Source organism: Triticum aestivum, chromosome 3B, assembly GCF_018294505.1.
Source record: "Triticum aestivum cultivar Chinese Spring chromosome 3B, IWGSC CS RefSeq v2.1, whole genome shotgun sequence".
NCBI lineage: Eukaryota > Viridiplantae > Streptophyta > Magnoliopsida > Poales > Poaceae > Triticum > Triticum aestivum.
The window spans coordinates 594,405,537-594,475,990 of record NC_057801.1 but is presented as its reverse complement, the minus strand read 5'-3'; the positions used below and the strand labels follow the sequence as shown (position 1 = coordinate 594,475,990).

Here is a 70,454-nt window from a genome sequence, read left to right as displayed (position 1 = left end):
GTGACAAATCCTAATCTCGATCTATGCCAACTCAACAAACACCTTCGGAGATACCTGTAGAGCATCTTTATAATCACCCAGTTACGTTGTGACGTTTGATAGCACACAAGGCATTCCTCCAGTGTTCGGGAGTTGCATAATCTCATAGTCGGAGGAATATATATTTGACACGAAGAAAGCAGTAGCAATAAAACTGAATGGCCATTATGTTAAGCTAATGGATGGGCCTCGTCCATCACATCATTCCACTAATGATGTGATCGCATTATCAAATGACAACTCATGTCCATGGCTAGGAAACTTAACCATCTTTAATCAATGAGCTAGTCTAGTAGAGGCATACTAGGGACACATTGTTTTGTTTATGTATTCACACATGTATCAAGTTTCCGGTTAATACAATTCTAGCATGAATAATAGACATTTATCATGAATAAGGAAATATAAAATAACAACTTTATTATTGCCTCTAGGGCATATTTCCTTCAGGTATAAGATCAGACGAGATGACCCTGGTGATGTTGAGGGCGATCGCCCCAGAAAGAGGGTTCCTGCCAAGGTGATGTGGTATACTCCTATAATACCACGGTTGAAATGTCTATTCAGAAACAAAGAGCATGCAAAGTTGTTGCGATCGCACAAAGAAGACCGTAAGAAATATGGGAAGTTGAGAGTACCCGCTGACGGGTCGCAGTGGAGAAAAAATGAGAGAAAGTGGCGGGACTTTGCAGATGACGCAAGGAACGTATGGTTTGGTTTAAGTGTAGATGACATTAATCCTTTTGGGGAGTAGAGCACCAATCATAGCACCTGGCCCGTGACTCTATGACTATGTATCTATAACCTTCCTCCTTGGTTGTGCATGAAGCAAAGTTCATTATGATGACAATGCTCATCCAAGGCCCTAAGCAACCCGACAACAACATTGATGTGTACCTAAGGCCATTAGTTGAAGAAGCTTTACAGCTGTGGGGTAAAAAAGGTGTACGTGTGTGGGATGAGCACAAACAACAGGAATTTGATCTATGAGCATTGTTGTTTGTAACATCAATGATTGGCCTGCTCTTAGTAACCTTTGAGGACAGACAAACAAGGGATGCAACGCATGCACACACTGTTTAGATAAGATTGAAAGTATATATTTGGACCAATGCAAGAAGAATGTGTACCTGGGACATCATCGATTTCTTCCGACCAAGCATGCCTTAAGAAAAAAAGGAAAGCATTTCAAAGATGAGGCGGATCATCGGAAGAAGCCTGCCCTCGGTACTGGTGATGATATACTTGATATGGTCAAGGATTTACAAGTAATCTTTGGAAAGGGTCCTGGTAGACAATCTGTTCTGAATGACGCTGAGGGACATGCACCCATGTGGAAGAAGAAATCTATATTTTGGGACCTACCCTATTGCAAAGACCTAGAGATCCCCTCTACAATCGACATGATGCACGTGAAGAAGAATGTTTGCATGAACCTGCTAGGATTCTTGGGCGTGTATGGGAAGATAAAAGATATGGAGGCACGGGAGGACCAGCAACATGTGAACGAAAAAGACATCATGCATCCAAAGTAGTATCAAGGTCCTGCCAGCTAAGCTCTTACCAAAGCAGAGAAGGAAATCTTCTTTGAATGTCTGCTTGGTATCAAGGTCCCGTCTGGCTTCTCATCAAATATAAAGGGAATAATAAATATGGCAGAGAAAAATTTCCAGAACCTAAAGTCTCATGACTGCCACGTGATTATGATGCAACTGCTTTCGGTTGCATTGAGGGGGCTTCCGCCAGAAAATGTTCGATTAGCCATTGTGAAGCTATGTGCATACCTCAATGCAATTTCTCAGAAGGTAATCGATCTAGAAATCCTACCAAAGTTACGGAATGATTTGGTCCAATGTCTTGTCAGTTTCAAATTGGTGTTCCCACCATCCTTCTTCAATATTATGACACACGTCCTAGTTCACCTAGTCGACGAGATTGCCATTCTAGGTCTTGTATTTCTACACAACATGTTCCCCTTTGAGAGGTTCATGGAAGTCCGATACGTCTCCAATGTATCTATAATTTATGAAGTATTCATGCCATGTTTACAACAATTTTATATGGTTTTGGTATGATTTGCATGGAACTAACCCGGACTGACGTTGTTTTCAACAGAACTACCGTGGTGTTGTTTTTTGTGCATAAATCCAAGTTCTCCAAATGCAGCAAAACTTTTGACGACTTTTTGGAAGAAAAGAGACACTAGAAGCTTTGTGGGACGACCAGAAGGGGAAGAAGGTGAGCACAAGACACCCGGGCGTGCCAGGAGGCCCAGGCGCGCCTAGGTGGGTTGTGCCCACCTCGAGGCCCATCTTCGCGTGATTCCAACGCTAAAAAATCCTATAAATAGAGAAACCATCAGAAATAACCCTAGATCAAAAGTTCTGCCGCCATAATCCTCTGTAGCCAGGAAAAATTAATCTGGACCCTGTTCCGGTACCATGTCGGAGGGGGGAATCATCACCGGAGACCATCTTCATCATCCCAGCGGCCACCATGATGAGGAGGGAGTAGTCCACCCTCGGGGCTGAGGGTTTGTACCAGGGCTATGTGTTTAATCTCTCTCTCTCTGTGTGTGTGTGTCTCTCTCTCTCTCGTGTTCTTGAGATGGCACGATCTTCATGTATCACGGGCTTTGTTAAAATATAGTGGGATCATATGGTGTTTCCCCCTCTCTATCTTGTTGTGCTGAATTGAGTTTTCCCTTTGAGATTTAATTTTTATCGGATTGAATACTTTTATGGATTTGAGAGCACTTGATATATGTCTTGCATATGAATACCCGTGGTGACAATGGGATATTATATTGATTCACTTGAGATATGTTTTGGCACTCAACTCGTGGATTCCTGAGGTGACATTGGGGTAGTCTATGCATAGGGGTTGATGCACGTTCACGTCTTTTGTTTCCCTAGTAGAAATCTTGGGGCACTCTTTGAGGTTCTTTGTGTTGGATTGAGTATTATGACTCTGAATTTTCTTTGGTGTTATTTTAGTACGAACTCTTGATAGATCGATTGGAAAGAGTAACTTGGTGTTATTTTAGTACGAACTCTTGGATAGATTGATCGGAAAGAATAGCTGTAAACAATTTCTTCTTATGTTCTCTTCTATATAATAACTTTGGAGTGATTCTTCATCGCACTTTGAGGGATGGTTATATGATCCAATTAGATTAGCATTGTTGAGAGATTGCACTAGCGAAAGTACGAACCCTAGGCCTTGTTTTCAAGGATTGCAATACCAGTTGTGCTCACCTTTATCGATTGCTACCTTGTTGTTTTTATTTATTCAGATTATTAAAATATATTTCAACCATCCATATTACACTTTTATCACCATCTCTTCGCCAAACTAGTGCACCTATACAATTTGCCATTGTATTGGGTGTGTTGGGGACACAAGAGATTTCTTGCATTTGGTTGCAGGGTTGTTTGAGAGAGACCATCTTCATCCTATGCCTCCCATGGATTGATAAACCTTAGGTCATCCACTTGAGGGAAATTTGCTACTGTCCTACAGAACTCTGCGCTTGGAGGCCCAACACGAGTCTACAAGAACAAGTTGTGTAGTAGACATCAGAGTCTTAAAGAAATATGTTCATAATTGTGCTAGGACAGAAGGAAGCATCTCCACGGGCCATCAAACAAAGGAGGTCATTGGGTTTTGTGTTGACTTTATTCCTGACCTTAAGCCGATTGGTGTCCCTCAATTGCGGTATGAGGGGAGGATGAGTGGAAAAGGCATGCTAGGAGCGGATTCAATAATATGTAGGCACGGGCATTCTTGGGCGCAAGCACACTACACAGTTCTACAGAATTCTAACTTGGTGGGCCCGTATATCAATGACAAGAATATTCTATGCTCCAAACACCTGGATCAGTCAGGCGACTGGAATACATGTGAACACATCGGGACTTTCAGCAGTTGTTTGCAAACACATCTCATGAGTAACAACACTATTGGAGATGAGTTGTACTTGTTGGCCAGCACACCATCTTCGACTGTATTGACTTACCAAGGGTATGAGATAAATGGGAATACATTTTACATGATCCCTCAAGATAAAATGAGCACCAACCAAAACGGTGGTGTCCGCTTTGATGCAGCAAACACCAATAGGGAAAAGGACACATATTATTGTTACATAGAGGAGATATGGGAACTTGACTATGGACATGAATTTAAGGTCCCTTTGTTTCGGTGCAAATGGGTCAATCTGTCAGGAGGCGGGGTACAGGTAGACCCGCAATACGGAATGACAACAGTGGATCTCACCAATCTTGGGTACACAGACGAGCCATTCGTCCTAGCAATGATCTGGCACAAGTTTTATATGTGAAGGACATATCTACCAAATCAAGGAAAATAAAAGATAAGGAAGCGAATACATCATATGATGATCCAAAGCACCACATAGTTCTTTCAGGGAAAAGAAACATCGTGGGAGTGGAGGACAAGACAGACATGTCTGAAGATTATGAAAAGTTTCATGAAATTCCTCCCTTCAAAGTGAAGGCTGACCCAAGCATCCCGTTAAATGATGAAGATTATCCATGGTTACGATGCAATAAGCAAGGGACACACGCGAAGAAAAGTGAAGACTTTCTCTTGGCGAAGACAACATATCAGATGATGGTATGATTGTTCAAGTAACTATTCGACATATACAAGATAACCGAATTTTTTGCACCTTTGATTCTGGATTGAAAGCCATAGTTATGCTCCACAACTATTATGATGATGGCTTTGATCTAGAATATCATTGCAATTACATGTCAAAAAATGAAATCCCTTTGTAATAGATGAGTTTTCGTCTGAAACCCTGATACTTCCAAAGAGATTGTCCAGTTTGTACACAAAGTGCATCCATCTTTTGTCGTAACCCTCTAAACTTTTTAGCACATACTATGTGGGTGAAATTATGATACCCTGCCAATTTTCAACCTTTTCAGAGTTCATTTGTAGTGCTTTTCAATTTCAGGGTCATTTAGCTCAAAATAAATCATTAAACACATGGAAAATAGCAAATGAAGTTAGAAAATGGTTGAAAATGATGGTCTTCCTTTGAATGGTGCATATTGAACGCACAAAAAGTCTGGAGTTAAGATAAGTTAAAAAATGAAATCCCTTTGTAATAGATGAGTTTTCGTATGAAACCCTCATACTTCAAAAGATATTGTCTAGTTTGTACACGAAGTGCATCCAGTTTTCCCGTAACCTTCTCAACTTTCTAGAACATGCTATGTGGGTGAAATTATGATGCCATGCCAAGTTTCAACCTTTTCAGAGTTCATTTGTAGTTTAAAAGAAAAATACTAAACTAATATCTCAAGAAAAAAGAAAAATATAACATTATTAGGTTAACAGAAAATCATTACAATAATCAACTATAAAGCTTTTATAAAACTCTAGTAGCAAAAAGAATCAATTAAAATATTTTGTTATGATAAACTAAAACAAAACTATAATATTCTTCAATAGCAAAAAGAATCAACTAATAAGCTTTTATAAACATGTAGTTATGATCAAAACAATATTAACTTAAAATTATATAAAATTTCCGCAACTAAAATTATCAAAGTATTTTTTGTTAAAAACTTTAATAGGAAAAAGAATTTTCATAAAGTATTTTTTGTTAACAACTTTAATACAAACAAAAAAGCTTTTATAAAACTCCAATAGCAAAAGGAATCAACTAAAAAGAATCAATTAAAATATTTTGCTATGATCAACTAAAACAAAACTATAACATTCTTCAATAGCAAACAGAATCAACTAAAAAGCTTTTATAAACCTCTAGTTATGATCAAAATATAATTTTGCAAAAATAACATAAAAAATAAAAAAATGCCCGCCTACTAGGCCACCACGACCTACATACGACTAGAACCCCAACTATACATGGGCCAGGATGCAGGCCCGGGAGGCAAGTAGGCCCAACAGGGCAGAGAGAGTGTTAGGCATGTACTGTCTGCAATAAAGAGGGGCGCGAGAGGGAAGTCGTAGTAGGGCTTATAAACCACTGCGAGCATGCTTTGCTTGGCGAGATGGGACTAAACTTCCACCGCCCCATGGCTATGCCAGCACCAGCCCTTTAGTCCCGATTGGTGGCTCCAACCGGGACTAAAGGTCCCCTTTAGTCCCGGTCCAAGCCACCAACCGGGACTAAAGGCCTGGGCTTCCCGCCCTTTCGCCTATTAAAATTCACCGTTAGTATCGGTTGGTGGCTCGGGCCGGGACTAAAGGGGGGCCTTTAGTCCCGGTTGGAGCCACCAACCGGGACTAAAGGGTGGCCAGGTTTGGGTATATAAGCAGGACTTAGGAAAATTTCCAAAAGCCATCTGTAGTTTCCCCCTCGCTGTTAGGCTGCTGGACCTTGCCGTCGACGCCCTCACCGTGCCCTGCCCCTTGCCGACACACTCACCGCACCCTGCTCCTCTGCCCCGACGTGCGCCTTGTCCCGATGCCGTTGCTCCCTGCGCCACTGCCCTGCCCCGACGCCGCCGCTCCACAGCCAGCCAGGTACTCTCTCCACCCCTCTCCTCCCTCCTTCCTCCCTCTTCCATCCCCCTTCTTCCCTGTTCCAGCCGCGGCCATCGATCTTGGGGTTGCTAGTTCTTGTGTTCTTGTTGATCATACATGTTACTTGTTGTGATGATTTGTTGAGTAGATTATGCGGAACATTTAGACCCTTGAGCCCTATATGTCATCTCCAACATTTTAGTTTCTATTTTGCAAAGCATGTGATCTACCTGTTACTATTTTTTCAAAGTTTTTTTGTGGCAAATGGGAATAGAATCATGGAAGTCTATGCAGCCTAATTAGATAACTAGCTTCTACTTCCTAAATCCTTCAAGTTTGCCTCTGCAAGTCGATTCTGGGAATTTGAGTACCTGTACAATTCTAAGCCACAAATTTAAAAATTAGATGCAAGGAGAACAGTTATTTTTCATCTCCAAGCAGCTGTGTGGCATAATGGACATTCTTATTTTCTGCAAGCATTTAATTTGTATAGAATTGAAATCACCTGGTTTGCATGAGCATTTCAAAGAGGAAAATATAACATACTGCCTATGTTTGTTGGTTAGTCATGCATAGTTATAATCTGTGCGTCAATTGAAATTAGAAGCTCATTGCATCACTCTTTTATTGATTTGCATTTTTCCTCAGGTAGGTGCCCTGATGTTTCCATTGTTGATGATGATCAAATAGATGGTGCTTCAAAATTAGTTTGTTCGATGGAGCTTCAAAACTTCTTTAGTGATGCCACAAACATATATTAAGAATGCTGAATTTTTGCTTAGTTATACTCTACTAGCATATACTCTACTCTACTCAAGATAGATGAGATCATGGACAAGTTCCAATGCAATTTTTGTCAAGTTTTTGGCTTATGGAGAACACTTTTTGCCATGGTAGAAGTAATATGACAAATTTTTGTCAAGTTCATTTGAAATAGTTTAAGTTCAACAGGAGCATTTCAAAGTCTGAGAAATGCTCAAGTTCAACAAGATCTATTTTCTCGTTCATAAAAAAATGTTCAACAAGTTCAACATAAATTGTTTTTTATGTCAAGTGTTGTATTTTGGTGACAAATATACTTCTTTTTACTAGGTTTTACTAGGTTTTTTAGCCATGCAAGCGCTACTATTCTTGGGTTTTGCCTAATTTTTTTCAGTTGGTGGAATTACAGGTTGTGGTGTTGCATCTCCGTGGAGTTGGTCCCTGATCGTCCCTCCGCTGTTCGACAAAAGGTGTCCATTTGTTGTATGTTGAGTTTTGTTCATAGGATGATGGTTGGTTCATTTATTGAGTTGTGTATTCATCCATGTGTATAAATCTTGTATTCATTGTGTATTCATCTAGTGTATAAATCTGTATTCATCTTGTCGTTAAAACATAACCCTGATATATAACTTTGATTTTGAGGCATATGAAAACATGAGAGAGGGGTTGTTAAAACATAACCCCAATAACTTCGACATGAGGGGGGTCATTAAAACATAACCCCGATAACTTTGATTTTGAGGCATATGAAAACATGATTTGCACGTCAGACAGGCATGCGAGAGGCGGTCCCAAAGTATACTCTCTCAAAAGATAGGACAACTCATTAGACATGATGGGGGAGGAGTCCTCGACGATCATCTGAAACTGACTGTTATAAAACTTGTCAACTTTGCATGATGTTTGCCACTAATCCATTGCTCATATATATGCATATGATTCCTTGTTGTGATTAGGTCTATGTTTGCCACTAATCCATCTCTCATGGTTGTATATTGCCATGTTGTAATATTTGCGGAAACTATGGACAAAAACCTAGGAAAATAAGAGCTATTGGGGGATATAATCTGTGATGGAGGTGATGATATCACCTTGTCGTTTCTCAATGACATCGATGGTGAGGGAAGAGAGGATGACGACTCCGGTGATCGAATGGAGGAGGGAGAGATCATGAAGGCTCCGGTGATCGAATGGAGGAGGGAGGATATGACGGCTCCGCCAGTGTTGGAGCCTTAACTGTTGCAAAGTCCGGCAAGGTATATATATTAATTAAGCATCTGCTGCTAGATGCATTAATTGTTTCGTATGTACATATATTGATGCTTCTTTCTTCTTTTAGCCCTCCGGATCGAGCCAAACTTCTATAAGGAGACGAGGCCCGAATAAAAGGTTGGGCGAGAATGAAAAGTTCACGATTGAACAAGTCGCTCTAGATGGCCAACCGATTGCTCCCAAGCGGACCAAAGACAAATTTATACATCAGTGTGGAGTTTTTGTTAGGGACAACATCCCGATCAACATCCAAGAATGGAATAAGAAGAAGGACGATGAAGTTTCTTATGTCGATGATAGATAGAAAGATGAGCTTTGGAACTCGCTGATGACAAATTTTAGCCTACCGCTAGAGGAGGATCCGAATAACCCAGTTATACAACAACAAGTCAAAGCGTGGGCTCTTAAGAAGATGGCAAAACTATTCAAGAACTGGAAGAAAAGATTGAACGAGTTTGTCGACAAAGACGAGACTCCAGAATTCACCGGTCAATATGCGAAGATAAAAGATCACTGGCCCGCATTTGCGGCGTACAAGAAATCGGAGAAAGCTAAGAAAAGTCACAGCCAAATAAGCTAAATGCTGCAAAGAAGAAGTATCAGCATGTTACGAGGTCAGGTGGCTACAGCAAAGCCCGACCTACGTGGGACAAAGTTGAGAACGATCTACTTGCTAAAGCGGTCCAACCAGCAACATTGAACTGGCCCGATCAGGCAAGGACTTGGTTCTTTGGGGTTGGGGGAACTTTGGACCCAGAAGCAGGGAAGTGTGTTTTCACGAAAGCTCAAATTGCAACACCCATCAAAAAGATTCAGGAAGCAATCAAGGATGTGTAGGAAGGGAGGTTCCATCCCGACAGAGAGAAGGACGAGCTGTCACGCGCCCTCGGGATCCTGAACACCCTGGACGGACACAAGGCTCATCAGGCTCCATTGTGTGGAAGTATGGGTCTATGGACAACACTAGTTATAGAAGCCGAGGGAGAAAGAAGAAAGAGGAAGCAGACTGGATGCACAAGATGAAAGAAAGATAAGCACTGCATGATAAGAAAATAGAGGCACTTACCAGTCAGTGAGCTTCTCAGCAGCATGAAGATCCTTCATTCGATACTACCCATGAAGCTAGCCCACCATCTCAGTAGAAAAACAACATGGCTTCCACAGAGCTCGTTCAACATGATATCACGGCTCCTCGCTACCCCGTGGATGGTATCACGACGAATAAACATTGTTAGCTAATTGCGAAATGCCATAACCTAACCCTGAAGGTGGCGGTTGGCTATGTCTTACCTCCTCGACCTGATGGAACTATAACATCCCAATTTTCAATTTGGATGTTATTTATAGATCATTCATATGCACCCATCATTTATGCATTTTGTTGTTTTGTTTTGGTTGGATTTTGATCCAAGAGACCTTAAGCAACTCAAGGACCAATTTAAGAGAGTTGGAGGTTTCACAAAAAAAATCCAATTTTGATTTATCAAAATTTGAAAATTTGGATCAAATTGTTTTTTCAAAATTCTTTTCCGATTATTTTAAAATAAAGAGAGAAGATAACATGACTTCTTCAAATTCATCAAAGAAATATTGGAAATTAAATTTTGAATTTTTGGAGATTTTATTCACTAGTTTATTTTTTTGTTAGCACAACAATGTTTGTTTTTAGTTCAGGCATTTAGGCCCAGAAAAATGTTCACTAGGTCAATAATAAGGCCATATTGTTACGGGAATTTTCTCATATTTTTAGGATTTTATTTATATTTATTTTTAGCGTGTTTTGTCTCTCTAAAAAATTGTTTTTTTAGAAAAAGTTCGAGGCCTGACCGGGCCAGCCCAGCTAGCCGCCAGAACAAGGCGCAACCCAGCCGCCTCGCCCCGACCGACTCCTGCTCAGAGTCTGGTCGGCGCCTGACACCGCCGTTGCCGCCGTGTCTGGGTTGGCCTCCCTGCCGCCTTGCCCCTCCCCCAAGCCGCCACACCCACCGGCCCCCTTAAATACCGAGACGCCCAACCCCTCCTCCTCACATTGTGCCACCGCCGCCGCCGCTGCACACCGCCCGCGCCGCCGCAAGCCGCAAGCCGCACCCCGCTGCCGCGCCGCACCCCGTCGCTGGAGCCCCGCCGCCACCTTCACCCGCACGCAGTCGATGCTGCCGCCGTCTTCTCCGTCGCCGTCGAACGCCAACGCCGCTGGTAGACCCCCGATTCGATCTCCACAGTCGGATCTAAATCCGACGGATTACTTTCTCTTTCTGTTTTTTTCTGAACCTTCTATTTAGCGAGCATTCGCTCGTTAGCTTCTGTTAGCGAATGTTTTCGTTCTGCAGGATTCTTTAGCGAACGTCCGTTTGATAGGATTTTCCTTTTTATTTTAGTTTTTTGCCACGTACCTATTCGTAGATTTATTTTTACAGATCGGTCCCTTTGTTTCAAACTAGTACAATTTTTTGCTCGTTTGTCCAAATTTGACGAAACCAATGCCAAAATCTTCAGAGCAATCTCATTTATCCAGTAAAACAACTTGAACATGTTTTTGAAAATTTAAAATTTGAGTTTAGTTCAGATTTGATTTTGATCTTGTTTTGTCCGTATCTTGAGTTTCGTAGCTCCGTTTGAGCTGATTCTTTTTGCAAATCGTAGCTAATAACATGTACCTACTATTAAGATCTAATCCACATAATTATGGTACTATTAATTTTTTTTCTATTTGGATTAGTTATTTGCTTGTTTTTGAGTTTTCTGGATCTTTAGTTCGTTTTCTCTTTGCATCGTTTGCTTGAGTGCTTATGTATGCTATTGTTTGTTCATGCTAGATTTTCCGGAGTGCGAAGCTTATTACTACGAATCCCTAGAGTTTTCCGATCATCAGCAAGGCAAGTTGCACTTTGATCATACTTTTAAATACCTACTTTTTACTATACATTAGTTTTACCCCTCAAAGATTTGCATAAGTAGGATTGGGAACATGTGGTTTGGTTGTAGTACTTGAGGTAGTGTCAGGACCCCGACTCAATGCCACATCGATCTAGCATGTAACACCTCATATCACTTTGCGGCCTCACGCACGGTATTCCCACGGGTGTCGCCTTACCTTTGCCCGGGATCGTTTGCGCCTTTTGGCACACGTATATGACAGTGTCGCTAGCATCCATATGATAAGGAGCCCGGGCTGACATGGCTAGTCGTAAATCCAAAGTGGCATAGACTTACAGGGACAGGCATCCATGACCCAGCATCGAATGTGTCGGTCATCAGCGAGTGAATCCAGGCTGTAGCACTGGGCTAGCAGGACTCCGGTGAACCGAGCTGTAGCGGGCTAACAGGACTTCGGTATTCATCGCGTGACATTTCCCCGAAGGGACAGACACAGGAACGAAGAAGGACACATGCCGGCCAGCCTAAGTGTTCCGGAGCAGTAGCAAGCTACCATGGCTCAGTGGAAACACTAGGAGACATTTCCCGGTAAGAGAGGCTACTAAAGATAAACAACTAGATGGTCAGATCCCACACATACCAAGCATTTCAGTCACATACACACAATATGCTCGATATGTGCAAATACAACATGGCATCACAACATGACTCTACGACTCAAGTAATTTATTCATTAGGCTCCGAGGAGCGAGATATTACAAACATGGGTCTCACAACCCAACAATCAGAGCATACAAGTCAAAGCACAAGCGGAAGCTATCATGTCTGAGTACAGACATCTATAAATGAAAAAGGCTGAGAAGCCTGACTATCTATCAGATCCTGCCGAGGGCACAAGATCGTAGCTGAGGTAACAAGCTAAACATCGAAGTCCACGCGGAACCACTAGTGAGACCGAAGTCTCTCTGCAAAAACATAAAATAGGCAAACGTGAGTACAAATGTACCCAGCAAGACTTACATCAGAACTAAATACATATGCATCATTATCAACAAAGGGGATGGTGGGGTTTAACTGCAGCAAGCCAGCTTTGACTCAGTGGCTATCCTGAACTACGACTGCAAGTAACTCTTTTGAGGTGGTGCACACGAGTCCACATATTCACCATATCAATACACCACTATGGAACCGCTCCCGTCTCCCTACGAGAACGCCATCCATAGCACTCACGCTTATCTTGCGTATTTTAGAGTATCCACTTTCACTTGTCTATGAACTGATATAAGCAACCCAGAAGTCCTTTACCGCGGACATGGCTATTTGAATAGATGATGTTAACCCTGCAGGGGTGTACCTCTTCATACATGTTTCCACCACTTAGCATCTGCACATGACATGTGCTCGGCAGACTTCAAGCGAAAGCCGACGTGGGTGTAGACCACGACCTACCTAAACACTCAAGTCTCTAGTCCAGGTTTATCGCCTATTCGGGTTCCATCCATGAGGAGATCCGGCCGGAGTTTCGCTCACAGCCCCAAACGATGTGAACAGGGTTCCCGAGATACCAAACGGGCATCCGGTACACCGTGCCACGTACCTACCGCATCACAGCCCACCCCTACGGTCAGCGCTGTCCACGGCCTCCAGTAAGCTACAAACACCAGAAACTACTTGCAACTCCTGGACAGAGGACTAGGGTGAATAAGAAGTCGAGCGGGGTCATATTTCAGGGCCCAATGTATGGTAGTAGCTGAGTCATGGATCACAAACACAGAACTCAGTTCCTAAGGACGGCTTCAATGAGACAACCCACCATGTACTCCTACATGGCCTCTCACCGACACCTTTTACCAAATCGTGTTCACACACTTAGCTCTCACACAATAGGACATGTTCACACACCTCTGATTCATCCCTGATGAACCAGACCTGACTCAACTCTAAGCAGTAGCAGGCATGACAAATAAGCAAGAATGAGTAGGCACAACAGGGCTCAAACAACTCCTACTCATGCTAGTGGGTTTCATCTATTTACTGTGGCAATGACAGGTCATGCAAAGGATAAAGGGGTTCAGCTACCGCAGCAAGTAACAGATGAATCGGTGTTGTCCTAATGCAGTAAAAGAGACCAAGAGCGAGAGAGTAGGATTGTATCGGAATGAACAAGGGGGTTTTGCTTGCCTGGCACTTCTGAAGATAACATTGAGTCTTCATCAGTGTCAACGATCACATCATCGGTATCACGTCTATCGAGAGGGGACAAATACCGGCAACACAAAAGGGAACACAATCAATGCGATGCACAATATGATGCATGATCATGACATGGCAAAATGAATGTGTTTTGAGCTAATGCAACTAGCAACAGATTAAATGAAGTTGGTTTGAATACAAGATTCAAATGCAAACTCCATATGTGATTATTTAAATGCCCTTTATATGATTTGTGCTAAACAGCATCTATAAGTTGTTCTAACATGCATGAAAATGGTACAGATGGATTCCTTGAATTTTTTTGATAATTTTTCATATATAAATTATTTAATTTGGAGTTACGGTTAATTTTCTATGATTTATTGAAGTTTATACCATTTTCTGGATTTTCTGATTTATTTTAAATCCAGAAAATCATTTAATGCGTCAGCATGACATCACCTTGACGTCATCAGGTCAACAGGGCAGTCCAGGTCAAACCTGACGTGTGGGGTCCACACGTCAGTGACACGGGTTGGTCTGGGTGTATGACATGTGGGACTGGACAGCGTTGACTTGACCAAGGTCAAAACTGACACGTGGGGTCCACCCAGATTAGTACTAATCTTAGCAGAAAATAAACAAAGATTAATTAAGGGCGTGGGGCCCATGTGTAAGCGGGTCAGGGGTAATTAAGCTGGGTCATTAGTGCCTAACAACGATGCCACGTCAGCACGTCGGGGACGAGCCGACGGCGACCACAGGACACGGCGGTGGCACACCGGACTTGCGCTAGGGGCGTCCGATTGGCGCGCTGAGGGCACCGGGGCATAGCCCTTGCTCCCGCGCATCCATGGAACGAAGTGGGAGGTCGCGGGGTCACCGGAGTTCATGCCGGCGACGAGCTTTGGTGGTGGTGGTGGTCGGTGATGCACGGGCGCGTCGCTACGGTGCGTCGGTGAGCAAAAGGAGAGGCTGGGCAGCACCTGCTAGGCACGGGGAGCACCACGAGCAGCATGGTGAGGCCAGAGGGGCATGGAGGCTATGCGTGCAGCAGCAATGGCGGACGGCGGCTTCAGTGCTCGTGGGGAACGGCGCTACACCACGGGGGCGAGCACAAGGAGTTAGGGGATAAGGTAAGTGGCTCACGGCGAGTCAGACGGTGCAGACGGTGGGGCCGGGGAGGCTCTGGACGCGGCGAATCAAGCGATGGAGATCGCCGGCACCGAGGTTGAAGAAGACGTCCGGGGCGGCGATGCAGCGCTTCCCTGGTTGCTTGGCTCGGGGTGGACGAGGAGGACGACGATGCGGAGCTCGGGGATACGAAGAGGGAGCGAGGGAGTGGCTGTGGCTGCGGCGGTGACGAACGGCGGCGACGATGGCGTTCGGCCGTTCGCGGGAGAGAGAAACAGAGGAGGGGGAGGAGCACAGGGAGAATGAGAGGGGCCAGGGGGTGCGTGGCGTCTCCGTGGCGCAGATCAGGACGAGGGAGGGCAAGCAGGAGGTGGCGGGAGGACGTGGCCGCGGTCGCTCGCGTGCGGGCACGCAGCTGCTTCGGGGCGAGGGGAGGAAGACGACGGAGGGGCTGCGGTGGTGGGCTGGGCCAGTTGGCCAGGCCGCCTGCTGGGCCGGCCAGGTGGGCTGCCAGGTAGGTCCAGGTGAGTTCTCTCTCTCTCCTCTATTTTCTGTTTTCTATTATTGCTGCAACTGTAGGGCTTTATTAAAAATACTTAGGCATCTTAAAAAAATCCTGGAATAATCAGGGGCTCTATTTAGATTATTTCCAACAGCCCACACTTATTTTCAGAATTATTTGGGCATTTAGAATATTTTATAGCATTTAAATGCCCAAATGCAAATAGAGTATGATTTAATTCAGAGCCCAATATGTCCTGCAAAAATATAAATCATTTTTGGTAGATGCTTTCACCTCAAACCAGAAATGTTGAACATTTTTAGAGGGCATTTTGGGTTTAATGAAAAAGATTTTATTTTGACCCTAGTTGAATTCATTTGGTGCTAGGGTTTAGTCAATCCCCATTTCAGGTTTAAATGAAATTTAAACATGATGCAACACTCTAATGCATGCACTAGGCATTGACAGAACTAGGGATGTGACAACTCATCCCCACTAAACAAGAATCTCGTCTCGAGATTCAAGCGTAGGGTAAGGTGAAGGGTAAACGCAACTAGTACAATCTTCACGATCCAGGGTGCACTTTAGTTGAACGTTGATTCATTCACCATCATTGTCTTGATGTCTTGCTCTGAGAAATCCTGCCAACATGACATGGAGGGAAGAAGGAGACTCTAGAAGGGTCGATCTTCTTGAAGATCGAACAACTCACGGAATGAGACATAGGACCATCTCTCGGGTTGAGACACGAGATACACATCAAGAGGGGTGGAAAGAAACGGATGACGAAGGTTCACTAGGTGGACAACAATTCCACACTTAAGAAGGTGGTAATCGGTTGTCAACGTAGCGAGGAGTTGAGTTGCCATGATACCACAACGATACACCTTAGGGAAGGTGACTCGTAGAGATACCCCCTTAAGTGGCAAAAAGAATTACTTTTGATTCAGAGATCATTGAAACTCTTTAAACCAGCCTAAGGCAATTCTCGAGCGATCGTTTGAAGGGGGTCGGTAGAATGGCATACTCGGACTTGGATGATGTGGATTACCTTGTTGAAGACAACGTAATGGATGAATTTGCTTATCACCGGAAATGGAGGAGACCCATGGTAGAATGACACATTGGCGGTGCAAGCTGGGAACAAAATGCAAATGCTGGGAATGATTCTGGTAACTGGGGAAGAACCCAACAATAAAGAGTGAATTCACTGTTTGAAAAGATCATAGCATTGCCGAGGAAACTGAGAGCAAACCCAGTTAGTGCCGATGATAACACGTAGCGCTTGTGCGTGCTCTCAAGAACTTGAGCATTTCCATAATCATCAAGGTTTTACCAACATCCGTGTCAAGGGTCCGGTAACACAACTTACTACCATGATGAATGGTGATGGAGGATGCAGATGCAAAGGAAGACAACACCTTCTCAGATTTCACCCTTGGCAGGGCCAAGGAAATAAAATCTGGATGATCGACCGAGAGACATTTAGCACTCCGCTTCTAATGTTCTCCTTGACGTGCTAGTGTATCCCATTCATAGATATGGTTTGATAACTAGAACATCAAGTAAAAGGTCGGACTTCGGGAACACAAAAATCCATAGGGGCAACTAGGGAGTAAATCCTACGAAATCCCTATGGGGAGGTGGCCAACTTCATCAATCAAGATATTATAATAACAGGTCTTCCGGCTGGGTGTGTTGGCCACGACATCCACTTTACCGGTTATCGCGCGACCAATATTATAATTCTTGGGAAATATTCCAACCATCATATCTGCCTGAGATTCAGATCTGGTTGGTGTCAGGATATTCCAGACTCATCGAGTCTAGGAAGAAAAACGGAAGTTTGCAACACAAATCAACGAGATGACGTTGCGGGATTCTCGGGAGATGAACTACGATAGCAAGCTCCAAAACATGAGCTGGTTCTGCTACAAACATGTGAACACGTTGTCCCAGACAAGCATGTCCTCATGGTAGTCTTACAATAAAACACTACCGAGTTCTGGTTGGGAACCATCACTGTGGATAACGAAGTCCTTGCATAAGTCATATGATTAGCTCTTATGAAGGAACTTCTTCTCCTTGAACAAATCAATCAGTGGCTTGGTGTGCTCGGGACACATATGGACTGAAGGTTGCAAGTCTCCAAACCACAGAATACTTCGCACGTGTGCATGACTGATTTGGGATGATTCCAAGGGAACAAAACAATCTTCCTCAAATTCATGGCGGCAACTTGCATCATATGCACATGAATTAGGGAAAGTCACTACTTTCATTCAAACATATGCTTCATGAACGAAACACGAAGAAATGCTTACACAAGTTTCCAACACTAGGTTGATGTTCAACATGATTCATGGGGGGGAGACAAAATGCTACTGATGGGCTCAACAGCAACTCATCGGAATTTCCATATCACTGGACTTCCACCATCATGTGAACACGGTGATAGCATTGGTCAGACCAAAGATGTAATGGTGTATGCTCGAGGGATCAACCACGAGTAGGACAACATTACGAGCATCGTTGGTACTGATTTGATTTGACGATAGCCCACACTCAAATCAAGGGATTGATAAGACAATAGGTCCAGCAACTGATCACAGGGACCAATCGATGAAGATATCATCTTCTTCAGCACACACTACACAAGAATATCCCTTTGGAACGAACTAAGTCAGGCAAGCTTTTACCTTCCAACTCTCCAGGTTGTTGTCTAGCTTAACCAGCTAGCTCAGGGGTATCCAACACGGATTCTTGGAGAAAGGGTGGTTTACAGGATAAACCAACTTGATCACGAGCTCAACATAACAGTCAGGTGACAACCCGGTAACACTTCCAAGAAGATATTTGGAAAGTCACGAACCACCGGTATGTTAGAAAGCTCGAGAACAATCTTGCTTTTTGAGGCAAGACGATATGATCAATAGAGCGAAGATTTGAAATAATCCTAACTCATCGATCGAGGAGTGCACCGAGAACAAGGACTAGGTGGCACAATCAGTCTTAGGGTGACGATTCAATAATCAACACGCTAAGAATGAGGTTATCGTCCATTTAACTACCAAGCAACAGAGTTGCTAGCAGTATTGATTTCACACATCACGATTCACCTGTCGGCATTCCGGTTGCGACAACACGGAACCGAGGGATGAATAATGATGGCGAGAAGTATCACTACATCAAGAATTCACAAAAGGTGGTGCAACTCTCATGAAATTCCTGTCATAAAGAAGGTAATACTTCAGGGTAGAGCAGACCAGAAGCTGGATTGTAACTTGATCTGCGGAACACAACTACTTTGACCCAATCCTAAATATGGATGAGGTACTGGAGTTTGTTTCTCCTATTCATTCTGAAATAGAATGGCCTGGCGGACCACAAGGGTAATAGGCATCGACGAACGAATGCACGCATACTCTTGACTATCAATTGATAGGCGAGGGTCAGAAGACAACTAAAGATGGACAACTCAAAGGAACATACGATTTTCTGAGTTGTGGATGCATGGTTTAGCATGTCGAACGAATTCCACATATTTCTTCCGGATAACCCATGCAGAAAGGTAGAACTGGCAGAGTCACAATGTAGAATTGAGAACCCATCGAGAGCACTCTGATTGTGATCTTTCGATCAGCGAGGAACATCTGCCATAAGCGGTTCATAGTATTTGGAAGAAAGGAATACCACGAACATCGAGGACTAATGCAAAGGTTACTAATAACCTAAAGGAACAGGCAAAACTATCAACATGAAGCAAGTAGGGTAAATCTCGGGTTCAAAACCCAGGGATAGAATACCTATTACTAAGTAGCATCACGGGATGCTTTCGAGAATGATGGCCAGAATCATCACACTGGGAACACAAATCATGGCTAAATTACTAGATGATCCCCTAAGACACCTAGGGTCACAATAATAACTCCAACATAATGTCAAGGCAATAGAATACCTCAACTCAACAATTAGTGTGATTGAGCTGGCATAAAGGAACATCGAAACCAGAGGGAAATGATTTTGCAAATGCATCAGACTATTTAGAAACCTGGAATGACTCGGACAGCATAACGGCTGTAAATGCTCAGAAAAGATTTGAGACATTCACAAAAATGGTGGCATAACCACTCAGAAGCACAATATCAAGGTCTCGAGATCAATAATTAACATACAGAAGTACTAGGAACTGAAACGAGGCTTAAGTCCAACAATCTATAAGTCTACGGATTAGTAACACGTGATCCTGATAGAAAGAAAAGATAGCCTAGTTCTTAATCCCCGCAGGAAAGATAAGATGACTCAAATCAGAAGGCATAAGGTATAAGGAGTAAAAAGAGCCTTACGTTCCATCCCACAATCAATTCCCTTATATAACTAAAGAATTTCTAGACTCAACGTCGACCAGTTTGGCTTGGTAATCCTACAGGCAGTCAAGCTCTGATACCAACGCTGTCAGGACCCCGACTCAATGCCAATCGATCTAGCATGTAACACCTCATATCACTTTGCGGCCTCACGCACGATATTCCCACGGGTGTCGCCTTACCTTTGCCCGGGACCGTTTGCGCCTTTTGGCACACGTATATGACAGTGTCGCTAGCATCCATATGATAAGGAGCCCGGGCTGACATGGCTAGTCGTAAATCCAAAGTGGCACAGACTTACAGGGACAGGCATCCATGACCCAGCATCGAACGTGTTGGTCATCAGCGAGTGAATCCAGGCTGTAGCACTGGGCTAGCAGGACTCCGGTGAACCGGGCTGTAGCGGGCTAACAGGACTCCGGTATTCATCGCGTGACATTTCCCCGAAGGGACAGACACAAGAACGAAGAAGGACACATGTCGGCCAGCCTAAGTGTTCTGGAGCAGTAGCAAGCTACCATGGCTCAGTGGAAACACTAAGAGACATTTCCCGGTAAGAGAGGCTACTAAAGATAAACAACTAGATGGTCAGATCCCACACATACCAAGCATTTCAATAACATACACACAATATGCTCGATATGTGCAAATATAACATGGCATCACAACATGACTCTACGACTCAAGTAATTTATTCATTAGGCTCCGAGGAGCGAGATATTACAAACATGGGTCTCACGACCCAACAATCAGAGCATACAAGTCAAAGCACAAGCGGAAGCTATCATGTCTGAGTACAGACATCTATAAATGAAAAAGGCTGAGAAGCCTGACTATCTATCAAATCCTGCCGAGGGCACAAGATCGTAGCTGAGGTAACAAGCTAAACGTTGAAGTCCACGCGGAACCACTAGTGAGACCGAAGTCTCTCTGCAAAAACATAAAATAGGCAAACGTGAGTACAAATGTACCCAGCAAGACTTACATCAGAACTAACTACATATGCATCATTATCAACAAAGGGGATGGTGGGGTTTAACTGCAGCAAGCCAGCTTTGACTCGGTGGCTATCCTGAACTACGACTGCAAGTAACTCTTTTGAGGTGGCGCACACGAGTCCACATATTCACCATATCAATACACCACTATGGAACCGCTCCCGTCTCCCTACGAGAACGCCATCCATAGCACTCACGCTTATCTTGCGTATTTTAGAGTATCCACTTTCACTTGTCTATGAACTGATATAAGCAACCCAGAAGTCCTTTACCGCGGACACGGCTATTCGAATAGATGATGTTAACCCTGCAGGGGTGTACCTCTTCATACATGTTTCCACCACTTAGCGTCTGCACACGACATGTGCTCGGCAGACTTCAAGCGAAAGCCGACATGGGTGTAGACCACGACCTACCTAAACACTCAAGTCTCTAGTCCAGGTTTATCGCCTATTCGGGTTCCATCCATGAGGAGATCCGGCCGGAGTTTCGCTCACAGCCCCAAACGATGTGAACAGGGTTCCCGAGATACCAAACGGGCATCCGGTACACCGTGCCACGTACCTACCGCATCACAGCCCACCCCTACGGTCAGCGCTGTCCACGGCCTCCAGTAAGCTACAAACACCAGAAACTACTTGCAACTCCTGGACAGAGGACTAGGGTGAATAAGAAGTCGAGCGGGGTCATATTTCAGGGCCCAATGTATGGTAGTAGCTGAGTCATGGATCACAAACACAGAACTCAGTTCCTAAGGACGGCTTCAATGAGACAACCCACCATGTACTCCTACATGGCCTCTCACCGACACCTTTTACCAAATCGTGTTCACACACTTAGCTCTCACACAGTAGGACATGTTCACACACCTCTGATTCATCCCTGATGAACCAGACCTGACTCAACTCTAAGCAGTAGCAGGCATGACAAATAAGCAAGAATGAGTAGGCACAACAGGGCTCAAACAACTCCTACTCATGCTAGTGGGTTTCATCTATTTACTGTGGCAATGACAGGTCATGCAAAGGATAAAGGGGTTCAGCTACCGCAGCAAGTAACAGATGAATCGGTGTTGTCCTAATGCAGTAAAAGAGAGCAGGAGCGAGAGAGTAGGATTGTATCGGAATGAACAAGGGGGTTTTGCTTGCCTGGCACTTTTGAAGATAACATTGAGTCTTCATCAGTGTCAACGATCACATCATCGGTATCACGTCTATCGAGAGGGGACAAATACCGGCAACACAAAAGGGAACACAATCAATGCGATGCACAATATGATGCATGATCATGACATGGCAAAATGAATGTGTTTTGAGCTAATGCAACTAGCAACAGATTAAATGAAGTTGGTTTGAATACAAGATTCAAATGCAAACTCCATATGTGATTATTTAAATGCCCTTTATATGATTTGTGCTAAACAGCATCTATAAGTTGTTCTAACATGCATGAAAATGGTACAGATGGATTCCTTGAATTTTTCTGATAATTTTTCATATATAAATTATTTAATTTGGAGTTACGGTTAATTTTCTATGATTTATTGAAGTTTATACCATTTTCTGGATTTTCTGATTTATTTTAAATCCAGAAAATCATTTAATGCGTCAGCATGACATCACCTTGACGTCATCAGGTCAACAGGGCGGTCCAGGTCAAACCTGACGTGTGGGGTCCACACGTCAGTGACACGAGTTGGTCTGGGTGTATGACATGTGGGACCGGACAGCGTTGACTTGACCAAGGTCAAAACTGACACGTGGGGTCCACCCAGATTAGTACTAATCTTAGCAGAAAATAAACAAAGATTAATTAAGGGCGTGGGGCCCATGTGTAAGCGGGTCAGGGGTAATTAAGCTGGGTCATTAGTGCCTAACAACGATGCCACGTCAGCACGTCGGGGACGAGCCGACGGCGACCACAGGACACGGCGGTGGCACACCGGACTTGCGCTAGGGGCGTCCGATTGGCGCGCTGAGGGCACCGGGGCATAGCCCTTGCTCCCGCGCATCCATGGAACGAAGTGGGAGGTCGCGGGGTCACCGGAGTTCATGCCGGCGACGAGCTTTGGCGGTGGTGGTGGTCGATGATGCACGGGCGCGTCGCTACGGTGCGTCGGTGAGCAAAAGGAGAGGCTGGGCAGCACCTGCTAGGCACGGGGAGCACCACGAGCAGCATGGTGAGGCCAGAGGGGCATGGAGGCTATGCGTGCAGCAGCAATGGCGGACGGCGGCTTCAGTGCTCGTGGGGAACGGCGCTACAGCACGGGGGCGAGCACAAGGAGTTAGGGGATAAGGTAAGTGGCTCACGGCGAGTCAGACGGTGCAGACGGTGGGGCCGGGGAGGCTCTGGACGCGGCGAATCAAGCGACGGAGATCGCCGGCACCGAGGTTGAAGAAGACGTCCGGGGCGGCGATGCAGCGCTTCCCTGGTTGCTTGGCTCGGGGTGGACGAGGAGGACGACGATGCGGAGCTCGGGGATACGAAGAGGGAGCGAGGGAGTGGCTGTGGCTGCGGCGGTGACGAACGGCGGCGACGATGGCGTTCGGCCGTTCGCGGGAGAGAGAAACAGAGGAGGGGGAGGAGCACAGGGAGAATGAGAGGGGCCAGGGGGTGCGTGGCGTCTCCGTGGCGCAGATCAGGACGAGGGAGGGCAAGCAGGAGGTGGCGGGAGGACGTGGCCGCGGTCGCTCGCGTGCGGGCACGCAGCTGCTTCGGGGCGAGGGGAGGAAGACGACGGAGGGGCTGCGGTGGTGGGCTGGGCCAGTTGGCCAGGCCGCCTGCTGGGCCGGCCAGGTGGGCTGCCAGGTAGGTCCAGGTGAGTTCTCTCTCTCTCCTCTATTTTCTGTTTTCTATTATTTCTGCAACTGTAGGGCTTTATTAAAAATACTTAGGCATCTTAAAAAAATCCTGGAATAATCAGGGGCTCTATTTAGATTATTTCCAACAGCCCACACTTATTTTCAGAATTATTTGGGCATTTAGAATATTTTATAGCATTTAAATGCCCAAATGCAAATAGAGTATGATTTAATTCAGAGCCCAATATGTCCTGCAAAAATATAAATCATTTTTGGTAGATGCTTTCACCTCAAACCAGAAATGTTGAACATTTTTAGAGGGCATTTTGGGTTTAATGAAAAAGATTTTATTTTGACCCTAGTTGAATTCATTTGGTGCTAGGGTTTAGTCAATCCCCATTTCAGGTTTAAATGCAATTTAAACATGATGCAACACTCTAATGCATGCACTAGGCATTGACAGAACTAGGGATGTGACAGGTAGGAACCTATTACCTTTGAGCACCCCGGGAATATATGTTATGCTCATATATTGCTTAGCCATGCTCATAGACGGGGATTGGTTCATCATGAAAGTTGTGAGAGATAATAATTTTGGACAACGTTAAGGTGGCAACTTTAATACACATCTAGGTGGATTGGTTGGGGCACTTGGAGAAACCACTGCTTCCCCATGGGAATCCCGGAGTACCCGTGTGATTACCCTCGATTTGCCACCCAGGCTCAAAGGGATCATATGATATTTCATGCCTAGAAACTTCCGTGTGCAGCCACAAGCCATTATGGGCTCTGGCATAGTTGAGTAAGTTGTGTGAGCTCTTGAAGAGGTGGACTAGCAGATGTAGGGGAAGTAGGTGTACCAGTCTACCCCACAGTAGAGAGTTAATGCTTCAGAAAGACTATGTCTCGATCTTCCGATCATGGATGCGGTCGAGTCTTATGGGGAAAAGTGTGCAACCTCTGCAGAGTGTATAAACTAATCATGGTTAGCCGTGTCCCCGGATATGGAAAATTTGAGTACCTAGAAGTGGATATTTATGTTAATCTCATCACTCTATTTAACTAATGTATTGGCTTTAATGATGATACTTGATTTTAATGGCGGGATTGAGTTGGAGGAACCTTCTCAATATTGGTATAACTTTGTAGTAAATAAAATTTAGTCCTTTGTTGTAAGGAAAAAGTAGCTTTATGCAAAAATTAAACTTAGAGCCTCCACCAGCCAAATATGCATGTAGACATAGTCTCTTTTATTCATTTGCTCTACAGTGTAACTCTGCCAGCATATTCCATGTGCTGACCTACACTGCTCCAACGTCTCATGTTGCAGACTTTACCAACGAAGAATAAGGGGCGCTAGGTCGTTGCCATGCACACAGCTATGCCATTGGAGTTTAATGGACTCATTTATATTCGAAGCTTCCGCAGTTACTTTATTTAGATGGACTTCAGCCATATTATTTTTATAATAAGTAATCTTTATGAGGACCTCGATGTATTAAGTGTGTGACTGAACTCTGTTATAATTCCTTGAGTACCGTGTGTGTCAGCATACCGATCCAGGGATGACACTTAAGCACAGAGACTTCGGTCCATTGGGACCGTGGTCGCTACAAGATGGTATCAGAGCACACGCTGACTGTAGGACGTGACCACTAGGAAAAGCCATAGGATACTCTTCTCTACTCATTTCTAATCCTCCTCTATTTCTACTCTATAGATGTCGGACCCCAGGAACAACTTCACCCAGCCGGATGACGACACCCCTTTCGGACGCCACTTGAAGGAAGTCACGAAGTACCTGAACATCGAACTACCAAGCTTCACTAGAACCTTCACTGCAACTTTACAAGGATAGGAGTGCTGGAGTATTAAATTCATGTACCTGGGAGGATATTTGCACCAACAACAGAGCCTATTGAGTTTACCTTGGATGCACCAACTTGGAACCTAGGAAAAAGCATGGCAGCCCACATCACTTTTGGACGCATTTGTGAGGTGTACCACAAGGATCTTAAAGACACAATCTATCAGATATGTGGACGTCGGGATGAGCAATGGGAGATGATTCGCACCAGGAAGGATGGATCAATTGCAGCGTACATTCAGGAGATGGATCAACACATTCGTCGATATGAGAATCAGATGTGCACTATCATGAAGAAGACCAAGAAGGCGATGACCAGGAATATCGAGCTAGAAGAGGAACTCAAGTCAACACGCAATGGATATGAAGAGGAAATTATTGTGCTACTAGAAAAGAATGAAGACCTGAAGAGGAGACTATGAATAACTGAGGTGAAACAAGAACATGAAGTGCATATTCATGAAGATTACTACATCGTACTAGATGACACAGACACGGACAGTGATGAAGATGAAGACAGTGACGAGGATGAAGACAGTGAAGCTGATGCTAGAGATCATGATTATGAGCCCATGGAGTCTTTCACCGATCAAAACTTCTACACGACCACCCTGTTACTAGTAGTATTCTTCCAAGTACTTAGAATCGGTCGTTTTGTAGTAGTAGTTAGATCATTTTGTAATAGTAGTTAGATCGTTTGTGTGGATCTTGTTTGATGTTGAGTGGTGTGAATTGAATGTATTTGTCTCATATGCATATGGGTAGTGAAATCTCTCATAGACCTTATTCTAATCTGTATTCTCACCCCTCTAACCCATCAGATGCCTCCGAGAAGTGACCCCGGATTCACTTTCCACCGGAGCTCACCCAGTTGATCCAACTACAGAATGTCTTGATGCAGATGATGATCCAGAACCAAGGCAACAACAACAACAGCGGCAACAACCCACCGCCACCACCCCCTGTTGACAACCTAGCCCATTTTCTGAGGTTGAATCCGCTAGTGTTTTCGAGCAGCATCGAGCTGATTGTTGCAAATGATTGGCTCCGCAAGATTGGGAGGGAGCTGACCACAGCTGGATGCACAGATGCGGAGAGAGTGCGCTTTGCCGCACATCAGCTTGATGGACCCGCAGCCTCTTGGTGGGAGAATTTCACCACCACTTACCCCATTGCTACAGTTACATGGGATCGGTTTCAGCAAGCCTTCCGCACCGCACATGTTTCAGCAGGAGCCATGAGTTTGAAGAAGCGTGAGTTCTACAACTTACGCCAAGGGAGTCATACAGTGGGGCAGTATGTGGATGAGTTCAGCAAGCTAGCATGCTATGCCCCAGATGATGTGGCCATAGATGCCGCGAAGCAGGAGAAGTTTCTTGAGGGACTCAATGATGAGCTGAGTATGCAGTTGATGGTGGCTTTGCTATTGTCGGGGTGGATGAAATAATGAATGGATTTGAGGGGCTGGAGCTTGACTACCCTGCAAAGGGGAGATTCATCTGCAAAATGCCTTAAGGACTACCTGTCTATGGAGAAAGGAAAACATCTTGCTTCCAAACTAGACGCCGCCTCAACAGACTCAGTCGGAGGAGGTCCCTCAGCAGACTCCTCACAGTCTAGCTCTGCTATCTCCGTTGCCTCAGTCGTCTTCGGTGCGTCAGCTGTCTCCGCCGCGTCAGCGGACTTTGGCGGAGGAGACCCCTCAGCAGAATCCTCCTCCGCCTCAGCTGTCTCCGCCGCCTCAGTTGTCTCTGCCGCGTCAGTAGACTCTGCCTCCTCCACCTCATCAGGGACTCCGCCTTCTCCGTCGCGTCAGCTGACTCCGCCACCTCAGCAACAGCGGAAGAGAGCTGCCGCTGCTCCGGCGGCTAGCAGTACAACAGGAAAGAAATTCAGAGCTGGTCTAAGCCTCAAGGCTCCTGCCAAGTTACCATATGAGATGATTGACGAGGCAAACAAGGACATCGTGGCTGCCGATGTGAAACGCAAGCTTGCACCAAAACGTCCACCTCCAAAGGAGAAAATATATCTGATAAAAGCGAAGCGCTCTCTAGATGCCCTTAGGCAACCACCACCGCTTCCACCGCTATCACACTATGACCGCTATATTTAAAGGACATTTGAAGAAGCACAACGATCAGGAAGTAGTAGCAGTGTTGCAAGACGAAGTGGGAAAACAATTCCCCAGATTGGCGATCAGGAAAAGAAATCGTGCCCCCACTCAAGGTGTTTACCGATATCGCTAATGATCCGGGGGTAGCGGCCGGTGGTCTTGATCTCACTGTTGGGGATTACTTAGAAGATAATGTATAGTTCGAAATGGCTGAGGTAGCAACCTTCAGATACGAGCACGATAAGCCTCTCGTCAAACCTGCAGCTCCTTCATCTATCAACGATGATGCGAAGATTGCATGACTGGTACTTGAAAACCTGCAAGCATGGGACTGACAGTATTTTGCTGGGAATTAAGGATGAGCACGACTTCATTGGAGTCGACCTGTTGTACGTTGAATTTGAAGAATTATTTCAGTTATACAATCAATACGCCCTCAACAAAACTCTCATAACTTGCTATTATTTGTAAGTATTATTTCTGTAATTATGTCTCTAGCTCAGTTCGTTCATTGCATGTATAATTATCCTCACTATATTATGTAGATTAAAGATCATTGAATGCAAAAGAGGACAAATCTATGACATTGGGTTCATTAACCCAAATATTGTAAATGAATATACGGCACAAAAGAACACGGACGAAACTAAGAAAAACTTGCTAAACGCGTTACTTCGACAACAAAACAGAAGGGAAATACTCTTTCCTTACAACTTCAAGCGAGTGCTACTGTCTTGTGCATATTCTGTTTCGCTTACTCGAGGTTAAGTGTAATTCATGAGTTGTGCGTGCACAGGTTCCACTTTATTCTGCTAGCCATTCAACTTGACGCGAGACTAGTAATTGTCATGGACTCGAGACGTAAAGAGCCTAAGGAGTGGGCGGACATGAGTGAAATGCTCCAGAAGTAAGTTCAATCATTATCGCACCATATCGGCAACTTCCGTTCATTTCCTCTTATCAAGTAATCATTTTCTTTGCCGGTCAGGGTCTGGAAAAAGTTCACCAGCTTGGTACCGGATGAATGGAAAAAGGAGCTGCGATTTACACACCCCAAAGTAAGTAGTACTAGCTAGTTCCGCGCATCTCTCATTGATTCTAGTTTCAATACCATTATCATGCTTGATTATCATTTTGATTGAACTCTATTCTCGTAAAATGCTTGTGGCAGGCACCCGAGAATCATTTATGTGGATACTACGTTTGCGAGTTCATTCGCCACTCGACCTTTGAGCGGGGCAGATCTTCACGACAATTTGAACTATGTAAAAAATATTCACAATTTTATTTTATTACCATCAATTGTGTTGAGTTTTATTCATATATATGTATTGACCCTCTTCTTTAAATTAGATCTGGGAGAAGCGGAGCAAACTCCTACCAAATGATCCCATACGAGCAATTCAAGAGGAATTGGCGGGATTCTTTGTTGAGCACGTCATACGTGAAGACGGAGAATACCATCGAGAATTGCAATGTGATTTTGGTAGATGATGTTAGGGATCTTAAGAGATGTTATATTGTATATATGCATGATCATGTACTATATGTAGTAGCATCGGATAGATATACGAAAACTTGTTGTTCGACCAAGCACGGAGAAAGAGAGGTCACTTCTCTCTATATATGTTCATGACGATGTTGTGTAATGGTTCCTTCATTTGCTATATGTAGTAGCTAGCGTCGAGTTGAATGGAAAACATAAAATAAAAATGAAACCCTAGACGTAAAAGAATTGAAGGGCAAACACAGAAAGAAAAGGGGGAAACACAATATGAAAACCCCTAAACCCTTCAAAACCCTAAACACCTCCTTTAAAAAAAATACCCCAGCACCTGCAGCTGCTGACGCGTGGTTGCCTTTTAGTCCTGGTCGGTGTTACAAACCAGGACTATAGGTCCTCCTGCCTGGACACCCCACAACGGCCACGTGGAACCCCTTTAGTCCCGGTTCGTAACACGACGGGGACTAAAAGTGGTGGGCATTAGCCCTGATCGTTTAGTCCCGATTGAAGAATCGGGAATAAAGGCCCTCTGGAACCGGGACTGATGCCCTGTTTTCTACTAGTCTAAGCTTTGTTGCAAAAGTTTCTGCAACATAAGCTTTGTTGCAAAAGTTTATGCAACAATATCTTTGTTGCAATTGTGAGTAGGGCGTTGGGTCGTTGGATGACACTAGATCTATCGACTATTGACCGACGTGTGTCACTCTCCTTTGAAGAAAAGTGTTCAATTTGAAAGAAGTTCGCACATATAAAAAATAAAAGAAAAATATCAAAAACAAAAAATAAAGAAAGAGAAAAATGATTCGCGGGAGATCTTTTTATAAGATCCACCGCCTCAGCAACAGTTAGATCTAGTGCTATCCATCATCTAACATCGTCCTCATGATTGTAACAATGGAAGTGTTGTAGAATCCTTTGTAACAAAGCTTATATTGGAGAAACATTTTGCAACATAGGTGATGTTGTAGATTTTTCTTTTTCACTTTTTTTTACAACGTGGGTGTTGTTGCAGAAGAAAATTTTGCAACACAGATGATGTTGCAGAAATATTTGTAATTTTTTTGTCTTCAATTTTTTTGCAACATTGATGTTGTTGTGGTAGACAATTTTGCAACACACATGATGTTGCAGTTTTTTTTTTGCAGAAAGAGACAAGTAAAGGACACATGCCACACAGAGGAGGAGACGGATGCAAACCAACCTGTGGTTGGATGGTTAGAGGGATTGTGGTATCCCCAGCCCACCAGGGTTCAAGTCTTGGTGCTCGCATTTATTCTGGATTGTTTCAGGACTTCCGGCGATGCGCATTTAGTGGGAGGAGACGTTCCCGTCGACGACGAGGTGCCTAAGGTGACTTCGTAAATTTCAAGATGATATGTCGGCTCAGTCTTTCGGAGGTGCTCATAGGAGTAGGATGTGCGTGTGTGCCTTCATAAGGGTGAGTGTATGCGCGTGTATATGAGCGCTCGCATCTGTACTGTGTTTAAGAAAAAAGAGAAGGCGGCGGATCGCACGGCTGAAGCAAGCGTTTCTCAAAAGAAAAAGGAAACGCACTAGAGTTCCTTCTTTTTTTGAGACATAACTAGCAAAAAAGCCCGTGCGTTGCACCGGGTATAAAATAAATCTGAGAGTTTGTGTGGTATTCAATAGTTTACCTACCATGATGAATAATATGAATTTCCAATTAAAATTGGTTGTAGGACTTATAAGGGTCCCATTTATGACGACCCCATTCTACCCCAAAAGCTCGTTATCTTCTTCTCTGCTAATAAAACCTACTCCTTCAAATCACCCTAAAGAAATTGGAATATGTGTAATAAATTGTTAATATTTAAAAATCATGTGTAAAAATAGTAACAATAATCTAAACATTTATTGGTTCAGTAGATCAAAAGACTACTCCTTTGATGCGAAAATAAATGTGCATCATTTGTATACGTGTAGCAGATTCAAATAGATCATATATTAATTCCTATATCTCTCAATCCCTATTAACATTTATTCATATTTATACTTTCCCACTTCAAAAAAATGATGGCTGGAAAGTAAAGAGTTTATAATGCTTGGCGCTCTTTTGTTGACACATTGCCGACGGTAGTAGGAGCACACCCTTCACGTCAACATGACCATTTACCAAGATATTATCACCTAGCCTCATTGGGGACCAGGATTGGAATATGCAGGCCGCGGGATCAATAGATGGTACAACGGAGGGGAGTGCTTCCCTCCCAGCTGTCGTGCGGGGTGAAGCAGGACACGATCAGGATGCGCCGTCCGTTGTCGTACTCTCGCTATCATCACTCCCTCTCTCCTCCCTATCTCACCAAGACATAGGTGACATCCAGAGTTGAGAAATATCTTGATGGTCAACATATAACGGTGAGCCCCAAATATCTTCCCTGTTCTGTATGTAGTACATATTATAATCTCTAAAAAGAATCTTATTTTTTATTGAAGTAATTATTATATCAGATAATGTGTTTGTAACAACAAATAACAGCAAGTTATAATCGGCGCACGTCTAGCAACTTTGGGTCTGTGCAGCACAACATCTAGCACCCACTACTGTCTACTATCCACCGCCCACTACGCATTGTGCTGCGTGCCCCTTATCCACAAGGACACATACATCGCGCTCGTCCCCTCATGTTCTCCATCCACCGGACGCGCTTGCTCCCTCGGCCCCCTCACTATCCGGTGCACGCCGAACGGCTTGGCACGAACATTAAACTCATCAATAACAACAAACAACGGCATGTAATTATAAATCGGTGCTCATATAGAATATTTTCTTTGCAATTGGTAGCACACAAAAATTATAATGGCCAACATAAAACAATTCAAGTTCATCAAATTGCGCCAATCTGATGTAAATCCTACAAATCAAATCGATAATTAAGAATAAGTAGATCCTGAGATCAAGGAGACCATGGACGGGAGTATGTGCTCAAGAAAAAGAAGCATCCAAAAACATTTAATATCAGTATAACGGATGCTATATTTTTTTTGTTTTGCATGGTACGGATGCTACATTTTTAGAACGTTGGCAGAGGCTAGAGCTACCATCCCGACAGTCTGTTGCTACATATACTAATATCAACATTTAAGTACAGCAATAATATAACTTACCTGGCATCACCAAAAAAATACTACAACAAAAGGGCATGGGGTAAAAAAAACATGGTCCACAATCATCGACTGGAAATATAAATCAATCCAGCAGCTTCTGGTCGGTGTGCAATCAATAAAAAAATAGACAAAAATCCCCACCGGAGAGCTCCCTTATCCACACAGCACTGCTCGTCATCAATCCACGCCCCCATCAGCGCTGCTCTCTCCTCTTCTCCGCCCCGCACCCCCCATCTCTCTTCCCTCCTCCTGTCCTCCGCACGCCCTAGGGACCGTGGCGCCAGATCGAGGTAAGGGCCCTGCCTCCTCCAACCGCGCGCAAGCAGGCCAAGCCGATGCCCACCCCTTCTCTCTCTAATCTCTCTCACACGTTTTCTTCAGGGAGCCCGGCAACGGAGGTCGCCGCCTCTCCGTCTCGATCCGTCGGCTGCTGGATCCGACTGCATGGCCCGCTGGTGCCCTCCAGGGACCCCCCCCCCCCCCCCCCGACCCCGCGTCGGTGAGGACAGCCATGGACGGGCGCCCTGGAGCTCTTCTGCCATCGCCCGATCTGGCCGCCCGCCCAGTCGCCGAACCGTGCTCCGGATCCGGCCAACAGCCTCGCCTCCGACTCGATTCAGACGCCCACAACCTCCCTCCGCCACCTGCGCCATGCATGCCCCCAGGTCCGACCGATCCTGCGCCGCTCATCCTCACTGCTTTTCTTTTGAGTGAACCTCGCTGCTTCTTTTTGGCTCGCAGCTCGCAAGGAGGACAGGCACGTCGTCCAACTGATGCACCGGCGGCGCGTATCGGCGTGGGGTGGGCCGGCGGCGCGTGTTGTGACCGGCGGCAGGACGTTGAGATGGGATTGTTTTTTTACGGAATTGGGAGGCAGGGACGTGCGGGTGGGTGGGTGGGTTATTTCTTTTTCTCTCTTGTCAGTATCTCTTCGGGTTGACTTATATTATAATAGTACTGTGGGTTGAATAGCCAAAATAGCAGGGGGATTTCTGTAAAAATGCTGACGACGTACGACAGAAACCCTACGTGCTTTATTATTATTATTATTATTATTATATATATATATATATATATATATATATATATATATATATAATAGGACATATGCCCGTGCGTTGCAACGGGAGAAGAAAATATCACATCCCTTAATTGCTCTAGTCCATCAACCTCCATCCGAATCATATTTCCACAACCTAAAAAGAGGTTGCATTGTTTAGACCTGTGTGGAGAAAACATATGTTGCAATAAATCAGGATTAACCGGGTCACCGATCTATGCCCAGCTCATAATGACTGAGGAATGATGAAGACAACATGTCTCTGTCTAAAGAGCATAATTAGTACAATAAACAAACCAGCACCAGCAGCCTAAATTGTACCTTCAAATTAAGACCTAGTTTAATCTGACAGGGCAATAATCAGTCAATTCATCAAACATATAGTCAATTTTCTATAAGAAAACATATAATCGTCCACTCAAGATTGAAAAATGCAGTTTGAAGGGACTGCCCAATCTACATAAATCATGTCCATGTTTTGTACATTGCCTAACATTGTCTAACCATTGGCTTAGGCATAGTCTAACAAAGATTGCAAACCGCTGATAAGTGTTGACATGTCGTTGGTTTCTTGACTGAAAAGAAATTTTCAGTCATAGTGATAGCTCCAGCCAACAACTGGAAAAGTAGTTTCATTGGATATACGCGTCCAACAGTCCAAAGAGCGACTCCATAGGAGCAGTATGAAACATCATCATAATGAAATATATCCTATTAGCAACATGAACAAAGAAGAATGGCACACTTAAATGATGGGGAAGAAACATGAAGTGTTTCTTACAGTGTGAAAAACAAATTCTTCCTTAACTGGTGCAAACACATTATTGCCACACTGGGAATAGATTTGTTGCTTTGCAGGCTAAAAATCTCCCTCCGTCCATGTAATAACATCTTATATTATGGTGTACTTTTTTGTTGGTAATAGCACATAGAGCATAATATAGACAACTAAATCAATTTAAAAAATTGGCATGTTTAATCATGTAATATCATGCACCTACACTGAAGAAAGAACAATGTCAATCTTGAAAGGGCACTTATCTTTGATAGAATTCTCATGTTCACCTGCACCGTGAAAAGACTGGAACCACATATAAATGCCATTATCCAGTGAATGATTTATCACATCCTGGATGCTTTGCATCCACGGAAGATAAAAATATTTCAACACAGAGCAAGATAAATAGCACCTAAACCAAAGTAGTAGAGGATACTCGGGTCATTTGCTTTCAGATATTTCATGTTCACTGTTGTTATCTTTGCAACTTGATAGATCTCTTGGATTAAATGAGGAAGCCCACTTGTGATGCCACTGATGTTTAGCTTCTGAAGAAACTCTGGATAACAAACTTAAGTGTGTTTCCCCTACTTTAGTAGTCCTCTGATCAGCACCTGACGGATGTTCGATTGCGCATTGACAAAGGTGTGTATGCAGTTTCTCAATCTGGCAAAATATACCACTTAATTTGGAATTTCTACCATGAATAACTACACCAAATTTGCAATTTCAGCAGCTGAGCGATGTTGGCTAAGCCCATTCTTATCGCTGGAAACTTCAACATGAGAATAACTCCATGTTCTTGCGTTGCAACGGGTGAAAGTAATCTAATATGTGCTCACTAACGTGAAAATTGTGTACACAATAATCTAATATATACAACAAAAACAATTTTCTTAACCGGTTGAGCTCAATGCCAAGCGTAAAAAGCATTTCATTGAATAACCAATTGATCCGTTGGTATCCTTATCGCCACGGCTCATCACAGCAATACCTTTCGTTACCAATTAAAAACAAAGACCAAAGCAGATTTCCCAATGACAGAAAAACTTCTTAAATGTTAATAGTACAATCCACAAAACAGTTAAATGTATATAAGAGCAGGTGCACATACAAATGAGTTGCAGCATAGAAACAAGCATAACATGTGCATTCTAACTTTTCAAGTAAGAATTTTTGTTGTGTTAGTACCTGATTCTGGACAGACTTGGCCATCTTGCAGAACTGCTTGCGCGTTAGAGTCTTGTGCAACAGCTTGGCACAGGTGTCCTGCTTCTTGGTCTTGCTCGTGGACAGGACAACAGCCTTCTCCTCTCCCGCTGATGGCTGGACCGCCACGGTCTTGCTGTTTGTTAAGCCTAAAAAACCACATCAGACCACAGCAAGTTAGCGCCTTGTAGAGGAACTAATAAACAACTTTGAGCCCGCCAAAAACAGTGCAAGTGTGAAGAGCTATGGACCTGAGAACTTGTAGTAGCGGACATTGTAGAGGTTGTTGGGTCCTTGTGAAACTGGACCTTGGCGTTGCTGTTGCCAAACTGCTTGATCAAGAAGCACTTGCTCTTCTTCACAAGCTCCCAGACCAGAGACCTTGGAACGGTAGTGATTTCTCTGCTCTCACCTCTCTCTCGGATGTGCACAGGAGCCCACCCAACGCCATGGCACCCACAGGAAGCCGCGCCGCCGGGCCTCCACCACATCGCCCCTGCCTCGTTCTCGCCCGATCGGATCACCGCCATCGCGCCAAGTCCGTCGCCAGCCGCCGCCTTTGCCTCTGCTTCGTGCCCCCATGCTCGCTGACTCCTGCCGCGCTGCTCTGCTTCGCTCGCGTCGCCCCGGCCCCCTTCTGCTCCGTCCACGCGAGGTGAACGAGCGCACGAGCAGCGCCCGGTCCAACCAAGAGGAGGACGAGCAGGGACAAGGTGCGTGGTGGCTGGGTTTGCCGGCCGGGTGGAGGAGACGAAGGCGGTTCACGCGCTCGGCAGCAGAGGAGGTAGAGTTACCCGATGCCATGCCGCGCCCGCCAACCGTCGTGCTCCGAGCTCCGGCCGCCTTCCTTGGAGATCCACTGTCTGAGCGCCACTTCCCACCAGATCCGGCGAGATTCGACAGGTCCTTGACGACCGTGCCACCGCTGGCCCTTGCAAGGCCGCCGCCGGTTTAGCCTCTCCTCCACGCCTCTCCTCGCAATTATGGAGGGGTGCGGCCGCGGCGGCGAGATGGCGGAGGTGTGGCGGCGGCGGCGACGGCGCGAGGATGGCGTGGCTTGGGCACGGGTGAGGGATCGAGGAGGCAGATGCGTACGGGAGGCCTCTGCGTACGGGTGTTTTGTTTTTTTGTTTTCCAGCGAACCGTTTTTTCTTTTGTGTATGGATAGACTGTGGGTTAACTCCTAAAAAGCACAGGGACCTTTGTTTAAAAACGCCGCGACGGTGAATCCGGAGACCCAATCAGTACTTTATTATTATTAGGAAGAGATAATATATAGGTATGAGACATAATAAGCACTAGAGTTCCTAAACGGGCCAGTTCGTAGGCGAGTGTGGTTCGCGGGCTGCCCCAATAGACGACGTGGACGACAAGGCGAGGTAGTCGGTAACTTTTCTTGTTTTTCTCAACAAGAAAAAACTAGGGAAACGTTACGGAGAAGGAATCTTGGTCCGTACATCGCCTCATCAGGCAGGCTGGCCACAGCCCCCTAAACCCATCGTATGCTATATGAATCGTGCAAACCGTTGAGTTACGGAAAAGGAATCTTGTTCCGTACGTGCTGTGGGCAGCAGAGCGGCGTCAAACCCCTAACGTCCTCGGCTACGATCCGACAGCATTAGCACGTGCCGGCCGCGACCACCCGTCGTCGGCGGCCATCATGGACGCCGTCATGCTGGAGGCGTCAACGTCGTCCACCGCCATGCTGGAGGCGCCAACGTCGTCCACCGCCATGCTGCTGGAGGCGTCAACGTCGTCGCAGCAGCAGTCCGGCGAGGCGGCGCTGTACCCGTACCTGCACGTCCCCGGCGTCCGGTTCGTCCCGACCGACCAGGAGCTCATCCTCTGCTACCTCCGGAGCAAGCTGCGCGGCGATCCGCCCCCGACCACGCTCGTGCACGACGACGACGTGTACGCGGAGCACCCCCAGATTCTCAGTGAGTTCTTGCCTTCTTGCTTAATGCCCACCGTCGTTTCACTCTAAGATAAGAAGATTCCGATCGATCTTGATCTTCTTGATTGAGTTCTTGATGGCCGTGTAACTTGCTTTGGTTTTGGCAGCGGAGAGGCTGGGCCCGAGCGTGGAGGACTACTGGTACGTGTTCACGCAGAGGAACCGCAAGTACGCCAAGGGGGGGCGGCCGAGCCGGAACACGGGCGACACGGGCCGCTGGAAGTCGGTGGGCAAGAACATGCCGGTCACCTACGGGAAGGAGAAGGCGACGATCGGTTTCAGGAACTCTCTGGCGTACGAGGTGTTCCTCTACGACGACGGCGGCGACTCCAAGAAGAAGCGGATAGAGAAGACGGAGTGGAAGATGGCCGAGTTCGTGGACGTGGACTCCAACATGCCCGTCTCGTCCGCCCCCAACTTCATGCTGGTCAGCCATAGATCGTCATCTCATCATCTCATCTCATTCCATGCATGTCAACTAATTTGGTGCCAAGCGTCCCTGTGTTTGATGATGTGTGTCGATCGTGTGTTTTTGCTTGCAGCTCAACGAGTGGGTGCTGTGCAGGATAACACGCAAGCCGGAGAAGAAGAAAGGGGAGGAGGAGGATCCCGGCGCCTCTCCGGCGGACGAGGTGGTGGAGGAGGAGGAAGGGGCGGAGGAGGAGCACGAGCCGTCATCGATGATGCTCGTCGACGAGCCGCTGACGGACACCAGCCCCGACACGTCGCAGCAAGCGCAGGCGACGGCGTCTGCCGGCCTCTTACGCAACGGCGCCAACTGGTCGGACAGCACCGCCGACAGCCAGGTCGAAGCATCCGGTTCCGGCGCCGATCCCCAACAGACTGCTGACGACGACCCGTTCGAGTCTCTTGATCTGGGGCCCTTGTCGAGTGGGAACAGTCTTGGCCATGTCTTCACGATTGATCCATGGGCCTGGAACCTGTATTATCCAGAGGGCGCCGATATTGATTCGTCCGGCAGCCGGCTCCGAACGCCCAGCGACCCTGATCCGATGGAGACCCCGTCGGAACCACCTGCTGCTCCTCAGCCTCGGCATTTCGTCACCGATCTTCCCTCCTCCACCGACGACGGTCGTCTTGAACATGCCAAGGTGATTCGCAAGAGAAAAGAAGACGCCAGGGCGAGCGGTGACGACGCCGGGAAGAAGGGCAACGCGGCAGTAAAGAAGAGCTCCGGGCGTGCAAAACCAGACGGCCAAAACTAATTCTGTGTAATGCATAAGTACATTGGTAGATTTTTGGTTCAGTTTTGATAAACCATCTCCCCTTTTTCTTGAACGCAATTGCCAGATCCCCTGACCTGTCGGGTTTTCCCTAGGACAAAGATAAGGTAGGTTTAGAGTAGTCGTAGGTTTATGTGTCTTTGCAACCTGCAAGCAACTGGATAGAATGTTGCGGTGAAATTTTGGCAGTAGGTGCTGATTTGCTGCCAGTGGAGCAGTGCATATTTAAGAGTTCATGGCATGGATAATGGTGGTCTGTTTAGGTGTGCTTGTGCTGGATTTTAATTAGCGAGGCATCTTTGAACTGTAGGATTTTCATAGCAATTTAGCAAGGTTCAGTATGCTTTTTAGGATATATTTTTTTAATTTAACACATGGACCGTTTGAATCACTTCGAGATTGAGTTTGCCAAATTCCTCTATCTCCAGTCCTTCAAATTTTATTTTAGCTTTGGTTATCTGGTGTGCCCAAACCATAAGCCTCGGCTTAACACAAAACTTGCAGCCCACTCGACAGTCTCCAGCCATGGCAGGGAAGCAGTTCCCCTCCCTCGCGCACGCGCGCCGCGCCTCCTCCCGCTGCCTGCTCGCCGTCGGCGCCCTCCTCGTCTTCTCCGCCGTCTACTTCCTCCTCCTCTCCCCGTCGCCGCCGCGCCCCGTCGCCAGCCCACTCTCCAACCCTAGTAGCACCACCACCTCCTTCGTCGCCTCACTCGACCGCTTCCTCGACTCCCCGCACCGCCCCGCCGCCTCCTCCGCGGCACCCGGGGACCTCGACGCCGCGATCCGGAGGGAGGAGGAGGCCCGGCTGTACGGGGACCCCCGGGGCGCGTGGCCGGCGGCGCCCGCGCCGCTCAGGGTCTACGTGTACGAGATGCCGCGCAAGTTCACCTACGACCTGCTCAGGCTGTTCAGGGACTCGTACCGCGACACCACCAACCTCACCTCCAACGGGAGCCCCGTGCACAGGCTCATCGAGCAGGTTGGCGAGCGGTGAGATCGATTTGTATCATATTCTCGCGTCGTTTTAATTTTGATGATGCCACGAGATCTCCTTGTTCCCAGATTTGGTGGTGGACGGCGCTTAGTTTGTAGACTGTGGGGCATTTGATTGCTTGCTGATTGAAAGTGGAGCATTAGTAGTAATGCTGCGTTGCTATATTCCTCTGTGATAAATCTGTTCTCTGATGCTCTCGGGAGATCTCAAGTGTTCCTGAAATGAGCTGTATTTTAGTGTGTTGGATCTCATAGAAATATTATGTGCTGATCCACTGTAGCTGCTCTGGGTATCTGTGGTATTCCTGTGACCCAATGCTGCAAAGCTATACCAATGAGGCACATACGCTTCTCGACTGAATATGCTGTAATTTGTAATTATTACAAGATTCAAACATAAGGATGTGTATCGTTTGCTGATGTTCTTTGGATCTCTTTGAGATCATAAAACTCTTGTTGGAATGCATTAATAAATTGTAAATAGCTTACTTCTTGCCGATATCCTGTTTACATATAGCAGGAAAATGGTTGAACTGGAATAGCCTGTACTAATATTTGCTGGGAAAGGAATGGTCTGTTTACTGCGTGTTTAGATCTACCACCTCTGCATATGACAATTTCTAATACATCAGTTTTCCAACACGGTTTTGTTAAATATCTGTATACTAAGTAATACTGTAGCACTATGAATTTGGAACTTGCCATTTGTCTTGTTTTACTGTCTGAATTTATCTCCATTCGCATGTGCAGCATTCTATTGACTACTGGCTGTGGGCTGATCTCATTGCTCCTGAATCACAAAGACTTCTGAAGAATGTTATCAGGGTTGAGCGGCAAGAAGAAGCAGACATTTTCTACGTGCCATTTTTCACAACAATCAGTTACTTCTTGCTGGAGAAACAAGAATGCAAGGCACTTTATAGGGTGTGCGAGCATTTCTCAAGGTTTAATTTTTTAGCTAGTATTTGTTGTAGGACATGCATGTGACCAAGCTAAACTTTGATTCTTCATGCTATCAACCTGACATCAATTATTAAGAAAATTTAGTTTGTTTCTGCAGTCACAACAGAAATCATAATAACACACTATGGAATGAACTCAATATTCTATGACTATCTGTAATATATTTTTGGGGGGTTCACCTGACTGTAAGGAATATCTAACTCTCTGTCTAGATTACAAGTTATTAATTGTTCTGTTCATCCCTATTTATATCCAAGATGATCTTACCATTACTTCCCTGTAATTAGGAAGCTTTGAAGTGGGTGACTGATCAACCTGCTTGGCAACGTTCAGAAGGCAGAGATCATGTTATTCCTGTTCATCACCCATGGTCTTTTAAGTCAGTCCGAAGATTTGTGAAGAAAGCAATATGGCTTCTACCTGATATGGATTCTACTGGGAACTGGTATGGTCTTCATTCCTTCATTGTTCGCCACGTTGCCTCTATGCTGCTTGCATACATCAGTTGAGCAACACAACTCATGTTTCCACCTTATATCAGGTATAAACCTGGGCAAGTTTATCTGGAAAAGGATGTTATCCTTCCATATGTCCCAAATGTTGACCTTTGTGATCATAAGTGTGTGTCAGAAACTCAATCTAAAAGAAGTACGTTACTATTTTTCCGAGGAAGACTTAAAAGAAATGCTGTAAGTTTCTTGATACTATTTCAACCTTTGACAAAATCAGATCTATATATGCATGTGATAGTTCCACTTTTTGTTGTCTTATTGCCTTTTGGTCTTCTATCTTGTTGACCTTGTTAGGGTGGGAAGATACGCAGTAAGCTTGTGACAGAATTACAAAACATAGAAGACATAATCATAGAAGAAGGTTCTGCTGGGGCTAAGGGGAAAGTAGCAGCTCAGTCTGGCATGCGCAAGTCTCTCTTTTGCTTGAATCCTGCTGGGGACACTCCATCTTCTGCTCGCCTGTTTGACGCAATTGTTAGTGGATGTATCCCAGTTATAATCAGCGATGAGCTAGAGCTTCCTTTTGAAGGAATACTTGACTACAGTAAGGTATAGTTGACCCATTTTTCTACAACATGCCTTACCATTCTCCATAATTTGAAGCATGAAGGTTCGCAAAGATCGCTGATATATTTTACTGGAGCTCCAAAACTTTACCTATTACCTGAAAAAATGAGGATATTTTTCTAGTTGAATCTCATGAATGACAAACAAATATATCCATATCACTGAGTTACTAACAAGTAACATGCGGACTATAGTTGCATAGTTGCCAATGGACAGGCCTGATTACTTCAATGACACTGACTGTTGTAGAATTAGTGATACCTATCTTTTGACATATACCAATTTCTCTGTATCAATAGTGTTTCTGAAGCTTGTGTAAAAGTTGGCACGGTATCTATGAAACCACTGTACCTAAGGATTATTTATTTTCTATATATACTTGCACTGTGAGATAAACCGAGAAAACGCGTTGGTGATATGGGGCACTATGAATTATAAAAATGGTGCGTGAGCAATATTAATCAATTGTAAACTATAGTAAAGGTGTCTATATAGATGTGCACATGTGTGGGCATGCACGAAAATCTTACACATGCAGTCTGTTGGAGATGCATATATTATATCCCATCAAGATTTAATTTTAATTTTTTATTGTAGCATGATGACTATGTATTTTGCCTCACCATTGGTCATCGGCATTGGTCTGCTGCATTTGGAGAACACAAGTTTTTGCAGTGTGAAATAATGGCATGTTACTTCATTGTGCAGATAGCATTGTTTGTGTCATCAACTGATGCTGTGCAACCTGGCTGGCTGGTGAAGTACCTAAGAGGCATCGATGCCAAAAGAGTCAGGGATATGCAATCCAATCTTCTCAAGGTTTGCTCTTATTTAAAACCTAAATACGATTTAAGGGTATGCTTGGTTCGGACCCAAGTTCAGCCTACCAAAAGTTTGGCTAGCCAAAATTTCAGTGAAGGTTATGCTTGCCCATGATTTGAACAATGTTGCCAAGAAAAACAAACTAGAGTGCGCTAGTTAGTAGGTATGGGCAATGCCAATTTTGGTGATTTTGGGCACCGACCAAGTACTCCCTTAAGTTTCTTGGAAGACCCATCTTCTTGACTATTTTTACTCGTGGTGCATTGACAGTACTCGAGGCATTTTCTATATTCAAGTCCTGCTCAGCCCCTTGGACCAGAAGACCTTACATGGAGAATGGTAATTCCCTGACATTCTTCTAGAGTTGTTCAGCCTATTATACTTGCGAAATAGAAGTGTTTTTGCTTCTAGAATCTACATCGGTTCAATGTTGTGAGCCCACCACTTCAAGGCCAATTATTTTATCTGCAGTTTCATTCCTTGTGTAAATGTTGGGACTTCAGAGATACAGTAATCTTCGCTATAACAGTTTATCCGTTACATGCCCGAAATGCAGATTGCTGGCAAGCTGGTGAACATCAAGTTGCATATTCAGCGGTCATGGCGTGTGGTCAGAGAATCAAGAAGCGTATGCACATGTGAGTGTAGAGTCGTGAACACTACGAGGATGCTCTGAAACAGCCTTTTCTTTGTATTTTATAGTTCACATATCGTGGTAGCTCTTCTCTACCTGTCATTGGCATGAGTTTTGCACAGCTGTTACACTCCCTTGTAAATTGTACTTGAAAAATCTAGCGTTAGTTTGTAAGTGATGCTCCAGTTGGAGAATTAATTAAGAATTTGAAGATATGCAGTGTGCTAGTACATTGCTTTTATGGCCAAGGGCCCAAGGCCTAAAGATCCTGGTGTGGATGTACCTTATTCGTAGCCCAGAGACCTTTTCAGTTATTATAAACATTAAAAAGCAATTATCAGGGAATTTCCTCAGAACTGGCTTTGTTCCTAAATACAAGTCTTTTTAGAGATTCCCATATGAACTACATACGAATGTATATAGTTAGGGTGTAGATTCACTCATTTTGCTCCGTATGTAGTCCATAATGGAATCTCTAAAAAGACTTGTATTTAGGAATGGAGGGAGTAGATCCCAACCAATTCTACTCTGTTTGGGTTTGTGAGGTCTCTGACCATGAATTTGATCAACAAAATATGAGTTATATGCTACAAAAGTTATGCCATTGATAACTTCTTTTGAATGTGAAGATTCAACGGTGTAACTTTTGTAGCATATAAATTTCTGAGGTCTCTGACCATGAATTTGATCAACAAAATATGAGTTATATGCTGCAAAAGTTATGCCATTGATAACCTCTTTTGAATGTGAAGATTCAACGGTATAACTTTGTAGCATATAAATCCAAACGGAACTCAACATAGAACAAACTGGTAGGAAATTCAAGACTTTAAAACCGGCCTCACTGGTCTGAACATACTTGACAATGGCGCAATAGGCATATTGGCTGCTAAGAGTTTTGGTTCGACTTGACCAAAATACTAAGGTTATCATACAAAATTGACCTCACAAGGCCTACGGTCACAGAATCACAAGAAGCTACTTTGTCCTTGTGTGACAATGGGCATTGCCGAGCTTGACATAAGTCTACTATCTCCACACTACGGCGCAGTCATGAGGGGAGCCATTTGAGACGCTCCTACCTCTGTCAGACTTCAGCACACTACCCTTCTTCTAGGTACAACCAGAACGGCCAAAAAATGATCTGCAAAAGACCAGCACAAGTTAGGTTTACAGAAAGTCGAGGTGGGCTAGTTTACAAACATCAGAAACTATTACACAAGTAAAGCAACAGCTCCAAGTTAATGGTGTAAGAATTTGTTAATAGAGAAATCCTATTCAGGATATGAAATACATCGACATATTATCATAAATACCTGACCCAAAATAATCTGTAGCAAGAAAAACTAGACCATGAAATGTCTCGAGTTCTTAACAGAGAAGCTGAGAATTTCTCAAGACACTAGACAGGAATTACATTGTTCGTTCTTAATAGAGAAGCTGAGAATTTCTTAAGTCACTGGACATGAATAACACTGTTCTTGCATGCATTCCTACATGTAACACTCTAACGCAGTTTCTGTGGAAGCACAAGCATTACAGCTACAGCGAAGATAAAACACAAACATCCAACTAGTGTTTATCAGCACAACTTGCTTGCTTATCGAATACGAACCAGATGCCTGTAAATATGCATGACAAGCAGGGATGTCCAACAGCAAAGGAGTAGTTAGATGTATGCATGATGCTCAATGCTGAGAATGGCATTCAGGTGAAGACTGTTTTTACCTAACAGATAGATTGGCATGTTGATAAGCAGAATGCACATCTTCCATAATCAGCAGAAATAGCCCCGGCAATTTGAGGATCCACAAAGGCATCTCTTAGCTCCAGGAGAACCTATACCACTAGAATCAGCTCCAATATCACCATAGTCGTACGTCAGCTCTGTCATGGGAGGGATGTGCTTCAGTGCAAAGAACATGATATGTGGGTGACCATCATCTCCATGGTCAAACTGAACTGGCTGCCAGAAGGCCTTAGGGGAACAACTATGGTTCATGAAACGTGCGATGTTTCCCATTTTCTTTGCACTTATCTTGATGGGCAGTGGCTCAAAAGTATCAGCTGAATTATTTGTGATTTGCAACCCCCTCAGTTCAGGTACATAATCCCATTTTAATGTCTTCTCACCAGGACGCACAGTCTGAAAAACGTAATCATCTTCACCATCCAAATTCAGTTTACTCTCATCAATAACCTCGCCAACATACTCGCAGATAAATGAGCCAGCCCGTATAGGATCCCATGAACGAAGACCCCAGCCTCGATTTCCTGTCCTGAAGATCTCAAAGTGAACCCTAACCCCCTTCTGTGTCACCCTGTTACGGCAGTTAACTGAACACTGGCAAGATTCACCACATTCATGTAGCCTATTTTTGCGGCATACAAGCAATCCTGTTGAACTATAAGGTAAATTACCTCCATTAAACTGTGTACAACCACAATCCGTATCACTGGCAGACAAGCATTGAGGCATGAACAACCCTGTAATGGTTTCATAGAACTTAGTGGCTTTGGGTACTTGACCTGAGTAATATAGGTGAAAAGGCCTGGTCCTTTCTCACTGTCAACATCATTGACAAGACACACCGGAAGATTTTCAGTACCAGATGATAGATCAGGGTGTAAAACTCTGCCTCTAGTTCCTGGATTCTCCACCCATTTCCGGGACATCTTCCAGATTGACATTCCCTCGGGTTGTCCTGGCTCCCTCAGCAGCTTGTACTTGAAGCAATTGATCCCAGTCTTTGTTCTCTCCTTCCAGGACTCATGGATCTTATAGAGGCCATCATACATATAAACCTTCCCACCCAAGCAACCTGGATCTTTAAATCCCCGTACAACCCGGATCACATTCTTTCTCGACAGGCTCATCTGAAGAGCAAGGTTACCCCTCTCAAGCTTCTGGTCATGCATCTCCTCATTGTTCTTGCTACTACCTCCTGAACCGCTGTAGACTAGTGTGTCTGTAGCATCATCTTCATTCTCATAAACACCTGCAGCGACAATACATACTGCTACAGAATCATCATCCTTATCACCAAAGGTGTGGGTCATATAATCAATTCCAGCCATGGTAGGAGCATGCAAGCCAATAATGCATAGCTCCATCCTGAAGTAGAAAATATCCCCTATTTCAACTCCAGGAACAACTCCAATCCTCTTCCTGATGTTAGCCCTAAGATTATTGGCCATCATCACGCACCAATCTTAAGGTCTGGGCGTTTGGTACTCTCTTGTGCCGCATCCAATTGAAGATGTCTACGCCGCAGGGCCTCGAAGTTCATGAGAACCTCTTCCACAGCCTCCCTGGGATTGCTGGATGAAAGGGGCACCGAGGTAAACTCATTGTCAGCACCAGCCTTCCTGTGAGAGGTCTTGTTGCGTTTGGTCTTCACACCATTGTTGTCATCACTGCCCAAACCGCCGCTCATCTTATATCCACTTAGGTGGGACGGCCTCTTGATCTTCCGCCCAGATGCTGATGTCTGGTTGCCAGTGAAATGCTCATTGTCATCGTCATCGTCGTCCAGTGGTATAACAGGTGGCGGTGTCGGCCTGTAAGCTGATATAGGGATGACATCAATTGGGCTGTCAGCGCTGGCGCCAAGGTTTGTAGCCCCATTAGCAGCAGTCTGGCCTCCATTAGCAGCGTACTTATCAGCAAAGGTGGTAGCCTGGCCTCCACCACCATCCTGGCGACGAGAAGAGGCAGGATGCCCTCCACCGTCATGCTGGCCACCAGAAGAGGCAGGCTGCCCTCCATAAGCATCTTGAGCACCGAAAGCGGCGGCGAATGACCTGAAAGCAGGATGGCCCGGAGCACCAACCCCCCTGGAAACTGCCCAGCTGAAGTGACAAATATCAATGGTGGGGTGGTGTTGGGCACGTTAAACGTGTTGACCCCCAGAGGCGCAGGGAACATGGGAGCCAAAGTCCTCAGGGGCTGGATATCCAGGACATCCTGATCAGGAGTAGGCATGAAATTCGATGTCCGGTCCATGACGGCTCGCAGCAGCTGGATCCCTGCATCAAGCAAAGCAGAGTTAGTGTCCATGGCATAGCACATCGGCGTAGCCGGGTGGAAATGTAAAGTTTCAAACTTTAGGTTTCCTGACGGGCCACAGTAGTTCAAAATGGAATAATCGAACCAACCAGGAGCAAAACCAAAACAAAGTAGTACTAGGTAGATGATAATCGACATCGATTCCGCGAGCAAACGGATGGCAATCGAGCAACCAGCTGTAAAAATGCCGGAGACTTTTTAAGGAAACCCTAGGGCTCGCCGTCGGCGAGCAAGCTTCAATCCGGCGGGTGACCCGCCAGCCGGGCTCACGAAAGCTGGGGTTTTGTGGTGGCGGGGGGAGAGAGATCCCACGAACTCCGCCCCCGCGAACCAGCACAACGCTCGAAAAAAATCGCAGATGCAGATTCGCACCTCGAGTGGAGAAGAGCTCACCTTGGCGAGTATCCGGGGCTCCGCTCCGCGGCTTCTAGGAGACGGAGGGAGCCATGTGGGCGGACAGCGCCTGCTCTGTTCAACTTCGGGCAGGAGGAGGGGAAATTTGGTGGGGGGAGTGTGGGTGGATGGTTCGTTTGCTCTGGGCCTGTCCCCACTAGTAGTACTGCCCGAGAGGCGCGGCGGAGGGTCGCCAAGGGCTTCCTCTCGCCCGTCGGATCAGAGAACCGACGCTTCAGATGCGATGGTACGCAACAGTGAACGGCTTTGCTTGCTTTTCGCGCTTGTGTTTTTCGAGCATCTCGAACGGATTCATGTATAATACTCTCTCAGTTTTGTAATGTAGTGCATATATTTTCTTAAAAGCCAAATTTCGTACACTTTGACCAAGTTCGTAAAGAAAAACATTTACATCTAGAATGCCCATATGAAAAATGATTAGCATCCACTAGTGGATTGCTCCCAAACGTCAACCGCCGCCATCGTCTACCACGTGTCCATGTGGCCCCACCCTTTCTTCACCTTTGCTTCCTCAGAAACATCTCGATCCTATCGCTCTCTGTCTCACCCACGAACAGTTGCAGGGCCTCAGCTTGCACGGGCATCGATTGGGGAAAGACTATTAATTTCTGCAACAAGACCTTTGTTGCGAAATATTTCTATAAATTTTCTAACTTAATATTTGTAACAAGGCTTTTGTCATGAAAATTTCTACGACAAAACCCTTGTTGCAAGGAAAAAAACTGTAACAAAACGTTTGTTTCAAAAAAAAAAGAAATCTGCAACTTGACTTATGTTGTAAAAATTTCTGCAACATGACCTGTGTTGCAGAAAATTTCCGCAACACGACCTATGTTGCGATGGTACAGGATGACGCTCGGCCACTCAATCCATGAGATCCGATGGCTTGTGAGATGGCGGATCAAGATTCGCCGGCCGACGCGTAGCGGTGTCCTATGTATATCACTAGGTTTATCATAAAGATGTAATATATGTTATATATCTCGTATTGTAGATATAAATAGCTCCTGTTCTCTTTTAAGGTGGAGGGTTTAGGCCAGGTTTGTGCCTACGATCCCAATGAAGATAATGGAGATGATGACATTGAAATAGATGATGATGGTAAACTCTATTGGAGGGGTTGATGTAGGAGAGGACGAGGGTCCTATTGATAAATTGGATACTGCCAATAGATCCAATGGTTCTAGTGTTAAAAAAGCAAATATGGATGTATCTCATGTTACAACCACTTCCTTCCACCTCTATTCCCTGACCGATGATGTTAATGACCGGTTTTTGTTGGAAAAGAAAACTTAGAGATGGATGTTTCTCCTGTCTGTGTCAATATAGAACTGGACTCTGATGTGGTTTGTACCCCTGATATGGTGGTGGAATGTGGGGTGCCCATAAATCTTTTCATCGTGAAAAATGTGCTAGTCTTCTTAAGTATGTGGAGGAAGCTGAATCTGATGAGGAAGACAGTCTGGTGGCACAAGTAAAAGAACCATTTTCTCAAGAGGTTATTGATGCTCTAAACTTGGGCTCTATAAAAAGATCCATGGTATCCTCATTAGATGATGTTTCGGGTGTTCAAGTGTTGATAAGAAAAGTAAAACGATTGCTGGAAAATCCGATTATCAAGCTTAACGGGCCCAGTTCTGATCCAGAAACCAACACTAGGCAACATGGAAATGTAAATATCGTGGACTAGGATGCAACACCAGGTAACTCGTTTGTAGTCCTAGTCCCTGAAAAAAACTTATTTCACAATCTGATAAAATGGATATTGCCGTTGGAAATGGCGCATATGAATGTATCAGAACTGTAATGTTTTAGGGGTATCTAATTTGAAGGATTTCAATTTGGCATGTTAGCTTCTTGGGGTAAATGATATTTTTCTGGTAGTGATAAGAATTGGCAGAATTTTTTTGACTTCAAATATGGTACTGATAGGTCTAATATACTTTGGTCTAAAAATGAGGTTGGTTCTCCTCTAAAAATGTCTAATTGGATCATTTCTGCCTTAGGATATTTCTATAAATGGAAGATTGGAAAATGGTTACTCCCTCCGTCCCATAATATAAGAGTGTTTTTTACGCTCTTATATTATGGGATAGAGGGAGTATTTTTTATTTTATAATTGCCTAGCATGATATTTCGCTACGGGTTTGTTGCCTTAAAACACAATGATGGAAGATATTTTAGATTTGCAAACAATATGTTTCAGTTGTGTAGGTTCAGGATTGTGCCACACCGTGTCTTACTCCCACGAGATTTGTGGACGTGGTTTTGTGTGATAGATGGCTAGAACTAGTTGATCTCATATAGTCTGTAGTGCTATCTTATGATAGTGACTCTCATATTTGGATGCTTGAACCTTCTGGTCAATTTTCTGTGGAAGCTTTTCATAATCTTATTAATTTTGGAGGATTTGTATACCCTTTGAAAGATCTGATGTGGAAATTTTTCATCTCTCAGGAGTATTCATGTGTTTATATATGTGGCTAGTGAAGAACTACAAAATCCCAACGTTAAATAATTCAGCCAAGAGGCATGTTGTCAATGGTAGTTCATGTCTTTTCCTACAACAAGCAACGGGCGCATAATCGCACGTACAACATAGTTGGCCCTCCCTATCTCAAGTTCTTAATGTGTACTCTAAAAAAGGAACAGAAAAAACCCATAGTAAAAGCCCAGCAGCGGCCAATTGAAAACGTGGCAAATTTGACAATTTTGACTTGTGGACAAAATCAATTCACAAAATGAACTGCCCCTAAAAAAGTTTCACTGGGCTGACCTTTTTAAGTGGCGCCTGACACGAAGGCGCCACACCCTACGGTACATCGTCTAGCTTTGGGGCGTTGCACAGCTGTTCAGCATGGTAGCCCTGGGGCCTGCACCCAGTAGTGCAGCGTCTTAGAGCTAGGCGCCACACATGTAATGTGCAGTGCCTAGCCCTTAGGCGTTTCACATTGACTTAGATGCAGCCGCCACACGCTAGCCTCCCCACCCACCCCAACAGTTACAGAACCACGTAGCAGCGGCTGGTTCCTCTCCCCCTCTCAATCCCCTCTCCCAAATCCTTCAGATCTGATGATTCGGTCGGTGGATTTCTTCATCAATCCATCCTAGAAGGTACTCTCCTCCGATCCCCTTCCTTTTATCCATAAAATGTATGTAATTTTCAAGATTTGGGGAACCCTTGTTTGATTAGATTAGAATCTTGCATGTATATAGATTTGTGGGACTTTAAAATTTGTAGATGATCTTTATTATTTTGCAACCCTAGTTTAGTTTATTTGTATTGAAAATATATGCTTTGGATACATAGGTTGACATGTTATTTCTATGGAAAAGATATCTGCATTGAATCTTGCATGAAGTAGGCCTAGTTTAGTTTATTTGTATTGAAATTATATTCATATTGACAAGATTGCTTTAGATACATATGCTTTGAATCTTGCATATAGTAGCCTTAGTTTAGTTTATTTGTATTGAAAAGATATTCGTATTGACAAGAATGCTTTGTTTGAAGTTTGTAGGATGGTTTGGCTTCTCGATGATCACTGGGACCATCAACACTGGGCATACGCTATGTCGGTGCAGCAGCGGGTAATAATGAAAGTGGCCGATATTATGAATTTCGTGTTTATTTCAAACACAAATGCCCCATATGTAATCTTCTGATTTTCTTGTTTGTAGGAGCTTCAACCTCTGAAGATTCGGTCTCACGGGGTCAGCCTTGGGGGATGCGCTATGATGAGCGGTACACACCGTATGTAAGGGAGACATGACTCCTCCCTTTCATTCAGTTGGTCAGCCGGTCGATGCCACCCCTCAATGCTGCAGCAATCACCACGCTTGTTGATCGTTGGAGGCCGGAGACACACAGTTTCCATCTTCGGACATGATAGATGACTGTGACGCTCCAAGATATTGCTATGATCTCCGGTCTTCCTATTGAGGGGAATCCTCTTTGTATGAGCACCGATTTTGATGGGTGGCGCGAGCAGATGCATGCCCTTATCGGTATGGTTCCTTCGGAGCTTCCGGAACCAGTAGCAGAAGACAAGAAGGAAAGAGTCGCAGGCGATGCTCCATTCACCTGGATTGCATGGAACTTTGCTAACTGGCCCGAGGATGCTAATGAGGATGAGGTGAAGACATATGCTCGTGTCTACATGTGGTACGTTATATCCAGGACTATGTTTGCTGATGGCACAGGCAAGAATGCTCCATGGATGTGGCTGAAGGCGTTTACCGTCTTCGATAGCAAATGGAGTTGGGGTTCGACAACACTAGCTTACTTATATAGACATGTAGACAGTTGTTTCTTTTTCACTTCATTCCTACATTATTAATGCGATATTCCTTGTTAATTCAACCATGTTCTCTTTTATGTGCAGTTGGATGAAGCTTGTTGTAGGAAATCAAAGGACGGAGGTATTGGTGGTTGTATGCTCACACTTTCTGTATGGAGCTGGGAGCGATTGCCGGTTGGACGACCGAAGACCGTGAAGTACGAGGATTGGGACGACAACGACGGCCCACTACGGTACCCCACTTGGTCTTACAAGTGGGATGTGTTAAATGAGACGACGGATGATCCCTCGGTCATATACAAAGGTGTGTATGCAGTTTCTCAATCTGGCAAAATATACCACTTAATTTGGAATTTCTACCATGAATAACTACACCAAATTTGCAATTTCAGCAGCTGAGCGATGTTGGCTAAGCCCATTCTTATCGCTGGAAACTTCAACATGAGAATAACTCCATGTTCTTGCGTTGCAACGGGTGAAAGTAATCTAATATGTGCTCACTAACGTGAAAATTGTGTACACAATAATCTAATATATACAACAAAAACAATTTTCTTAACCGGTTGAGCTCAATGCCAAGCGTAAAAAGCATTTCATTGAATAACCAATTGATCCGTTGGTATCCTTATCGCCACGGCTCATCACAGCAATACCTTTCGTTACCAATTAAAAACAAAGACCAAAGCAGATTTCCCAATGACAGAAAAACTTCTTAAATGTTAATAGTACAATCCACAAAACAGTTAAATGTATATAAGAGCAGGTGCACATACAAATGAGTTGCAGCATAGAAACAAGCATAACATGTGCATTCTAACTTTTCAAGTAAGAATTTTTGTTGTGTTAGTACCTGATTCTGGACAGACTTGGCCATCTTGCAGAACTGCTTGCGCGTTAGAGTCTTGTGCAACAGCTTGGCACAGGTGTCCTGCTTCTTGGTCTTGCTCGTGGACAGGACAACAGCCTTCTCCTCTCCCGCTGATGGCTGGACCGCCACGGTCTTGCTGTTTGTTAAGCCTAAAAAACCACATCAGACCACAGCAAGTTAGCGCCTTGTAGAGGAACTAATAAACAACTTTGAGCCCGCCAAAAACAGTGCAAGTGTGAAGAGCTATGGACCTGAGAACTTGTAGTAGCGGACATTGTAGAGGTTGTTGGGTCCTTGTGAAACTGGACCTTGGCGTTGCTGTTGCCAAACTGCTTGATCAAGAAGCACTTGCTCTTCTTCACAAGCTCCCAGACCAGAGACCTTGGAACGGTAGTGATTTCTCTGCTCTCACCTCTCTCTCGGATGTGCACAGGAGCCCACCCAACGCCATGGCACCCACAGGAAGCCGCGCCGCCGGGCCTCCACCACATCGCCCCTGCCTCGTTCTCGCCCGATCGGATCACCGCCATCGCGCCAAGTCCGTCGCCAGCCGCCGCCTTTGCCTCTGCTTCGTGCCCCCATGCTCGCTGACTCCTGCCGCGCTGCTCTGCTTCGCTCGCGTCGCCCCGGCCCCCTTCTGCTCCGTCCACGCGAGGTGAACGAGCGCACGAGCAGCGCCCGGTCCAACCAAGAGGAGGACGAGCAGGGACAAGGTGCGTGGTGGCTGGGTTTGCCGGCCGGGTGGAGGAGACGAAGGCGGTTCACGCGCTCGGCAGCAGAGGAGGTAGAGTTACCCGATGCCATGCCGCGCCCGCCAACCGTCGTGCTCCGAGCTCCGGCCGCCTTCCTTGGAGATCCACTGTCTGAGCGCCACTTCCCACCAGATCCGGCGAGATTCGACAGGTCCTTGACGACCGTGCCACCGCTGGCCCTTGCAAGGCCGCCGCCGGTTTAGCCTCTCCTCCACGCCTCTCCTCGCAATTATGGAGGGGTGCGGCCGCGGCGGCGAGATGGCGGAGGTGTGGCGGCGGCGGCGACGGCGCGAGGATGGCGTGGCTTGGGCACGGGTGAGGGATCGAGGAGGCAGATGCGTACGGGAGGCCTCTGCGTACGGGTGTTTTGTTTTTTTGTTTTCCAGCGAACCGTTTTTTTCTTTTGTGTATGGATAGACTGTGGGTTAACTCCTAAAAAGCACAGGGACCTTTGTTTAAAAACGCCGCGACGGTGAATCCGGAGACCCAATCAGTACTTTATTATTATTAGGAAGAGATAATATATAGGTATGAGACATAATAAGCACTAGAGTTCCTAAACGGGCCAGTTCGTAGGCGAGTGTGGTTCGCGGGCTGCCCCAATAGACGACGTGGACGACAAGGCGAGGTAGTCGGTAACTTTTCTTGTTTTTCTCAACAAGAAAAAACTAGGGAAACGTTACGGAGAAGGAATCTTGGTCCGTACATCGCCTCATCAGGCAGGCTGGCCACAGCCCCCTAAACCCATCGTATGCTATATGAATCGTGCAAACCGTTGAGTTACGGAAAAGGAATCTTGTTCCGTACGTGCTGTGGGCAGCAGAGCGGCGTCAAACCCCTAACGTCCTCGGCTACGATCCGACAGCATTAGCACGTGCCGGCCGCGACCACCCGTCGTCGGCGGCCATCATGGACGCCGTCATGCTGGAGGCGTCAACGTCGTCCACCGCCATGCTGGAGGCGCCAACGTCGTCCACCGCCATGCTGCTGGAGGCGTCAACGTCGTCGCAGCAGCAGTCCGGCGAGGCGGCGCTGTACCCGTACCTGCACGTCCCCGGCGTCCGGTTCGTCCCGACCGACCAGGAGCTCATCCTCTGCTACCTCCGGAGCAAGCTGCGCGGCGATCCGCCCCCGACCACGCTCGTGCACGACGACGACGTGTACGCGGAGCACCCCCAGATTCTCAGTGAGTTCTTGCCTTCTTGCTTAATGCCCACCGTCGTTTCACTCTAAGATAAGAAGATTCCGATCGATCTTGATCTTCTTGATTGAGTTCTTGATGGCCGTGTAACTTGCTTTGGTTTTGGCAGCGGAGAGGCTGGGCCCGAGCGTGGAGGACTACTGGTACGTGTTCACGCAGAGGAACCGCAAGTACGCCAAGGGGGGGCGGCCGAGCCGGAACACGGGCGACACGGGCCGCTGGAAGTCGGTGGGCAAGAACATGCCGGTCACCTACGGGAAGGAGAAGGCGACGATCGGTTTCAGGAACTCTCTGGCGTACGAGGTGTTCCTCTACGACGACGGCGGCGACTCCAAGAAGAAGCGGATAGAGAAGACGGAGTGGAAGATGGCCGAGTTCGTGGACGTGGACTCCAACATGCCCGTCTCGTCCGCCCCCAACTTCATGCTGGTCAGCCATAGATCGTCATCTCATCATCTCATCTCATTCCATGCATGTCAACTAATTTGGTGCCAAGCGTCCCTGTGTTTGATGATGTGTGTCGATCGTGTGTTTTTGCTTGCAGCTCAACGAGTGGGTGCTGTGCAGGATAACACGCAAGCCGGAGAAGAAGAAAGGGGAGGAGGAGGATCCCGGCGCCTCTCCGGCGGACGAGGTGGTGGAGGAGGAGGAAGGGGCGGAGGAGGAGCACGAGCCGTCATCGATGATGCTCGTCGACGAGCCGCTGACGGACACCAGCCCCGACACGTCGCAGCAAGCGCAGGCGACGGCGTCTGCCGGCCTCTTACGCAACGGCGCCAACTGGTCGGACAGCACCGCCGACAGCCAGGTCGAAGCATCCGGTTCCGGCGCCGATCCCCAACAGACTGCTGACGACGACCCGTTCGAGTCTCTTGATCTGGGGCCCTTGTCGAGTGGGAACAGTCTTGGCCATGTCTTCACGATTGATCCATGGGCCTGGAACCTGTATTATCCAGAGGGCGCCGATATTGATTCGTCCGGCAGCCGGCTCCGAACGCCCAGCGACCCTGATCCGATGGAGACCCCGTCGGAACCACCTGCTGCTCCTCAGCCTCGGCATTTCGTCACCGATCTTCCCTCCTCCACCGACGACGGTCGTCTTGAACATGCCAAGGTGATTCGCAAGAGAAAAGAAGACGCCAGGGCGAGCGGTGACGACGCCGGGAAGAAGGGCAACGCGGCAGTAAAGAAGAGCTCCGGGCGTGCAAAACCAGACGGCCAAAACTAATTCTGTGTAATGCATAAGTACATTGGTAGATTTTTGGTTCAGTTTTGATAAACCATCTCCCCTTTTTCTTGAACGCAATTGCCAGATCCCCTGACCTGTCGGGTTTTCCCTAGGACAAAGATAAGGTAGGTTTAGAGTAGTCGTAGGTTTATGTGTCTTTGCAACCTGCAAGCAACTGGATAGAATGTTGCGGTGAAATTTTGGCAGTAGGTGCTGATTTGCTGCCAGTGGAGCAGTGCATATTTAAGAGTTCATGGCATGGATAATGGTGGTCTGTTTAGGTGTGCTTGTGCTGGATTTTAATTAGCGAGGCATCTTTGAACTTTAGGGTTTCCATAGCAATTTAGCAAGGTTCAGTATGCTTTTTAGGATGTTTTTTCTTAAATCTTTTTTGACACAGGGGCCGTTTGAAGGAGTACTTCCAGATTGAGTTTGCCAAATTCATCTGTCTCCAGTCGTTCAAATTTTATTTTAGCTTTGGTTATCTGGTGTGCCCAAACCATAAGCCTCGGCTTAACACAAAACTTGCAGCCCACTCGACAGTCTCCAGCCATGGCAGGGAAGCAGTTCCCCTCCCTCGCGCACGCGCGCCGCGCCTCCTCCCGCTGCCTGCTCGCCGTCGGCGCCCTCCTCGTCTTCTCCGCCGTCTACTTCCTCCTCCTCTCCCCCTCGCCGCCGCGCCCCGTCGCCGGCCCGCTCCCCAACCCTAGCAGCGCTACCACCTCCTTCGTCGCCTCCCTCGACCGCTTCCTCGACTCCCCGCACCGCCCCGCCGCCTCCTCCGCGGCACCCGGGGACCTCGACGCCGCGATCCGGAGGGAGGAGGAGGCCCGGCTGTACGGGGACCCCCGGGGCGCGTGGCCGGCGGCGCCCGCGCCGCTCAGGGTCTACGTGTACGAGATGCCGCGCAAGTTCACCTACGACCTGCTCAGGCTGTTCAGGGACTCGTACCGCGACACCACCAACCTCACCTCCAACGGGAGCCCCGTGCACAGGCTCATCGAGCAGGTTGGCGAGCGGTGAGATCGATTTGTATCATATTCTCGCGTCGTTTTAATTTTGATGATGCCACGAGATCTCCTTGTTCCCAGATTTGGTGGTGGACGGCGCTTAGTTTGTAGACTGTGGGGCATTTGATTGCTTGCTGATTGAAAGTGGAGCATTAGTAGTAATGCTGCGTTGCTATATTCCTCTGTGATAAATCTGTTCTCTGATGCTCTCGGGAGATCTCAAGTGTTCCTGAAATGAGCTGTATTTTAGTGTGTTGGATCTCATAGAAATATTATGTGCTGATCCACTGTAGCTGCTCTGGGTATCTGTGGTATTCCTGTGACCCAATGCTGCAAAGCTATACCAATGAGGCACATACGCTTCTCGACTGAATATGCTGTAATTTGTAATTATTACAAGATTCAACAAACATAAGGATGTGTATCGTTTGCTGATGTTCTTTCGATCTCTTTGAGATCATAAAACTCTTGTTGGAATGCATTAATAAATTGTAAATAGTTTACTTCTTGCCGATATCCTGTTTACATATAGCAGGAAAATGGTTGAACTGGAATAGCATGTACTAATATTGGCTGGGATAGGAATGGTCTGTTTACTGCGTGTTTAGATCTACCACCTCTGCATATGACAATTTAATACGTCAGTTTTCCAACACGGTTTTGTTAAATATCTGTATGCTAAGTAATATTGCAGCACTATGAATTTGGAACTTGCAATTTGTTTTGTTTTACTGTCTGAATTTATCTCCATTCGCATATGCAGCATTCTATTGACTACTGGCTGTGGGCGGATCTCATTGCTCCTGAATCACAAAGACTTCTGAAGAATGTTATCAGGGTTGAGCGGCAAGAAGAAGCAGACATTTTCTACGTGCCATTTTTCACAACAATCAGTTACTTCTTGCTGGAGAAACAAGAATGCAAGGCACTTTATAGGGTGTGCGAGCATTTCCCAAGGTTTAATTTTTTAGCTAGTATTTGTTGTAGGACATGCATATGACCAAGCTAAACTTTGATTCTTCATGCTATCAACCTGACATCAATTATTAAGAAAATTTAGTTTGTTTCTGCAGTCACAACAGAAATCATAATAACACACTATGGAATGAACTCAATATTCTATGACTATCTGTAATATATTTTTGGGGGGTTCACCTGACTGTAAGGAATATCTAACTCTCTGTCTAGATTACAAGTTATTAATTGTTCTGTTCATCCCTATTTATATCCAAGATGATCTTACCATTACTTCCCTGTAATTAGGAAGCTTTGAAGTGGGTGACTGATCAACCTGCTTGGCAACGTTCAGAAGGCAGAGATCATGTTATTCCTGTTCATCACCCATGGTCTTTTAAGTCAGTCCGAAGATTTGTGAAGAAAGCAATATGGCTTCTACCTGATATGGATTCTACTGGGAACTGGTATGGTCTTCATTCCTTCATTGTTCGCCACGTTGCCTCTATGCTGCTTGCATACATCAGTTGAGCAACACAACTCATGTTTCCACCTTATATCAGGTATAAACCTGGGCAAGTTTATCTGGAAAAGGATGTTATCCTTCCATATGTCCCAAATGTTGACCTTTGTGATCATAAGTGTGTGTCAGAAACTCAATCTAAAAGAAGTACGTTACTATTTTTCCGAGGAAGACTTAAAAGAAATGCTGTAAGTTTCTTGATACTATTTCAACCTTTGACAAAATCAGATCTATATATGCATGTGATAGTTCCACTTTTTGTTGTCTTATTGCCTTTTGGTCTTCTATCTTGTTGACCTTGTTAGGGTGGGAAGATACGCAGTAAGCTTGTGACAGAATTACAAAACATAGAAGACATAATCATAGAAGAAGGTTCTGCTGGGGCTAAGGGGAAAGTAGCAGCTCAGTCTGGCATGCGCAAGTCTCTCTTTTGCTTGAATCCTGCTGGGGACACTCCATCTTCTGCTCGCCTGTTTGACGCAATTGTTAGTGGATGTATCCCAGTTATAATCAGCGATGAGCTAGAGCTTCCTTTTGAAGGAATACTTGACTACAGTAAGGTATAGTTGACCCATTTTTCTACAACATGCCTTACCATTCTCCATAATTTGAAGCATGAAGGTTCGCAAAGATCGCTGATATATTTTACTGGAGCTCCAAAACTTTACCTATTACCTGAAAAAATGAGGATATTTTTCTAGTTGAATCTCATGAATGACAAACAAATATATCCATATCACTGAGTTACTAACAAGTAACATGCGGACTATAGTTGCATAGTTGCCAATGGACAGGCCTGATTACTTCAATGACACTGACTGTTGTAGAATTAGTGATACCTATCTTTTGACATATACCAATTTCTCTGTATCAATAGTGTTTCTGAAGCTTGTGTAAAAGTTGGCACGGTATCTATGAAACCACTGTACCTAAGGATTATTTATTTTCTATATATACTTGCACTGTGAGATAAACCGAGAAAACGCGTTGGTGATATGGGGCACTATGAATTATAAAAATGGTGCGTGAGCAATATTAATCAATTGTAAACTATAGTAAAGGTGTCTATATAGATGTGCACATGTGTGGGCATGCACGAAAATCTTACACATGCAGTCTGTTGGAGATGCATATATTATATCCCATCAAGATTTAATTTTAATTTTTTATTGTAGCATGATGACTATGTATTTTGCCTCACCATTGGTCATCGGCATTGGTCTGCTGCATTTGGAGAACACAAGTTTTTGCAGTGTGAAATAATGGCATGTTACTTCATTGTGCAGATAGCATTGTTTGTGTCATCAACTGATGCTGTGCAACCTGGCTGGCTGGTGAAGTACCTAAGAGGCATCGATGCCAAAAGAGTCAGGGATATGCAATCCAATCTTCTCAAGGTTTGCTCTTATTTAAAACCTAAATACGATTTAAGGGTATGCTTGGTTCGGACCCAAGTTCAGCCTACCAAAAGTTTGGCTAGCCAAAATTTCAGTGAAGGTTATGCTTGCCCATGATTTGAACAATGTTGCCAAGAAAAACAAACTAGAGTGCGCTAGTTAGTAGGTATGGGCAATGCCAATTTTGGTGATTTTGGGCACCGACCAAGTACTCCCTTAAGTTTCTTGGAAGACCCATCTTCTTGACTATTTTTACTCGTGGTGCATTGACAGTACTCGAGGCATTTTCTATATTCAAGTCCTGCTCAGCCCCTTGGACCAGAAGACCTTACATGGAGAATGGTAATTCCCTGACATTCTTCTAGAGTTGTTCAGCCTATTATACTTGCGAAATAGAAGTGTTTTTGCTTCTAGAATCTACATCGGTTCAATGTTGTGAGCCCACCACTTCAAGGCCAATTATTTTATCTGCAGTTTCATTCCTTGTGTAAATGTTGGGACTTCAGAGATACAGTAATCTTCGCTATAACAGTTTATCCGTTACATGCCCGAAATGCAGATTGCTGGCAAGCTGGTGAACATCAAGTTGCATATTCAGCGGTCATGGCGTGTGGTCAGAGAATCAAGAAGCGTATGCACATGTGAGTGTAGAGTCGTGAACACTACGAGGATGCTCTGAAACAGCCTTTTCTTTGTATTTTATAGTTCACATATCGTGGTAGCTCTTCTCTACCTGTCATTGGCATGAGTTTTGCACAGCTGTTACACTCCCTTGTAAATTGTACTTGAAAAATCTAGCGTTAGTTTGTAAGTGATGCTCCAGTTGGAGAATTAATTAAGAATTTGAAGATATGCAGTGTGCTAGTACATTGCTTTTATGGCCAAGGGCCCAAGGCCTAAAGATCCTGGTGTGGATGTACCTTATTCGTAGCCCAGAGACCTTTTCAGTTATTATAAACATTAAAAAGCAATTATCAGGGAATTTCCTCAGAACTGGCTTTGTTCCTAAATACAAGTCTTTTTAGAGATTCCCATATGAACTACATACGAATGTATATAGTTAGGGTGTAGATTCACTCATTTTGCTCCGTATGTAGTCCATAATGGAATCTCTAAAAAGACTTGTATTTAGGAATGGAGGGAGTAGATCCCAACCAATTCTACTCTGTTTGGGTTTGTGAGGTCTCTGACCATGAATTTGATCAACAAAATATGAGTTATATGCTACAAAAGTTATGCCATTGATAACTTCTTTTGAATGTGAAGATTCAACGGTGTAACTTTTGTAGCATATAAATTTCTGAGGTCTCTGACCATGAATTTGATCAACAAAATATGAGTTATATGCTGCAAAAGTTATGCCATTGATAACCTCTTTTGAATGTGAAGATTCAACGGTATAACTTTGTAGCATATAAATCCAAACGGAACTCAACATAGAACAAACTGGTAGGAAATTCAAGACTTTAAAACCGGCCTCACTGGTCTGAACATACTTGACAATGGCGCAATAGGCATATTGGCTGCTAAGAGTTTTGGTTCGACTTGACCAAAATACTAAGGTTATCATACAAAATTGACCTCACAAGGCCTACGGTCACAGAATCACAAGAAGCTACTTTGTCCTTGTGTGACAATGGGCATTGCCGAGCTTGACATAAGTCTACTATCTCCACACTACGGCGCAGTCATGAGGGGAGCCATTTGAGACGCTCCTACCTCTGTCAGACTTCAGCACACTACCCTTCTTCTAGGTACAACCAGAACGGCCAAAAAATGATCTGCAAAAGACCAGCACAAGTTAGGTTTACAGAAAGTCGAGGTGGGCTAGTTTACAAACATCAGAAACTATTACACAAGTAAAGCAACAGCTCCAAGTTAATGGTGTAAGAATTTGTTAATAGAGAAATCCTATTCAGGATATGAAATACATCGACATATTATCATAAATACCTGACCCAAAATAATCTGTAGCAAGAAAAACTAGACCATGAAATGTCTCGAGTTCTTAACAGAGAAGCTGAGAATTTCTCAAGACACTAGACAGGAATTACATTGTTCGTTCTTAATAGAGAAGCTGAGAATTTCTTAAGTCACTGGACATGAATAACACTGTTCTTGCATGCATTCCTACATGTAACACTCTAACGCAGTTTCTGTGGAAGCACAAGCATTACAGCTACAGCGAAGATAAAACACAAACATCCAACTAGTGTTTATCAGCACAACTTGCTTGCTTATCGAATACGAACCAGATGCCTGTAAATATGCATGACAAGCAGGGATGTCCAACAGCAAAGGAGTAGTTAGATGTATGCATGATGCTCAATGCTGAGAATGGCATTCAGGTGAAGACTGTTTTTACCTAACAGATAGATTGGCATGTTGATAAGCAGAATGCACATCTTCCATAATCAGCAGAAATAGCCCCGGCAATTTGAGGATCCACAAAGGCATCTCTTAGCTCCAGGAGAACCTATACCACTAGAATCAGCTCCAATATCACCATAGTCGTACGTCAGCTCTGTCATGGGAGGGATGTGCTTCAGTGCAAAGAACATGATATGTGGGTGACCATCATCTCCATGGTCAAACTGAACTGGCTGCCAGAAGGCCTTAGGGGAACAACTATGGTTCATGAAACGTGCGATGTTTCCCATTTTCTTTGCACTTATCTTGATGGGCAGTGGCTCAAAAGTATCAGCTGAATTATTTGTGATTTGCAACCCCCTCAGTTCAGGTACATAATCCCATTTTAATGTCTTCTCACCAGGACGCACAGTCTGAAAAACGTAATCATCTTCACCATCCAAATTCAGTTTACTCTCATCAATAACCTCGCCAACATACTCGCAGATAAATGAGCCAGCCCGTATAGGATCCCATGAACGAAGACCCCAGCCTCGATTTCCTGTCCTGAAGATCTCAAAGTGAACCCTAACCCCCTTCTGTGTCACCCTGTTACGGCAGTTAACTGAACACTGGCAAGATTCACCACATTCATGTAGCCTATTTTTGCGGCATACAAGCAATCCTGTTGAACTATAAGGTAAATTACCTCCATTAAACTGTGTACAACCACAATCCGTATCACTGGGCAGACAAGCATTGAGGCATGAACAACCCTGTAATGGTTTCATAGAACTTAGTGGCTTTGGGTACTTGACCTGAGTAATATAGGTGAAAAGGCCTGGTCCTTTCTCACTGTCAACATCATTGACAAGACACACCGGAAGATTTTCAGTACCAGATGATAGATCAGGGTGTAAAACTCTGCCTCTAGTTCCTGGATTCTCCACCCATTTCCGGGACATCTTCCAGATTGACATTCCCTCGGGTTGTCCTGGCTCCCTCAGCAGCTTGTACTTGAAGCAATTGATCCCAGTCTTTGTTCTCTCCTTCCAGGACTCATGGATCTTATAGAGGCCATCATACATATAAACCTTCCCACCCAAGCAACCTGGATCTTTAAATCCCCGTACAACCCGGATCACATTCTTTCTCGACAGGCTCATCTGAAGAGCAAGGTTACCCCTCTCAAGCTTCTGGTCATGCATCTCCTCATTGTTCTTGCTACTACCTCCTGAACCGCTGTAGACTAGTGTGTCTGTAGCATCATCTTCATTCTCATAAACACCTGCAGCGACAATACATACTGCTACAGAATCATCATCCTTATCACCAAAGGTGTGGGTCATATAATCAATTCCAGCCATGGTAGGAGCATGCAAGCCAATAATGCATAGCTCCATCCTGAAGTAGAAAATATCCCCTATTTCAACTCCAGGAACAACTCCAATCCTCTTCCTGATGTTAGCCCTAAGATTATTGGCCATCATCACGGCACCAATCTTAAGGTCTGGGCGTTTGGTACTCTCTTGTGCCGCATCCAATTGAAGATGTCTACGCCGCAGGGCCTCGAAGTTCATGAGAACCTCTTCCACAGCCTCCCTGGGATTGCTGGATGAAAGGGGCACCGAGGTAAACTCATTGTCAGCACCAGCCTTCCTGTGAGAGGTCTTGTTGCGTTTGGTCTTCACACCATTGTTGTCATCACTGCCCAAACCGCCGCTCATCTTATATCCACTTAGGTGGGACGGCCTCTTGATCTTCCGCCCAGATGCTGATGTCTGGTTGCCAGTGAAATGCTCATTGTCATCGTCATCGTCGTCCAGTGGTATAACAGGTGGCGGTGTCGGCCTGTAAGCTGATATAGGGATGACATCAATTGGGCTGTCAGCGCTGGCGCCAAGGTTTGTAGCCCCATTAGCAGCAGTCTGGCCTCCATTAGCAGCGTACTTATCAGCAAAGGTGGTAGCCTGGCCTCCACCACCATCCTGGCGACGAGAAGAGGCAGGATGCCCTCCACCGTCATGCTGGCCACCAGAAGAGGCAGGCTGCCCTCCATAAGCATCTTGAGCACCGAAAGCGGCGGCGAATGACCTGAAAGCAGGATGGCCCGGAGCACCAACCCCCCCTGGAAACTGCCCAGCTGAAGTGACAAATATCAATGGTGGGGTGGTGTTGGGCACGTTAAACGTGTTGACCCCCAGAGGCGCAGGGAACATGGGAGCCAAAGTCCTCAGGGGCTGGATATCCAGGACATCCTGATCAGGAGTAGGCATGAAATTCGATGTCCGGTCCATGACGGCTCGCAGCAGCTGGATCCCTGCATCAAGCAAAGCAGAGTTAGTGTCCATGGCATAGCACATCGGCGTAGCCGGGTGGAAATGTAAAGTTTCAAACTTTAGGTTTCCTGACGGGCCACAGTAGTTCAAAATGGAATAATCGAACCAACCAGGAGCAAAACCAAAACAAAGTAGTACTAGGTAGATGATAATCGACATCGATTCCGCGAGCAAACGGATGGCAATCGAGCAACCAGCTGTAAAAATGCCGGAGACTTTTTAAGGAAACCCTAGGGCTCGCCGTCGGCGAGCAAGCTTCAATCCGGCGGGTGACCCGCCAGCCGGGCTCACGAAAGCTGGGGTTTTGTGGTGGCGGGGGGAGAGAGATCCCACGAACTCCGCCCCCGCGAACCAGCACAACGCTCGAAAAAAATCGCAGATGCAGATTCGCACCTCGAGTGGAGAAGAGCTCACCTTGGCGAGTATCCGGGGCTCCGCTCCGCGGCTTCTAGGAGACGGAGGGAGCCATGTGGGCGGACAGCGCCTGCTCTGTTCAACTTCGGGCAGGAGGAGGGGAAATTTGGTGGGGGGAGTGTGGGTGGATGGTTCGTTTGCTCTGGGCCTGTCCCCACTAGTAGTACTGCCCGAGAGGCGCGGCGGAGGGTCGCCAAGGGCTTCCTCTCGCCCGTCGGATCAGAGAACCGACGCTTCAGATGCGATGGTACGCAACAGTGAACGGCTTTGCTTGCTTTTCGCGCTTGTGTTTTTCGAGCATCTCGAACGGATTCATGTATAATACTCTCTCAGTTTTGTAATGTAGTGCATATATTTTCTTAAAAGCCAAATTTCGTACACTTTGACCAAGTTCGTAAAGAAAAACATTTACATCTAGAATGCCCATATGAAAAATGATTAGCATCCACTAGTGGATTGCTCCCAAACGTCAACCGCCGCCATCGTCTACCACGTGTCCATGTGGCCCCACCCTTTCTTCACCTTTGCTTCCTCAGAAACATCTCGATCCTATCGCTCTCTGTCTCACCCACGAACAGTTGCAGGGCCTCAGCTTGCACGGGCATCGATTGGGGAAAGACTATTAATTTCTGCAACAAGACCTTTGTTGCGAAATATTTCTATAAATTTTCTAACTTAATATTTGTAACAAGGCTTTTGTCATGAAAATTTCTACGACAAAACCCTTGTTGCAAGGAAAAAAACTGTAACAAAACGTTTGTTTCAAAAAAAAAAGAAATCTGCAACTTGACTTATGTTGTAAAAATTTCTGCAACATGACCTGTGTTGCAGAAAATTTCCGCAACACGACCTATGTTGCGATGGTACAGGATGACGCTCGGCCACTCAATCCATGAGATCCGATGGCTTGTGAGATGGCGGATCAAGATTCGCCGGCCGACGCGTAGCGGTGTCCTATGTATATCACTAGGTTTATCATAAAGATGTAATATATGTTATATATCTCGTATTGTAGATATAAATAGCTCCTGTTCTCTTTTAAGGTGGAGGGTTTAGGCCAGGTTTGTGCCTACGATCCCAATGAAGATAATGGAGATGATGACATTGAAATAGATGATGATGGTAAACTCTATTGGAGGGGTTGATGTAGGAGAGGACGAGGGTCCTATTGATAAATTGGATACTGCCAATAGATCCAATGGTTCTAGTGTTAAAAAAGCAAATATGGATGTATCTCATGTTACAACCACTTCCTTCCACCTCTATTCCCTGACCGATGATGTTAATGACCGGTTTTTGTTGGAAAAGAAAACTTAGAGATGGATGTTTCTCCTGTCTGTGTCAATATAGAACTGGACTCTGATGTGGTTTGTACCCCTGATATGGTGGTGGAATGTGGGGTGCCCATAAATCTTTTCATCGTGAAAAATGTGCTAGTCTTCTTAAGTATGTGGAGGAAGCTGAATCTGATGAGGAAGACAGTCTGGTGGCACAAGTAAAAGAACCATTTTCTCAAGAGGTTATTGATGCTCTAAACTTGGGCTCTATAAAAAGATCCATGGTATCCTCATTAGATGATGTTTCGGGTGTTCAAGTGTTGATAAGAAAAGTAAAACGATTGCTGGAAAATCCGATTATCAAGCTTAACGGGCCCAGTTCTGATCCAGAAACCAACACTAGGCAACATGGAAATGTAAATATCGTGGACTAGGATGCAACACCAGGTAACTCGTTTGTAGTCCTAGTCCCTGAAAAAAACTTATTTCACAATCTGATAAAATGGATATTGCCGTTGGAAATGGCGCATATGAATGTATCAGAACTGTAATGTTTTAGGGGTATCTAATTTGAAGGATTTCAATTTGGCATGTTAGCTTCTTGGGGTAAATGATATTTTTCTGGTAGTGATAAGAATTGGCAGAATTTTTTTGACTTCAAATATGGTACTGATAGGTCTAATATACTTTGGTCTAAAAATGAGGTTGGTTCTCCTCTAAAAATGTCTAATTGGATCATTTCTGCCTTAGGATATTTCTATAAATGGAAGATTGGAAAATGGTTACTCCCTCCGTCCCATAATATAAGAGTGTTTTTTACGCTCTTATATTATGGGATAGAGGGAGTATTTTTTATTTTATAATTGCCTAGCATGATATTTCGCTACGGGTTTGTTGCCTTAAAACACAATGATGGAAGATATTTTAGATTTGCAAACAATATGTTTCAGTTGTGTAGGTTCAGGATTGTGCCACACCGTGTCTTACTCCCACGAGATTTGTGGACGTGGTTTTGTGTGATAGATGGCTAGAACTAGTTGATCTCATATAGTCTGTAGTGCTATCTTATGATAGTGACTCTCATATTTGGATGCTTGAACCTTCTGGTCAATTTTCTGTGGAAGCTTTTCATAATCTTATTAATTTTGGAGGATTTGTATACCCTTTGAAAGATCTGATGTGGAAATTTTTCATCTCTCAGGAGTATTCATGTGTTTATATATGTGGCTAGTGAAGAACTACAAAATCCCAACGTTAAATAATTCAGCCAAGAGGCATGTTGTCAATGGTAGTTCATGTCTTTTCCTACAACAAGCAACGGGCGCATAATCGCACGTACAACATAGTTGGCCCTCCCTATCTCAAGTTCTTAATGTGTACTCTAAAAAAGGAACAGAAAAAACCCATAGTAAAAGCCCAGCAGCGGCCAATTGAAAACGTGGCAAATTTGACAATTTTGACTTGTGGACAAAATCAATTCACAAAATGAACTGCCCCTAAAAAAGTTTCACTGGGCTGACCTTTTTAAGTGGCGCCTGACACGAAGGCGCCACACCCTACGGTACATCGTCTAGCTTTGGGGCGTTGCACAGCTGTTCAGCATGGTAGCCCTGGGGCCTGCACCCAGTAGTGCAGCGTCTTAGAGCTAGGCGCCACACATGTAATGTGCAGTGCCTAGCCCTTAGGCGTTTCACATTGACTTAGATGCAGCCGCCACACGCTAGCCTCCCCACCCACCCCAACAGTTACAGAACCACGTAGCAGCGGCTGGTTCCTCTCCCCCTCTCAATCCCCTCTCCCAAATCCTTCAGATCTGATGATTCGGTCGGTGGATTTCTTCATCAATCCATCCTAGAAGGTACTCTCCTCCGATCCCCTTCCTTTTATCCATAAAATGTATGTAATTTTCAAGATTTGGGGAACCCTTGTTTGATTAGATTAGAATCTTGCATGTATATAGATTTGTGGGACTTTAAAATTTGTAGATGATCTTTATTATTTTGCAACCCTAGTTTAGTTTATTTGTATTGAAAATATATGCTTTGGATACATAGGTTGACATGTTATTTCTATGGAAAAGATATCTGCATTGAATCTTGCATGAAGTAGGCCTAGTTTAGTTTATTTGTATTGAAATTATATTCATATTGACAAGATTGCTTTAGATACATATGCTTTGAATCTTGCATATAGTAGCCTTAGTTTAGTTTATTTGTATTGAAAAGATATTCGTATTGACAAGAATGCTTTGTTTGAAGTTTGTAGGATGGTTTGGCTTCTCGATGATCACTGGGACCATCAACACTGGGCATACGCTATGTCGGTGCAGCAGCGGGTAATAATGAAAGTGGCCGATATTATGAATTTCGTGTTTATTTCAAACACAAATGCCCCATATGTAATCTTCTGATTTTCTTGTTTGTAGGAGCTTCAACCTCTGAAGATTCGGTCTCACGGGGTCAGCCTTGGGGGATGCGCTATGATGAGCGGTACACACCGTATGTAAGGGAGACATGACTCCTCCCTTTCATTCAGTTGGTCAGCCGGTCGATGCCACCCCTCAATGCTGCAGCAATCACCACGCTTGTTGATCGTTGGAGGCCGGAGACACACAGTTTCCATCTTCGGACATGATAGATGACTGTGACGCTCCAAGATATTGCTATGATCTCCGGTCTTCCTATTGAGGGGAATCCTCTTTGTATGAGCACCGATTTTGATGGGTGGCGCGAGCAGATGCATGCCCTTATCGGTATGGTTCCTTCGGAGCTTCCGGAACCAGTAGCAGAAGACAAGAAGGAAAGAGTCGCAGGCGATGCTCCATTCACCTGGATTGCATGGAACTTTGCTAACTGGCCCGAGGATGCTAATGAGGATGAGGTGAAGACATATGCTCGTGTCTACATGTGGTACGTTATATCCAGGACTATGTTTGCTGATGGCACAGGCAAGAATGCTCCATGGATGTGGCTGAAGGCGTTTACCGTCTTCGATAGCAAATGGAGTTGGGGTTCGACAACACTAGCTTACTTATATAGACATGTAGACAGTTGTTTCTTTTTCACTTCATTCCTACATTATTAATGCGATATTCCTTGTTAATTCAACCATGTTCTCTTTTATGTGCAGTTGGATGAAGCTTGTTGTAGGAAATCAAAGGACGGAGGTATTGGTGGTTGTATGCTCACACTTTCTGTATGGAGCTGGGAGCGATTGCCGGTTGGACGACCGAAGACCGTGAAGTACGAGGATTGGGACGACAACGACGGCCCACTACGGTACCCCACTTGGTCTTACAAGTGGGATGTGTTAAATGAGACGACGGATGATCCCTCGGTCATATACAAGTTGTACATGAGCGATATGGACACGGTTACGGATGAGCAGGTGACTCTACATTGCATAAGTGATTCTCATGCTTCTATCGTAACTCGAAGTCAATTTTGCATTCTATTCTATGTTGCAGGTGGAATGGGAGCCGTATGGAAAAGGGGGTAGTTTTGATAACCCTAGAGACTTCATGCTGAATCCGTTGTGCCTTAGGGATAGGGATCTTTGGCATATGCGGTGCCCACTCATATACAACTGGGCGGTTGAGCTTCACATGCCACATTGGGTGTACCGCCAGTTTGGTTTGTTCCAGCCACACCCGCCGGAGTGGGAGGACACAGACAAGTTGCTTCACGCGTAAGATAGAATTAACCTTGAGCACTTAGCAGCTTGTTGGCAGTTTCGATGGTTCTAATATTCTGTTTCTAAATTGCAGGTTGGATAGGAGAAGGCGGCAAAAGATCAAGGATTGGGATAGGCATCATAGTAAGTATATCATACAGTTCGCGCTTAGTGTGGAGCAAGTTAAGGCCGAAAAATGATCCCAGCTTCGTGAGCACTGCCCGATAGTGTCCAACAACTATCTCACATGGTTTCTTGCAAGTACCCGTGTGGAGATATGCAAGCCGACATATGATGAGGAGATTTTGGAAGATCCCACCGTCTTCGATGAGCTAACCCAGCACCAGTACAACAAATTAGTCAGGGAAGGCACCCGAGTCCCTTCAGCTCCAATGATGAACTTTGTGGTATTTCCCTCTTTGCTTTCCCATTTGCACTACACTTCTTTGCTTGCCTAACACCTTGTCGTTTCTGTTCATAGCGTACCCAGATCAAAAAAGCAGCTGATGAGACTGAGACTATTCTGGAGACAACCCCGGTTGGGAAAAGCGATGGGGAAGGTGCACTTCGTGTTGGAAATATGCCCTAGAGGCAATAATAGAATGGTTATTATTATATTTCCTTGTTCATGATAATTGTCTGTTGTTCATGCTATAATTGTATTAACCGGAAACCGTAATACATGTGTGAATACATAGACTGCAATATGTCCCTAGTAAGCCTCTAGTTGACTAGCTCGTTGATATATAGATGGTTGTGGTTTCCTTACCATGGACATTGGATGTCGTTGATAATGGGATCACATCATTAGAGAGAATGATGTGATGGACAAGACCCAATCCTAAGCATAGCACAAGATCGT

The 70,454-nt window shown here is 45.2% G+C and overlaps 5 protein-coding genes, 1 long non-coding RNA gene, 2 other non-coding genes and 1 pseudogene across 11 annotated transcripts; 5 read left to right on the top strand and 4 right to left on the bottom strand.

Annotated features, from left to right (window-relative positions):
- Window positions 1-31,961: 31,961 nt before the first annotated feature.
- LOC123071150 (uncharacterized) lies at window positions 31,962-52,124 on the top strand. 3 transcript variants are annotated; one of them, XR_006434140.1, is made up of 4 exons: window positions 32,009-32,376; window positions 32,468-32,751; window positions 32,828-34,569; window positions 51,913-52,123. It is a non-coding gene; the product is annotated as an uncharacterized lncRNA (long non-coding RNA). The 3 variants fall into 3 exon arrangements; XR_006434139.1 differs by having other exon boundaries at window positions 32,006-32,376; window positions 32,468-34,569; window positions 51,913-52,124; XR_006434141.1 differs by lacking the exon at window positions 51,913-52,123 and having other exon boundaries at window positions 31,962-32,376; window positions 32,468-33,126.
- Window positions 34,830-34,916, bottom strand: LOC123073024 (small nucleolar RNA R24). Its single transcript, XR_006435551.1, has one exon. It is a non-coding gene; the product is annotated as a small nucleolar RNA R24 (small nucleolar RNA).
- LOC123071149 (NAC transcription factor 32-like) lies at window positions 36,577-38,702 on the top strand. The gene is made up of 3 exons (XM_044494646.1): window positions 36,577-37,070; window positions 37,195-37,514; window positions 37,630-38,702. The coding sequence occupies exons 1-3, from the start codon at window positions 36,794-36,796 to the stop codon at window positions 38,311-38,313; spliced, it is 1,281 nt and encodes a 426-aa protein (XP_044350581.1). The 5' UTR covers window positions 36,577-36,793; the 3' UTR covers window positions 38,314-38,702.
- On the top strand, window positions 38,817-43,039 carry LOC123071148 (probable arabinosyltransferase ARAD1). The gene is made up of 8 exons (XM_044494645.1): window positions 38,817-39,312; window positions 40,077-40,250; window positions 40,577-40,734; window positions 40,831-40,978; window positions 41,096-41,350; window positions 42,077-42,187; window positions 42,461-42,529; window positions 42,747-43,039. The coding sequence occupies exons 1-8, from the start codon at window positions 38,857-38,859 to the stop codon at window positions 42,864-42,866; spliced, it is 1,491 nt and encodes a 496-aa protein (XP_044350580.1). The 5' UTR covers window positions 38,817-38,856; the 3' UTR covers window positions 42,867-43,039.
- LOC123071147 (histone-lysine N-methyltransferase, H3 lysine-9 specific SUVH1-like) lies at window positions 43,635-46,911 on the bottom strand (annotated as a pseudogene).
- Window positions 52,125-52,172: 48 nt separating the features above from the next.
- Window positions 52,173-52,259, bottom strand: LOC123073023 (small nucleolar RNA R24). Its single transcript, XR_006435550.1, has one exon. It is a non-coding gene; the product is annotated as a small nucleolar RNA R24 (small nucleolar RNA).
- A 1,661-nt stretch (window positions 52,260-53,920) lies between these two features.
- Window positions 53,921-55,949, top strand: LOC123065824 (NAC transcription factor 32-like). Its single transcript, XM_044489035.1, has 3 exons — window positions 53,921-54,414; window positions 54,539-54,858; window positions 54,974-55,949. Exons 1-3 carry the CDS (start codon window positions 54,138-54,140, stop codon window positions 55,655-55,657), a joined length of 1,281 nt encoding a protein of 426 aa, XP_044344970.1. The 5' UTR covers window positions 53,921-54,137; the 3' UTR covers window positions 55,658-55,949.
- A 245-nt stretch (window positions 55,950-56,194) lies between these two features.
- On the top strand, window positions 56,195-60,393 carry LOC123071146 (probable arabinosyltransferase ARAD1). Its single transcript, XM_044494644.1, has 8 exons — window positions 56,195-56,665; window positions 57,431-57,604; window positions 57,931-58,088; window positions 58,185-58,332; window positions 58,450-58,704; window positions 59,431-59,541; window positions 59,815-59,883; window positions 60,101-60,393. The coding sequence occupies exons 1-8, from the start codon at window positions 56,210-56,212 to the stop codon at window positions 60,218-60,220; spliced, it is 1,491 nt and encodes a 496-aa protein (XP_044350579.1). The 5' UTR covers window positions 56,195-56,209; the 3' UTR covers window positions 60,221-60,393.
- Window positions 60,394-60,988: 595 nt separating this feature from the next.
- Window positions 60,989-64,774, bottom strand: LOC123071145 (histone-lysine N-methyltransferase, H3 lysine-9 specific SUVH1). 2 transcript variants are annotated; one of them, XM_044494643.1, is made up of 3 exons: window positions 64,644-64,774; window positions 61,907-64,210; window positions 60,989-61,322 (listed from the first exon to the last, which is right to left on the bottom strand). In XM_044494643.1, the coding sequence occupies exon 2, from the start codon at window positions 64,185-64,187 to the stop codon at window positions 61,956-61,958; it is 2,232 nt and encodes a 743-aa protein (XP_044350578.1). In that variant the 5' UTR covers window positions 64,188-64,210; window positions 64,644-64,774; the 3' UTR covers window positions 60,989-61,322; window positions 61,907-61,955. The 2 variants fall into 2 exon arrangements, with proteins under 2 accessions (XP_044350578.1, XP_044350577.1); XM_044494642.1 differs by lacking the exon at window positions 64,644-64,774 and having other exon boundaries at window positions 61,907-64,268.
- Window positions 64,775-70,454: the final 5,680 nt, after the last annotated feature.

Coding starts and splice junctions, on each gene's coding strand:
- LOC123071149 (XM_044494646.1), top strand. CDS start 36,794: ATGGACGCCGTCATGCTGGAGGCGTCAACGTCGTCCACCGCCATGCTG. Junction 37,071..37,194: donor GGAGCACCCCCAGATTCTCA/GTGAGTTCTTGC, acceptor TGGTTTTGGCAG/CGGAGAGGCTGGGCCCGAGC. Junction 37,515..37,629: donor CCGCCCCCAACTTCATGCTG/GTCAGCCATAGA, acceptor TTTTGCTTGCAG/CTCAACGAGTGGGTGCTGTG.
- LOC123071148 (XM_044494645.1), top strand. CDS start 38,857: ATGGCAGGGAAGCAGTTCCCCTCCCTCGCGCACGCGCGCCGCGCCTCC. Junction 40,735..40,830: donor ATGGATTCTACTGGGAACTG/GTATGGTCTTCA, acceptor ACCTTATATCAG/GTATAAACCTGGGCAAGTTT. Junction 41,351..42,076: donor GAATACTTGACTACAGTAAG/GTATAGTTGACC, acceptor TTCATTGTGCAG/ATAGCATTGTTTGTGTCATC.
- LOC123065824 (XM_044489035.1), top strand. CDS start 54,138: ATGGACGCCGTCATGCTGGAGGCGTCAACGTCGTCCACCGCCATGCTG. Junction 54,415..54,538: donor GGAGCACCCCCAGATTCTCA/GTGAGTTCTTGC, acceptor TGGTTTTGGCAG/CGGAGAGGCTGGGCCCGAGC. Junction 54,859..54,973: donor CCGCCCCCAACTTCATGCTG/GTCAGCCATAGA, acceptor TTTTGCTTGCAG/CTCAACGAGTGGGTGCTGTG.
- LOC123071146 (XM_044494644.1), top strand. CDS start 56,210: ATGGCAGGGAAGCAGTTCCCCTCCCTCGCGCACGCGCGCCGCGCCTCC. Junction 59,542..59,814: donor TGCAATCCAATCTTCTCAAG/GTTTGCTCTTAT, acceptor GTGCATTGACAG/TACTCGAGGCATTTTCTATA. Junction 59,884..60,100: donor AAGACCTTACATGGAGAATG/GTAATTCCCTGA, acceptor CCCGAAATGCAG/ATTGCTGGCAAGCTGGTGAA.
- LOC123071145 (XM_044494642.1), bottom strand. CDS start 64,253: ATGTGCTATGCCATGGACACTAACTCTGCTTTGCTTGATGCAGGGATC.